We start from the raw sequence: 72,089 nt of genomic DNA on the forward strand, positions 1-72,089 counted from the left end.
AAACTACAGAGAAGCATTCTCAGAAAGTTCTTCACGATGCATTCATTCAACTCACAGAGTTGAACCTTCCTTTTGATAGAACAGTTTTGAAACACTCTTTTTGTAGAATCTGCAAGAGGATATTTGGAGCGTTTTGAGGCCTATGCTGGAAAAGGAAATATCTTCCCCTAAAAACTAGACAGAAGCATTCTCAGAAACTTCTGTGTGATGAGTGCATTCAACTCACAGACTTGAACGTTTCTTTTGATAGAACAGTTTTGAAACATTACGTTTGTAGAATCTGCAAGTGTTTATTCGGAGCACCTTGAGGCCTATGTTGGAAAAGGAAATATCTTCACATAAAAACTAGAGAGAAGGATTCTCAGAAACTTCTTTGTGATGAGTTCATTCAACTCACAGAGTTGAACCTACCAATTGATAGAGAAGTTTGGAAACACTCTTTTTGTAGAATCTGCAAGTGGATATTTGGAGCCGTTTGAGGCCTATGCTGGAAAAGGAGATATCTTCACATAAAAACTGAACAGAAGCATTCTCAGAAACTTCTTTGTGTTGAGTGCATTCAACTCACAGACTTGAACTTACCTGTAGAAAGAGCAGTTTTGAAACACTCTTTTGGTAAAATCTGCAAGTCGTTATTTGGAGCACTTCGAGGCATGTGCTGGGATATGGAATATCTTCACCTAAAAACTACAGAGAAGCATTCTCAGAAAGTTCTTCACGATGCATTCATTCAACTCACAGAGTTGAACCTTCCTTTTGATAGAACAGTTTTGAAACACTCTTTTTGTAGAATCTGCAAGAGGATACTTGGAGCGTTTTGAGGCCTATGCTGGAAAAGGAAATATCTTCACCTAAAAACTAAACAGAAGCATTCTCAGAAACTTCTGTGTGATGAGTGCATTCAACTCACAGACTTGAACGTTTCTTTTGATAGAACAGTTTTGAAACATTACGTTTGTAGAATCTGCAAGTGTTTATTCGGAGCACCTTGAGGCCTATGTTGGAAAAGGAAATATCTTCACATAAAATCTAGAGAGAAGGATTCTCAGAAACTTCTTTGTGATGAGTTCATTCAACTCACAGAGTTGAACCTACCAATTGATAGAGAAGTTCGGAAACACTCTTTTTGTAGAATCTGCAAGTGGATATTTGGAGCCGTTTGAGGCCTATGCTGGAAAAGGAAATATCTTCACATAAAAACTGAACAGAAGCATTCTCAGAAACTTCTTTGTGTTGAGTGCATTCAACTCACAGACTTGAACTTACCTATAGAAAGAGCAGTTTTGAAACACTCTTTTGGTAAAATCTGCAAGTGGTTATTTGGAGCACTTCGAGGCCAGTGCTGGGATATGGAATATCTTCACCTAAAAACTACAGAGAAGCATTCTCAGAAAGTTCTTCACGATGCATTCATTCAACTCACAGAGTTGAACCTTCCTTTTGATAGAACAGTTTTGAAACACTCTTTTTGTAGAATCTGCAAGAGGATACTTGGAGCGTTTTGAGGCCTATGCTGGAAAAGGAAATATCTTCACCTAAAAACTAGACAGAAGCATTCTCAGAAACTTCTGTGTGATGAGTGCATTCAACTCACAGACTTGAAGGTTTCTTTTGATAGAACAGTTTTGAAACATTACGTTTGTAGAATCTGCAAGTGTTTATTCGGAGCACCTTGAGGCCTATGTTGGAAAAGGAAATATCTTCACATAAAAACTAGAGAGAAGGATTCTCAGAAACTTCTTTGTGATGAGTTCATTCAACTCACAGAGTTGAACCTACCAATTGATAGAGAAGTTTGGAAACACACTTTTTGTGGAATCTGCAAGTGGATATTTGGAGCCGTTGGAGGCCTATGATGGAAAAGGAAATATCTTCACATAAAAACTGAACAGAAGCATTCTCAGAAACTTCTTTGTGTTGAGTGCATTCAACTCACAGACTTGAACTTACCTATAGAAAGAGCAGTTTTGAAACACTCTTTTGGTAAAATCTGCAAGTGGTTATTTGGAGCACTTCGAGGCCTGTGCTGGGATATGGAATATCTTCACCTAAAAATTACAGAGAAGCATTCTCAGAAAGTTCTTCACGATGCGTTCATTCAACTCACAGAGTTGAAACTTCCTTTTGATAGAACAGTTTTGAAACACTCTTTTTGTAGAATCTGCAAGAGGATATTTGGAGCGTTTTGAGGCCTATGCTGGAAAAGGAAATATCTTCACCTAAAAACTAGACAGAAGCATTCTCAGAAACTTCTGTGTGATGAGTGCATTCAACTCACAGACTTGAACGTTTCTTTTGATAGAACAGTTTTGAAACATTACGTTTGTAGAATCTGCAAGTGTTTATTCGGAGCACCTTGAGGCCTATGTTGGAAAAGGAAATATCTTCACATAAAAACTAGAGAGAAGGATTCTCAGAAACTTCTTTGTGATGAGTTCATTCAACTCACAGAGTTGAACCTACCAATTGATAGAGAAGTTTGGAAACACTCTTTTTGTAGAATCTGCAAGTGGATATTTGGAGCCGTTTGAGGCCTATGATGGAAAAGGAAATATCTTCACATAAAAACTGAACAGAAGCATTCTCAGAAACTTCTTTGTGTTCAGTGCATTCAACTCACAGACTTGAACTTACCTGTAGATAGAGCAGTTTTGAAACACTCTTTTGGTAAAATCTGCAATTGGTTATTTGGAGCACTTCGAGGCCTGAGCTGGGATATGGAATATCTTCACCTAAAAACTACAGAGAAGCATTCTCAGAAAGTTCTTCACGATGCATTCATTCAACTCACAGAGTTGAACCTTCCTTTTGATAGAACAGTTTTGAAACACTCTTTTTGTAGAATCTGCAAGAGGATATGTGGAGCGTTTTGAGGCCTATGCTGGAAAAGGAAATATCTTCCCCTAAAAACTAGACAGAAGCATTCTCAGAAACTTCTGTGTGATGAGTGCATTCAACTCACAGACTTGAACGTTTCTTTTGATAGAACAGTTTTGAAACATTACGTTTGTAGAATCTGCAAGTGTTTATTCGGAGCACCTTGAGGCCTATGTTGGAAAAGGAAATATCTTCACATAAAAACTAGAGAGAAGGATTCTCAGAAACTTCTTTGTGATGAGTTCATTCAACTCACAGAGTTGAACCTACCAATTGATAGAGAAGTTTGGAAACACTCTTTTTGTAGAATCTGCAAGTGGATATTTGGAGCCGTTTGAGGCCTATGCTGGAAAAGGAGATATCTTCACATAAAAACTGAACAGAAGCATTCTCAGAAACTTCTTTGTGTTGAGTGCATTCAACTCACAGACTTGAACTTACCTGTAGAAAGAGCAGTTTTGAAACACTCTTTTGGTAAAATCTGCAGGTGGTTATTTGGAGCACTTCGAGGCCTGTGCTGGGATATGGAATATCTTCACCTAAAAACTACAGAGAAGCATTCTCAGAAAGTTCTTCACGATGCATTCATTCAACTCACAGAGTTGAACCTTCCTTTTGATAGAACAGTTTTGAAACACTCTTTTTGTAGAATCTGCAAGAGGATACTTGGAGCGTTTTGAGGCCTATGCTGGAAAAGGAAATATCTTCACCTAAAAACTAAACAGAAGCATTCTCAGAAACTTCTGTGTGATGAGTGCATTCAACTCACAGACTTGAACGTTTCTTTTGATAGAACAGTTTTGAAACATTACGTTTGTAGAATCTGCAAGTGTTTATTCGGAGCACCTTGAGGCCTATGTTGGAAAAGGAAATATCTTCACATAAAATCTAGAGAGAAGGATTCTCAGAAACTTCTTTGTGATGAGTTCATTCAACTCACAGAGTTGAACCTACCAATTGATAGAGAAGTTCGGAAACACTCTTTTTGTAGAATCTGCAAGTGGATATTTGGAGCCGTTTGAGGCCTATGCTGGAAAAGGAAATATCTTCACATAAAAACTGAACAGAAGCATTCTCAGAAACTTCTTTGTGTTGAGTGCATTCAACTCACAGACTTGAACTTACCTATAGAAAGAGCAGTTTTGAAACACTCTTTTGGTAAAATCTGCAAGTGGTTATTTGGAGCACTTCGAGGCCAGTGCTGGGATATGGAATATCTTCACCTAAAAACTACAGAGAAGCATTCTCAGAAAGTTCTTCACGATGCATTCATTCAACTCACAGAGTTGAACCTTCCTTTTGATAGAACAGTTTTGAAACACTCTTTCTGTAGAATCTGCAAGAGGATACTTGGAGCGTTTCGAGGCCTATGCTGGAAAAGGAAATATCTTCACCTAAAAACTAGACAGAAGCATTCTCAGAAACTTCTGTGTGATGAGTGCATTCAACTCACAGACTTGAAGGTTTCTTTTGATAGAACAGTTTTGAAACATTACGTTTGTAGAATCTGCAAGTGTTTATTCGGAGCACCTTGAGGCCTATGTTGGAAAAGGAAATATCTTCACATAAAAACTAGAGAGAAGGATTCTCAGAAACTTCTTTGTGATGAGTTCATTCAACTCACAGAGTTGAACCTACCAATTGATAGAGAAGTTTGGAAACACTCTTTTTGTGGAATCTGCAAGTGGATATTTGGAGCCGTTGGAGGCCTATGATGGAAAAGGAAATATCTTCACATAAAAACTGAACAGAAGCATTCTCAGAAACTTCTTTGTGTTGAGTGCATTCAACTCACAGACTTGAACTTACCTATAGAAAGAGCAGTTTTGAAACACTCTTTTGGTAAAATCTGCAAGTGGTTATTTGGAGCACTTCGAGGCCTGTGCTGGGATATGGAATATCTTCACCTAAAAACTACAGAGAAGCATTCTCAGAAAGTTCTTCACGATGCATTCATTCAACTCACAGAGTTGAAACTTCCTTTTGATAGAACAGTTTTGAAACACTCTTTTTGTAGAATCTGCAAGAGGATATTTGGAGCGTTTTGAGGCCTATGCTGGAAAAGGAAATATCTTCACCTAAAAACTAGACAGAAGCATTCTCAGAAACTTCTGTGTGATGAGTGCATTCAACTCACAGACTTGAACGTTTCTTTTGATAGAACAGTTTTGAAACATTACGTTTGTAGAATCTGCAAGTGTTTATTCGGAGCACCTTGAGGCCTATGTTGGAAAAGGAAATATCTTCACATAAAAACTAGAGAGAAGGATTCTCAGAAACTTCTTTGTGATGAGTTCATTCAACTCACAGAGTTGAACCTACCAATTGATAGAGAAGTTTGGAAACACTCTTTTTGTAGAATCTGCAAGTGGATATTTGGAGCCGTTTGAGGCCTATGCTGGAAAAGGAAATATCTTCACATAAAAACTGAACAGAAGCATTCTCAGAAACTTCTTTGTGTTGAGTGCATTCAACTCACAGACTTGAACTTACCTGTAGAAAGAGCAGTTTTGAAACACTCTTTTGGTAAAATCTGCAATTGGTTATTTGGAGCCCTTCGAGGCCTGAGCTGGGATATGGAATATCTTCACCTAAAAACTACAGAGAAGCATTCTCAGAAAGTTCTTCACGATGCATTCATTCAACTCACAGAGTTGAACCTTCCTTTTGATAGAACAGTTTTGAAACACTCTTTTTGTAGAATCTGCAAGAGGATATGTGGAGCGTTTTGAGGCCAATGCTGGAAAGGGAAATATCTTCCCCTAAAAACTAGACAGAAGCATTCTCAGAAACTTCTGTGTGATGAGTGCATTCAACTCACAGACTTGAACGTTTCTTTTGATAGAACAGTTTTGAAACATTACGTTTGTAGAATCTGCAAGTGTTTATTCGGAGCACCTTGAGGCCTATGTTGGAAAAGGAAATATCTTCACATAAAAACTAGAGAGAAGGATTCTCAGAAACTTCTTTGTGATAAGTTCATTCAACTCACAGAGTTGAACCTACCAATTGATAGAGAAGTTTGGAAACACTCTTTTTGTAGAATCTGCAAGTGGATATTTGGAGCCGTTTGAGGCCTATGCTGGAAAAGGAGATATCTTCACATAAAAACTGAACAGAAGCATTCTCAGAAACTTCTTTGTGTTGAGTGCATTCAACTCACAGACTTGAACTTACCTGTAGAAAGAGCAGTTTTGAAACACTCTTTTGGTAAAATCTGCAAGTGGTTATTTGGAGCACTTCGAGGCCTGTGCTGGGATATGGAATATCTTCACCTAAAAACTACAGAGAAGCATTCTCAGAAAGTTCTTCACGATGCATTCATTCAACTCACAGAGTTGAACCTTCCTTTTGATAGAACAGTTTTGAAACACTCTTTTTGTAGAATCTGCAAGAGGATATTTGGAGCGTTTTGAGGCCTATGCTGGAAAAGGAAATATCTTCCCCTAAAAACTAGACAGAAGCATTCTCAGAAACTTCTGTGTGATGAGTGCATTCAACTCACAGACTTGAAGGTTTCTTTAGATAGAACAGTTTTGAAACATTACGTTTGTAGAATCTGCAAGTGTTTATTCGGAGCACCTTGAGGCCTATGTTGGAAAAGGAAATATCTTCACATAAAAACTAGAGAGAAGGATTCTCAGAAACTTCTTTGTGATGAGTTCATTCAACTCACAGAGTTGAACCTACCAATTGATAGAGAAGTTTGGAAACACTCTTTTTGTAGAATCTGCAAGTGGATATTTGGAGCCGTTTGAGGCCTATGCTGGAAAAGGAAATATCTTCACATAAAAACTGAACAGAAGCATTCTCAGAAACTTCTTTGTGTTGAGTGCATTCAACTCACAGACTTGAACTTACCTGTAGAAAGAGCAGTTTTGAAACACTCTTTTGGTAAAATCTGCAAGTGGTTATTTGGAGCACTTCGAGGCCTGTGCTGGGATATGGAATATCTTCACCTAAAAACTACAGAGAAGCATTCTCAGAAAGTTCTTCACGATGCATTCATTCAACTCACAGAGTTGAACCTTCCTTTTGATAGAACAGTTTTGAAACACTCTTTTTGTAGAATCTGCAAGAGGATATTTGGAGCATTTTGAGGCCTATGTTGGAAAAGGAAATATCTTCCCCTAAAAACTAGACAGAAGCATTCTCAGAAACTTCTGTGTGATGAGTGCATTCAACTCACAGACTTGAAGGTTTCTTTTGATAGAACAGTTTTGAAACATTACGTTTGTAGAATCTGCAAGTGTTTATTCGGAGCACCTTGAGGCCTATGTTGGAAAAGGAAATATCTTCACATAAAAACTAGAGAGAAGGATTCTCAGAAACTTCTTTGTGATGAGTTCATTCAACTCACGGAGTTGAACCTACCAATTGATAGAGAAGTTTGGAAACACTCTTTTTGTAGAATCTGCAAGTGGATATTTGGAGCCGTTTGAGGCCTATGCTGGAAAAGGAGATATCTTCACATAAAAACTGAACAGAAGCATTCTCAGAAACTTCTTTGTGTTGAGTGCATTCAACTCACAGACTTGAACTTACCTGTAGAAAGAGCAGTTTTGAAACACTCTTTTGGTAAAATCTGCAAGTGGTTATTTGGAGCACTTCGAGGCCTGTGCTGGGATATGGAATATCTTCACCTAAAAACTACAGAGAAGCATTCTCAGAAAGTTCTTCACGATGCATTCATTCAACTCACAGAGTTGAACCTTCCTTTTGATAGAACAGTTTTGAAACACTCTTTTTGTAGAATCTGCAAGAGGATACTTGGAGCGTTTTGAGGCCTATGCTGGAAAAGGAATTATCTTCACCTAAAAACTAAACAGAAGCATTCTCAGAAACTTCTGTGTGATGAGTGCATTCAACTCACAGACTTGAACGTTTCTTTTGATAGAACAGTTTTGAAACATTACGTTTGTAGAATCTGCAAGTGTTTATTCGGAGCACCTTGAGGCCTATGTTGGAAAAGGAAATATCTTCACATAAAATCTAGAGAGAAGGATTCTCAGAAACTTCTTTGTGATGAGTTCATTCAACTCACAGAGTTGAACCTACCAATTGATAGAGAAGTTCGGAAACACTCTTTTTGTAGAATCTGCAAGTGGATATTTGGAGCCGTTTGAGGCCTATGCTGGAAAAGGAAATATCTTCACATAAAAACTGAACAGAAGCATTCTCAGAAACTTCTTTGTGTTGAGTGCATTCAACTCACAGACTTGAACTTACCTATAGAAAGAGCAGTTTTGAAACACTCTTTTGGTAAAATCTGCAAGTGGTTATTTGGAGCACTTCGAGGCCAGTGCTGGGATATGGAATATCTTCACCTAAAAACTACAGAGAAGCATTCTCAGAAAGTTCTTCACGATGCATTCATTCAACTCACAGAGTTGAACCTTCCTTTTGATAGAACAGTTTTGAAACACTCTTTTTGTAGAATCTGCAAGAGGATACTTGGAGCGTTTTGAGGCCTATGCTGGAAAAGGAAATATCTTCACCTTAAAACTAGACAGAAGCATTCTCAGAAACTTCTGTGTGATGAGTGCATTCAACTCACAGACTTGAACGTTTCTTTTGATAGAACAGTTTTGAAACATTACGTTTGTAGAATCTGCAAGTGTTTATTCGGAGCACCTTGAGGCCTATGTTGGAAAAGGAAATATCTTCACATAAAAACTAGAGAGAAGGATTCTCAGAAACTTCTTTGTGATGAGTTCATTCAACTCACAGAGTTGAACCTACCAATTGATAGAGAAGTTTGGAAACACTCTTTTTGTAGAATCTGCAAGTGGATATTTGGAGCCGTTTGAGGCCTATGATGGAAAAGGAAATATCTTCACATAAAAACTGAACAGAAGCATTCTCAGAAACTTCTTTGTGTTGAGTGCATTCAACTCACAGACTTGAACTTACCTATAGAAAGAGCAGTTTTGAAACACTCTTTTGGTAAAATCTGCAAGTGGTTATTTGGAGCACTTCGAGGCCTGTGCTGGGATATGGAATATCTTCACCTAAAAACTACAGAGAAGCATTCTCAGAAAGTTCTTCACGATGCATTCATTCAACTCACAGAGTTGAACCTTCCTTTTGATAGAACAGTTTTGAAACACCCTTTTTGTAGAATCTGCAAGAGGATATTTGGAGCGTTTTGAGGCCTATGCTGGAAAAGGAAATATCTTCCCCTAAAAACTAGACAGAAGCATTCTCAGAAACTTCTGTGTGATGAGTGCATTCAACTCACAGACTTGAACGTTTCTTTTGATAGAACAGTTTTGAAACATTACGTTTGTAGAATCTGCAAGTGTTTATTCGGAGCACCTTGAGGCCTATGTTGGAAAAGGAAATATCTTCACATAAAAACTAGAGAGAAGGATTCTCAGAAACTTCTTTGTGATGAGTTCATTCAACTCACAGAGTTGAACCTACCAATTGATAGAGAAGTTTGGAAACACTCTTTTTGTAGAATCTGCAAGTGGATATTTGGAGCCGTTTGAGGCCTATGCTGGAAAAGGAAATATCTTCACATAAAAACTGAACAGAAGCATTCTCAGAAACTTCTTTGTGTTGAGTGCATTCAACTCACAGACTTGAACTTACCTGTAGAAAGAGCAGTTTTGAAACACTCTTTTGGTAAAATCTGCAAGTGGTTATTTGGAGCCCTTCGAGGCCTGAGCTGGGATACGGAATATCTTCACCTAAAAACTACAGAGAAGCATTCTCAGAAAGTTCTTCACGATGCATTCATTCAACTCACAGAGTTGAACCTTCCTTTTGATAGAACAGTTTTGAAACACTCTTTTTGTAGAATCTGCAAGAGGATACTTGGAGCGTTTTGAGGCCTATGCTGGAAAAGGAAATATCTTCACCTTAAAACTAGACAGAAGCATTCTCAGAAACTTCTGTGTGATGAGTGCATTCAACTCACAGACTTGAACGTTTCTTTTGATAGAACAGTTTTGAAACATTACGTTTGTAGAATCTGCAAGTGTTTATTCGGAGCACCTTGAGGCCTATGTTGGAAAAGGAAATATCTTCACATAAAAACTAGAGAGAAGGATTCTCAGAAACTTCTTTGTGATGAGTTCATTCAACTCACAGAGTTGAACCTACCAATTGATAGAGAAGTTTGGAAACACTCTTTTTGTAGAATCTGCAAGTGGATATTTGGAGCCGTTTGAGGCCTATGATGGAAAAGGAAATATCTTCACATAAAAACTGAACAGAAGCCTTCTCAGAAACTTCTTTGTGTTGAGTGCATTCAACTCACAGACTTGAACTTACCTATAGAAAGAGCAGTTTTGAAACACTCTTTTGGTAAAATCTGCAAGTGGTTATTTGGAGCACTTCGAGGCCTGTGCTGGGATATGGAATATCTTCACCTAAAAACTACAGAGAAGCATTCTCAGAAAGTTCTTCACGATGCATTCATTCAACTCACAGAGTTGAACCTTCCTTTTGATAGAACAGTTTTGAAACACTCTTTTTGTAGAATCTGCAAGAGGATATTTGGAGCGTTTTGAGGCCTATGCTGGAAAAGGAAATATCTTCCCCTAAAAACTAGACAGAAGCATTCTCAGAAACTTCTGTGTGATGAGTGCATTCAACTCACAGACTTGAACGTTTCTTTTGATAGAACAGTTTTGAAACATTACGTTTGTAGAATCTGCAAGTGTTTATTCGGAGCACCTTGAGGCCTATGTTGGAAAAGGAAATATCTTCACATAAAAACTAGAGAGAAGGATTCTCAGAAACTTCTTTGTGATGAGTTCATTCAACTCACAGAGTTGAACCTACCAATTGATAGAGAAGTTTGGAAACACTCTTTTTGTAGAATCTGCAAGTGGATATTTGGAGCCGTTTGAGGCCTATGCTGGAAAAGGAAATATCTTCACATAAAAACTGAACAGAAGCATTCTCAGAAACTTCTTTGTGTTGAGTGCATTCAACTCACAGACTTGAACTTACCTGTAGAAAGAGCAGTTTTGAAACACTCTTTTGGTAAAATCTGCAAGTGGTTATTTGGAGCCCTTCGAGGCCTGAGCTGGGATACGGAATATCTTCACCTAAAAACTACAGAGAAGCATTCTCAGAAAGTTCTTCACGATGCATTCATTCAACTCACAGAGTTGAACCTTCCTTTTGATAGAACAGTTTTGAAACACTCTTTTTGTAGAATCTGCAAGAGGATACTTGGAGCGTTTTGAGGCCTATGCTGGAAAAGGAAATATCTTCACCTTAAAACTAGACAGAAGCATTCTCAGAAACTTCTGTGTGATGAGTGCATTCAACTCACAGACTTGAACGTTTCTTTTGATAGAACAGTTTTGAAACATTACGTTTGTAGAATCTGCAAGTGTTTATTCGGAGCACCTTGAGGCCTATGTTGGAAAAGGAAATATCTTCACATAAAAACTAGAGAGAAGGATTCTCAGAAACTTCTTTGTGATGAGTTCATTCAACTCACAGAGTTGAACCTACCAATTGATAGAGAAGTTTGGAAACACTCTTTTTGTAGAATCTGCAAGTGGATATTTGGAGCCGTTTGAGGCCTATGATGGAAAAGGAAATATCTTCACATAAAAACTGAACAGAAGCATTCTCAGAAACTTCTTTGTGTTGAGTGCATTCAACTCACAGACTTGAACTTACCTATAGAAAGAGCAGTTTTGAAACACTCTTTTGGTAAAATCTGCAAGTGGTTATTTGGAGCACTTCGAGGCCTGTGCTGGGATATGGAATATCTTCACCTAAAAACTACAGAGAAGCATTCTCAGAAAGTTCTTCACGATGCATTCATTCAACTCACAGAGTTGAACCTTCCTTTTGATAGAACAGTTTTGAAACACTCTTTTTGTAGAATCTGCAAGAGGATATTTGGAGCGTTTTGAGGCCTATGCTGGAAAAGGAAATATCTTCCCCTAAAAACTAGACAGAAGCATTCTCAGAAACTTCTGTGTGATGAGTGCATTCAACTCACAGACTTGAACGTTTCTTTTGATAGAACAGTTTTGAAACATTACGTTTGTAGAATCTGCAAGTGTTTATTCGGAGCACCTTGAGGCCTATGTTGGAAAAGGAAATATCTTCACATAAAAACTAGAGAGAAGGATTCTCAGAAACTTCTTTGTGATGAGTTCATTCAACTCACAGAGTTGAACCTACCAATTGATAGAGAAGTTTGGAAACACTCTTTTTGTAGAATCTGCAAGTGGATATTTGGAGCCGTTTGAGGCCTATGCTGGAAAAGGAAATATCTTCACATAAAAACTGAACAGAAGCATTCTCAGAAACTTCCTTGTGTTGAGTGCATTCAACTCACAGACTTGAACTTACCTGTAGAAAGAGCAGTTTTGAAACACTCTTTTGGTAAAATCTGCAAGTGGTTATTTGGAGCCCTTCGAGGCCTGAGCTGGGATACGGAATATCTTCACCTAAAAACTACAGAGAAGCATTCTCAGAAAGTTCTTCACGATGCATTCATTCAACTCACAGAGTTAAACCTTCCTTTTGATAGAACAGTTTTGAAACACTCTTTTTGTAGAATCTGCAAGAGGATATTTGGAGCGTTTTGAGGCCTATGCTGGAAAAGGAAATATCTTCCCCTAAAAACTAGACAGAAGCATTCTCAGAAACTTCTGTGTGATGAGTGCATTCAACTCACAGACTTGAACGTTTCTTTTGATAGAACAGTTTTGAAACATTACGTTTGTAGAATCTGCAAGTGTTTATTCGGAGCACCTTGAGGCCTATGTTGGAAAAGGAAATATCTTCACATAAAAACTAGAGAGAAGGATTCTCAGAAACTTCTTTGTGATGAGTTCATTCAACTCACAGAGTTGAACCTACCAATTGATAGAGAAGTTTGGAAACACTCTTTTTGTAGAATCTGCAAGTGGATATTTGGAGCCGTTTGAGGCCTATGCTGGAAAAGGAAATATCTTCACATAAAAACTGAACAGAAGCATTCTCAGAAACTTCTTTGTGTTGAGTGCATTCAACTCACAGACTTGAACTTACCTATAGAAAGAGCAGTTTTGAAACACTCTTTTGGTAAAATCTGCAAGTGGTTATTTGGAGCACTTCGAGGCCTGTGCTGGGATATGGAATATCTTCACCTAAAAACTACAGAGAAGCATTCTCAGAAAGTTCTTCACGATGCATTCATTCAACTCACAGAGTTGAACCTTCCTTTTGATAGAACAGTTTTGAAACACTCTTTTTGTAGAATCTGCAAGAGGATACTTGGAGCGTTTTGAGGCCTATGCTGGAAAAGGAAATATCTTCACCTAAAAACTAGACAGAAGCATTCTCAGAAACTTCTGTGTGATGAGTGCATTCAACTCACAGACTTGAACGTTTCTTTTGATAGAACAGTTTTGAAACATTACGTTTGTAGAATCTGCAAGTGTTTATTCGGAGCACCTTGAGGCCTATGTTGGAAAAGGAAATATCTTCACATAATATCTAGAGAGAAGGATTCTCAGAAACTTCTTTGTGATGAGTTCATTCAACTCACAGAGTTGAACCTACCAATTGATAGAGAAGTTCGGAAACACTCTTTTTGTAGAATCTGCAAGTGGATATTTGGAGCCGTTTGAGGCCTATGCTGGAAAAGGAAATATCTTCACATAAAAACTGAACAGAAGCATTCTCAGAAACTTCTTTGTGTTGAGTGCATTCAACTCACAGACTTGAACTTACCTATAGAAAGAGCAGTTTTGAAACACTCTTTTGGTAAAATCTGCAAGTGGTTATTTGGAGCACTTCGAGGCCAGTGCTGGGATATGGAATATCTTCACCTAAAAACTACAGAGAAGCATTCTCAGAAAGTTCTTCACGATGCATTCATTCAACTCACAGAGTTGAACCTTCCTTTTGATAGAACAGTTTTGAAACACTCTTTTTGTAGAATCTGCAAGAGGATACTTGGAGCGTTTTGAGGCCTATGCTGGAAAAGGAAATATCTTCACCTAAAAACTAGACAGAAGCATTCTCAGAAACTTCTGTGTGATGAGTGCATTCAACTCACAGACTTGAAGGTTTCTTTTGATAGAACAGTTTTGAAACATTACGTTTGTAGAATCTGCAAGTGTTTATTCGGAGCACCTTGAGGCCTATGTTGGAAAAGGAAATATCTTCACATAAAAACTAGAGAGAAGGATTCTCAGAAACTTCTTTGTGATGAGTTCATTCAACTCACAGAGTTGAACCTACCAATTGATAGAGAAGTTTGGAAACACACTTTTTGTGGAATCTGCAAGTGGATATTTGGAGCCGTTGGAGGCCTATGATGGAAAAGGAAATATCTTCACATAAAAACTGAACAGAAGCATTCTCAGAAACTTCTTTGTGTTGAGTGCATTCAACTCACAGACTTGAACTTACCTATAGAAAGAGCAGTTTGGAAACACTCTTTTGGTAAAATCTGCAAGTGGTTATTTGGAGCACTTCGAGGCCTGTGCTGGGATATGGAATATCTTCACCTAAAAACTACAGAGAAGCATTCTCAGAAAGTTCTTCACGATGCATTCATTCAACTCACAGAGTTGAAACTTCCTTTTGATAGAACAGTTTTGAAACACTCTTTTTGTAGAATCTGCAAGAGGATATTTGGAGCGTTTTGAGGCCTATGCTGGAAAAGGAAATATCTTCACCTAAAAACTAGACAGAAGCATTCTCAGAAACTTCTGTGTGATGAGTGCATTCAACTCACAGACTTGAAGGTTTCTTTTGATAGAACAGTTTTGAAACATTACGTTTGTAGAATCTGCAAGTGTTTATTCGGAGCACCTTGAGGCCTATGTTGGAAAAGGAAATATCTTCACATAAAAACTAGAGAGAAGGATTCTCAGAAACTTCTTTGTGATGAGTTCATTCAACTCACAGAGTTGAACCTACCAATTGATAGAGAAGTTTGGAAACACTCTTTTTGTAGAATCTGCAAGTGGATATTTGGAGCCGTTTGAGGCCTATGCTGGAAAAGGAAATATCTTCACATAAAAACTGAACAGAAGCATTCTCAGAAACTTCTTTGTGTTGAGTGCATTCAACTCACAGACTTGAACTTACCTGTAGAAAGAGCAGTTTTGAAACACTCTTTTGGTAAAATCTGCAATTGGTTATTTGGAGCCCTTCGAGGCCTGAGCTGGGATATGGAATATCTTCACCTAAAAACTACAGAGAAGCATTCTCAGAAAGTTCTTCACGATGCATTCATTCAACTCACAGAGTTGAACCTTCCTTTTGATAGAACAGTTTTGAAACACTCTTTTTGTAGAATCTGCAAGAGGATATGTGGAGCGTTTTGAGGCCTATGCTGGAAAAGGAAATATCTTCCCCTAAAAACTAGACAGAAGCATTCTCAGAAACTTCTGTGTGATGAGTGCATTCAACTCACAGACTTGAACGTTTCTTTTGATAGAACAGTTTTGAAACATTACGTTTGTAGAATCTGCAAGTGTTTATTCGGAGCACCTTGAGGCCTATGTTGGAAAAGGAAATATCTTCACATAAAATCTAGAGAGAAGGATTCTCAGAAACTTCTTTGTGATGAGTTCATTCAACTCACAGAGTTGAACCTACCAATTGATAGAGAAGTTCGGAAACACTCTTTTTGTAGAATCTGCAAGTGGATATTTGGAGCCGTTTGAGGCCTATGCTGGAAAAGGAAATATCTTCACATAAAAACTGAACAGAAGCATTCTCAGAAACTTCTTTGTGTTGAGTGCATTCAACTCACAGACTTGAACTTACCTATAGAAAGAGCAGTTTTGAAACACTCTTTTGGTAAAATCTGCAAGTGGTTATTTGGAGCACTTCGAGGCCAGTGCTGGGATATGGAATATCTTCACCTAAAAACTACAGAGAAGCATTCTCAGAAAGTTCTTCACGATGCATTCATTCAACTCACAGAGTTGAACCTTCCTTTTGATAGAACAGTTTTGAAACACTCTTTTTGTAGAATCTGCAAGAGGATACTTGGAGCGTTTTGAGGCCTATGCTGGAAAAGGAAATATCTTCACCTAAAAACTAGACAGAAGCATTCTCAGAAACTTCTGTGTGATGAGTGCATTCAACTCACAGACTTGAAGGTTTCTTTTGATAGAACAGTTTTGAAACATTACGTTTGTAGAATCTGCAAGTGTTTATTCGGAGCACCTTGAGGCCTATGTTGGAAAAGGAAATATCTTCACATAAAAACTAGAGAGAAGGATTCTCAGAAACTTCTTTGTGATGAGTTCATTCAACTCACAGAGTTGAACCTACCAATTGATAGAGAAGTTTGGAAACACACTTTTTGAGGAATCTGCAAGTGGATATTTGGAGCCGTTGGAGGCCTATGATGGAAAAGGAAATATCTTCACATAAAAACTGAACAGAAGCATTCTCAGAAACTTCTTTGTGTTGAGTGCATTCAACTCACAGACTTGAACTTACCTATAGAAAGAGCAGTTTTGAAACACTCTTTTGGTAAAATCTGCAAGTGGTTATTTGGAGCACTTCGAGGCCAGTGCTGGGATATGGAATATCTTCACCTAAAAACTACAGAGAAGCATTCTCAGAAAGTTCTTCACGATGCATTCATTCAACTCACAGAGTTGAACCTTCCTTTTGATAGAACAGTTTTGAAACACTCTTTTTGTAGAATCTGCAAGAGGATACTTGGAGCGTTTTGAGGCCTATGCTGGAAAAGGAAATATCTTCACCTAAAAACTAGACAGAAGCATTCTCAGAAACTTCTGTGTGATGAGTGCATTCAACTCACAGACTTGAAGGTTTCTTTTGATAGAACAGTTTTGAAACATTACGTTTGTAGAATCTGCAAGTGTTTATTCGGAGCACCTTGAGGCCTATGTTGGAAAAGGAAATATCTTCACATAAAAACTAGAGAGAAGGATTCTCAGAAACTTCTTTGTGATGAGTTCATTCAACTCACAGAGTTGAACCTACCAATTGATAGAGAAGTTTGGAAACACACTTTTTGAGGAATCTGCAAGTGGATATTTGGAGCCGTTGGAGGCCTATGATGGAAAAGGAAATATCTTCACATAAAAACTGAACAGAAGCATTCTCAGAAACTTCTTTGTGTTGAGTGCATTCAACTCACAGACTTGAACTTACCTATAGAAAGAGCAGTTTGGAAACACTCTTTTGGTAAAATCTGCAAGTGGTTATTTGGAGCACTTCGAGGCCTGTGCTGGGATATGGAATATCTTCACCTAAAAACTACAGAGAAGCATTCTCAGAAAGTTCTTCACGATGCATTCATTCAACTCACAGAGTTGAAACTTCCTTTTGATAGAACAGTTTTGAAACACTCTTTTTGTAGAATCTGCAAGAGGATATTTGGAGCGTTTTGAGGCCTATGCTGGAAAAGGAAATATCTTCACCTAAAAACTAGACAGAAGCATTCTCAGAAACTTCTGTGTGATGAGTGCATTCAACTCACAGACTTGAAGGTTTCTTTTGATAGAACAGTTTTGAAACATTACGTTTGTAGAATCTGCAAGTGTTTATTCGGAGCACCTTGAGGCCTATGTTGGAAAAGGAAATATCTTCACATAAAAACTAGAGAGAAGGATTCTCAGAAACTTCTTTGTGATGAGTTCATTCAACTCACAGAGTTGAACCTACCAATTGATAGAGAAGTTTGGAAACACTCTTTTTGTAGAATCTGCAAGTGGATATTTGGAGCCGTTTGAGGCCTATGCTGGAAAAGGAAATATCTTCACATAAAAACTGAACAGAAGCATTCTCAGAAACTTCTTTGTGTTGAGTGCATTCAACTCACAGACTTGAACTTACCTGTAGAAAGAGCAGTTTTGAAACACTCTTTTGGTAAAATCTGCAATTGGTTATTTGGAGCCCTTCGAGGCCTGAGCTGGGATATGGAATATCTTCACCTAAAAACTACAGAGAAGCATTCTCAGAAAGTTCTTCACGATGCATTCATTCAACTCACAGAGTTGAACCTTCCTTTTGATAGAACAGTTTTGAAACACTCTTTTTGTAGAATCTGCAAGAGGATATGTGGAGCGTTTTGAGGCCTATGCTGGAAAAGGAAATATCTTCCCCTAAAAACTAGACAGAAGCATTCTCAGAAACTTCTGTGTGATGAGTGCATTCAACTCACAGACTTGAACGTTTCTTTTGATAGAACAGTTTTGAAACATTACGTTTGTAGAATCTGCAAGTGTTTATTCGGAGCACCTTGAGGCCTATGTTGGAAAAGGAAATATCTTCACATAAAAACTAGAGAGAAGGATTCTCAGAAACTTCTTTGTGATGAGTTCATTCAACTCACAGAGTTGAACCTACCAATTGATAGAGAAGTTTGGAAACACTCTTTTTGTAGAATCTGCAAGTGGATATTTGGAGCCGTTTGAGGCCTATGCTGGAAAAGGAAATATCTTCACATAAAAACTGAACAGAAGCATTCTCAGAAACTTCTTTGTGTTGAGTGCATTCAACTCACAGACTTGAACTTACCTATAGAAAGAGCAGTTTTGAAACACTCTTTTGGTAAAATCTGCAAGTGGTTATTTGGAGCACTTCGAGGCCTGTGCTGGGATATGGAATATCTTCACCTAAAAACTACAGAGAAGCATTCTCAGAAAGTTCTTCACGATGCATTCATTCAACTCACAGAGTTGAACCTTCCTTTTGATAGAACAGTTTTGAAACACTCTTTTTGTAGAATCTGCAAGAGGATACTTGGAGCGTTTTGAGGCCTATGCTGGAAAAGGAAATATCTTCACCTAAAAACTAAACAGAAGCATTCTCAGAAACTTCTGTGTGATGAGTGCATTCAACTCACAGACTTGAACGTTTCTTTTGATAGAACAGTTTTGAAACATTACGTTTGTAGAATCTGCAAGTGTTTATTCGGAGCACCTTGAGGCCTATGTTGGAAAAGGAAATATCTTCACATAAAATCTAGAGAGAAGGATTCTCAGAAACTTCTTTGTGATGAGTTCATTCAACTCACAGAGTTGAACCTACCAATTGATAGAGAAGTTCGGAAACACTCTTTTTGTAGAATCTGCAAGTGGATATTTGGAGCCGTTTGAGGCCTATGCTGGAAAAGGAAATATCTTCACATAAAAACTGAACAGAAGCATTCTCAGAAACTTCTTTGTGTTGAGTGCATTCAACTCACAGACTTGAACTTACCTATAGAAAGAGCAGTTTTGAAACACTCTTTTGGTAAAATCTGCAAGTGGTTATTTGGAGCACTTCGAGGCCAGTGCTGGGATATGGAATATCTTCACCTAAAAACTACAGAGAAGCATTCTCAGAAAGTTCTTCACGATGCATTCATTCAACTCACAGAGTTGAACCTTCCTTTTGATAGAACAGTTTTGAAACACTCTTTTTGTAGAATCTGCAAGAGGATACTTGGAGCGTTTTGAGGCCTATGCTGGAAAAGGAAATATCTTCACCTAAAAACTAGACAGAAGCATTCTCAGAAACTTCTGTGTGATGAGTGCATTCAACTCACAGACTTGAAGGTTTCTTTTGATAGAACAGTTTTGAAACATTACGTTTGTAGAATCTGCAAGTGTTTATTCGGAGCACCTTGAGGCCTATGTTGGAAAAGGAAATATCTTCACATAAAAACTAGAGAGAAGGATTCTCAGAAACTTCTTTGTGATGAGTTCATTCAACTCACAGAGTTGAACCTACCAATTGATAGAGAAGTTTGGAAACACTCTTTTTGTAGAATCTGCAAGTGGATATTTGGAGCCGTTTGAGGCCTATGCTGGAAAAGGAAATATCTTCACATAAAAACTGAACAGAAGCATTCTCAGAAACTTCTTTGTGTTGAGTGCATTCAACTCACAGACTTGAACTTACCTGTAGAAAGAGCAGTTTTGAAACACTCTTTTGGTAAAATCTGCAATTGGTTATTTGGAGCCCTTCGAGGCCTGAGCTGGGATATGGAATATCTTCACCTAAAAACTACAGAGAAGCATTCTCAGAAAGTTCTTCACGATGCATTCATTCAACTCACAGAGTTGAACCTTCCTTTTGATAGAACAGTTTTGAAACACTCTTTTTGTAGAATCTGCAAGAGGATATGTGGAGCGTTTTGAGGCCTATGCTGGAAAAGGAAATATCTTCCCCTAAAAACTAGACAGAAGCATTCTCAGAAACTTCTGTGTGATGAGTGCATTCAACTCACAGACTTGAACGTTTCTTTTGATAGAACAGTTTTGAAACATTACGTTTGTAGAATCTGCAAGTGTTTATTCGGAGCACCTTGAGGCCTATGTTGGAAAAGGAAATATCTTCACATAAAAACTAGAGAGAAGGATTCTCAGAAACTTCTTTGTGATGAGTTCATTCAACTCACAGAGTTGAACCTACCAATTGATAGAGAAGTTTGGAAACACTCTTTTTGTAGAATCTGCAAGTGGATATTTGGAGCCGTTTGAGGCCTATGCTGGAAAAGGAAATATCTTCACATAAAAACTGAACAGAAGCATTCTCAGAAACTTCTTTGTGTTGAGTGCATTCAACTCACAGACTTGAACTTACCTATAGAAAGAGCAGTTTTGAAACACTCTTTTGGTAAAATCTGCAAGTGGTTATTTGGAGCACTTCGAGGCCTGTGCTGGGATATGGAATATCTTCACCTAAAAACTACAGAGAAGCATTCTCAGAAAGTTCTTCACGATGCATTCATTCAACTCACAGAGTTGAACCTTCCTTTTGATAGAACAGTTTTGAAACACACTTTTTGTAGAATCTGCAAGAGGATACTTGGAGCGTTTTGAGGCCTATGCTGGAAAAGGAAATATCTTCACCTAAAAACTAAACAGAAGCATTCTCAGAAACTTCTGTGTGATGAGTGCATTCAACTCACAGACTTGAACGTTTCTTTTGATAGAACAGTTTTGAAACATTACGTTTGTAGAATCTGCAAGTGTTTATTCGGAGCACCTTGAGGCCTATGTTGGAAAAGGAAATATCTTCACATAAAATCTAGAGAGAAGGATTCTCAGAAACTTCTTTGTGATGAGTTCATTCAACTCACAGAGTTGAACCTACCAATTGATAGAGAAGTTCGGAAACACTCTTTTTGTAGAATCTGCAAGTGGATATTTGGAGCCGTTTGAGGCCTATGCTGGAAAAGGAAATATCTTCACATAAAAACTGAACAGAAGCATTCTCAGAAACTTCTTTGTGTTGAGTGCATTCAACTCACAGACTTGAACTTACCTATAGAAAGAGCAGTTTTGAAACACTCTTTTGGTAAAATCTGCAAGTGGTTATTTGGAGCACTTCGAGGCCAGTGCTGGGATATGGAATATCTTCACCTAAAAACTACAGAGAAGCATTCTCAGAAAGTTCTTCACGATGCATTCATTCAACTCACAGAGTTGAACCTTCCTTTTGATAGAACAGTTTTGAAACACTCTTTTTGTAGAATCTGCAAGAGGATACTTGGAGCGTTTTGAGGCCTATGCTGGAAAAGGAAATATCTTCACCTAAAAACTAGACAGAAGCATTCTCAGAAACTTCTGTGTGATGAGTGCATTCAACTCACAGACTTGAAGGTTTCTTTTGATAGAACAGTTTTGAAACATTACGTTTGTAGAATCTGCAAGTGTTTATTCGGAGCACCTTGAGGCCTATGTTGGAAAAGGAAATATCTTCACATAAAAACTAGAGAGAAGGATTCTCAGAAACTTCTTTGTGATGAGTTCATTCAACTCACAGAGTTGAACCTACCAATTGATAGAGAAGTTTGGAAACACACTTTTTGTGGAATCTGCAAGTGGATATTTGGAGCCGTTGGAGGCCTATGATGGAAAAGGAAATATCTTCACATAAAAACTGAACAGAAGCATTCTCAGAAACTTCTTTGTGTTGAGTGCATTCAACTCACAGACTTGAACTTACCTATAGAAAGAGCAGTTTGGAAACACTCTTTTGGTAAAATCTGCAAGTGGTTATTTGGAGCACTTCGAGGCCTGTGCTGGGATATGGAATATCTTCACCTAAAAACTACAGAGAAGCATTCTCAGAAAGTTCTTCACGATGCATTCATTCAACTCACAGAGTTGAAACTTCCTTTTGATAGAACAGTTTTGAAACACTCTTTTTGTAGAATCTGCAAGAGGATATTTGGAGCGTTTTGAGGCCTATGCTGGAAAAGGAAATATCTTCACCTAAAAACTAGACAGAAGCATTCTCAGAAACTTCTGTGTGATGAGTGCATTCAACTCACAGACTTGAACGTTTCTTTTGATAGAACAGTTTTGAAACATTACGTTTGTAGAATCTGCAAGTGTTTATTCGGAGCACCTTGAGGCCTATGTTGGAAAAGGAAATATCTTCACATAAAAACTAGAGAGAAGGATTCTCAGAAACTTCTTTGTGATGAGTTCATTCAACTCACAGAGTTGAACCTACAAATTGATAGAGAAGTTTGGAAACACTCTTTTTGTAGAATCTGCAAGTGGATATTTGGAGCCGTTTGAGGCCTATGCTGGAAAAGGAAATATCTTCACATAAAAACTGAACAGAAGCATTCTCAGAAACTTCTTTGTGTTGAGTGCATTCAACTCACAGACTTGAACTTACCTGTAGAAAGAGCAGTTTTGAAACACTCTTTTGGTAAAATCTGCAATTGGTTATTTGGAGCCCTTCGAGGCCTGAGCTGGGATATGGAATATCTTCACCTAAAAACTACAGAGAAGCATTCTCAGAAAGTTCTTCACGATGCATTCATTCAACTCACAGAGTTGAACCTTCCTTTTGATAGAACAGTTTTGAAACACTCTTTTTGTAGAATCTGCAAGAGGATATGTGGAGCGTTTTGAGGCCTATGCTGGAAAAGGAAATATCTTCCCCTAAAAACTAGACAGAAGCATTCTCAGAAACTTCTGTGTGATGAGTGCATTCAACTCACAGACTTGAACGTTTCTTTTGATAGAACAGTTTTGAAACATTACGTTTGTAGAATCTGCAAGTGTTTATTCGGAGCACCTTGAGGCCTATGTTGGAAAAGGAAATATCTTCACATAAAAACTAGAGAGAAGGATTCTCAGAAACTTCTTTGTGATGAGTTCATTCAACTCACAGAGTTGAACCTACCAATTGATAGAGAAGTTTGGAAACACTCTTTTTGTAGAATCTGCAAGTGGATATTTGGAGCCGTTTGAGGCCTATGCTGGAAAAGGAGATATCTTCACATAAAAACTGAACAGAAGCATTCTCAGAAACTTCTTTGTGTTGAGTGCATTCAACTCACAGACTTGAACTTACCTGTAGAAAGAGCAGTTTTGAAACACTCTTTTGGTAAAATCTGCAAGTGGTTATTTGGAGCACTTCGAGGCCTGTGCTGGGATATGGAATATCTTCACCTAAAAACTACAGAGAAGCATTCTCAGAAAGTTCTTCACGATGCATTCATTCAACTCACAGAGTTGAACCTTCCTTTTGATAGAACAGTTTTGAAACACTCTTTTTGTAGAATCTGCAAGAGGATACTTGGAGCGTTTTGAGGCCTATGCTGGAAAAGGAAATATCTTCACCTAAAAACTAAACAGAAGCATTCTCAGAAACTTCTGTGTGATGAGTGCATTCAACTCACAGACTTGAACGTTTCTTTTGATAGAACAGTTTTGAAACATTACGTTTGTAGAATCTGCAAGTGTTTATTCGGAGCACCTTGAGGCCTATGTTGGAAAAGGAAATATCTTCACATAAAATCTAGAGAGAAGGATTCTCAGAAACTTCTTTGTGATGAGTTCATTCAACTCACAGAGTTGAACCTACCAATTGATAGAGAAGTTCGGAAACACTCTTTTTGTAGAATCTGCAAGTGGATATTTGGAGCCGTTTGAGGCCTATGCTGGAAAAGGAAATATCTTCACATAAAAACTGAACAGAAGCATTCTCAGAAACTTCTTTGTGTTGAGTGCATTCAACTCACAGACTTGAACTTACCTATAGAAAGAGCAGTTTTGAAACACTCTTTTGGTAAAATCTGCAAGTGGTTATTTGGAGCACTTCGAGGCCAGTGCTGGGATATGGAATATCTTCACCTAAAAACTACAGAGAAGCATTCTCAGAAAGTTCTTCACGATGCATTCATTCAACTCACAGAGTTGAACCTTCCTTTTGATAGAACAGTTTTGAAACACTCTTTTTGTAGAATCTGCAAGAGGATACTTGGAGCGTTTTGAGGCCTATGCTGGAAAAGGAAATATCTTCCCCTAAAAACTAGACAGAAGCATTCTCAGAAACTTCTGTGTGATGATCCATTCAACTCACAGACTTGAAGGTTTCTTTTGATAGAACAGTTTTGAAACATTACGTTTGTAGAATCTGCAAGTGTTTATTCGGAGCACCTTGAGGCCTATGTTGGAAAAGGAAATATCTTCACATAAAAACTAGAGAGAAGGATTCTCAGAAACTTCTTTGTGATGAGTTCATTCAACTCACAGAGTTGAACCTACCAATTGATAGAGAAGTTTGGAAACACTCTTTTTGTGGAATCTGCAAGTGGATATTTGGAGCCGTTGGAGGCCTATGATGGAAAAGGAAATATCTTCACATAAAAACTGAACAGAAGCATTCTCAGAAACTTCTTTGTGTTGAGTGCATTCAACTCACAGACTTGAACTTACCTATAGAAAGAGCAGTTTTGAAACACTCTTTTGGTAAAATCTGCAAGTGGTTATTTGGAGCACTTCGAGGCCTGTGCTGGGATATGGAATATCTTCACCTAAAAACTACAGAGAAGCATTCTCAGAAAGTTCTTCACGATGCATTCATTCAACTCACAGAGTTGAAACTTCCTTTTGATAGAACAGTTTTGAAACACTCTTTTTGTAGAATCTGCAAGAGGATATTTGGAGCGTTTTGAGGCCTATGCTGGAAAAGGAAATATCTTCACCTAAAAACTAGACAGAAGCATTCTCAGAAACTTCTGTGTGATGAGTGCATTCAACTCACAGACTTGAACGTTTCTTTTGATAGAACAGTTTTGAAACATTACGTTTGTAGAATCTGCAAGTGTTTATTCGGAGCACCTTGAGGCCTATGTTGGAAAAGGAAATATCTTCACATAAAAACTAGAGAGAAGGATTCTCAGAAACTTCTTTGTGATGAGTTCATTCAACTCACAGAGTTGAACCTACCAATTGATAGAGAAGTTTGGAAACACTCTTTTTGTAGAATCTGCAAGTGGATATTTGGAGCCGTTTGAGGCCTATGCTGGAAAAGGAAATATCTTCACATAAAAACTGAACAGAAGCATTCTCAGAAACTTCTTTGTGTTGAGTGCATTCAACTCACAGACTTGAACTTACCTGTAGAAAGAGCAGTTTTGAAACACTCTTTTGGTAAAATCTGCAATTGGTTATTTGGAGCCCTTCGAGGCCTGAGCTGGGATATGGAATATCTTCACCTAAAAACTACAGAGAAGCATTCTCAGAAAGTTCTTCACGATGCATTCATTCAACTCACAGAGTTGAACCTTCCTTTTGATAGAACAGTTTTGAAACACTCTTTTTGTAGAATCTGCAAGAGGATATGTGGAGCGTTTTGAGGCCTATGCTGGAAAAGGAAATATCTTCCCCTAAAAACTAGACAGAAGCATTCTCAGAAACTTCTGTGCGATGAGTGCATTCAACTCACAGACTTGAACGTTTCTTTTGATAGAACAGTTTTGAAACATTACGTTTGTAGAATCTGCAAGTGTTTATTCGGAGCACCTTGAGGCCTATGTTGGAAAAGGAAATATCTTCACATAAAAACTAGAGAGAAGGATTCTCAGAAACTTCTTTGTGATAAGTTCATTCAACTCACAGAGTTGAACCTACCAATTGATAGAGAAGTTTGGAAACACTCTTTTTGTAGAATCTGCAAGTGGATATTTGGAGCCGTTTGAGGCCTATGCTGGAAAAGGAGATATCTTCACATAAAAACTGAACAGAAGCATTCTCAGAAACTTCTTTGTGTTGAGTGCATTCAACTCACAGACTTCAACTTACCTGTAGAAAGAGCAGTTTTGAAACACTCTTTTGGTAAAATCTGCAAGTGGTTATTTGGAGCACTTCGAGGCCTGTGCTGGGATATGGAATATCTTCACCTAAAAACTACAGAGAAGCATTCTCAGAAAGTTCTTCACGATGCATTCATTCAACTCACAGAGTTGAACCTTCCTTTTGATAGAACAGTTTTGAAACACTCTTTTTGTAGAATCTGCAAGAGGATATTTGGAGCGTTTTGAGGCCTATGCTGGAAAAGGAAATATCTTCCCCTAAAAACTAGACAGAAGCATTCTCAGAAACTTCTGTGTGATGAGTGCATTCAACTCACAGACTTGAAGGTTTCTTTTGATAGAACAGTTTTGAAACATTACGTTTGTAGAATCTGCAAGTGTTTATTCGGAGCACCTTGAGGCCTATGTTGGAAAAGGAAATATCTTCACATAAAAACTAGAGAGAAGGATTCTCAGAAACTTCTTTGTGATGAGTTCATTCAACTCACAGAGTTGAACCTACCAATTGATAGAGAAGTTTGGAAACACTCTTTTTGTAGAATCTGCAAGTGGGTATTTGGAGCCGTTTGAGGCCTATGCTGGAAAAGGAAATATCTTCACATAAAAACTGAACAGAAGCATTCTCAGAAACTTCTTTGTGTTGAGTGCATTCAACTCACAGACTTGAACTTACCTGTAGAAAGAGCAGTTTTGAAACACTCTTTTGGTAAAATCTGCAAGTGGTTATTTGGAGCACTTCGAGGCCTGTGCTGGGATATGGAATATCTTCACCTAAAAACTACAGAGAAGCATTCTCAGAAAGTTCTTCACGATGCATTCATTCAACTCACAGAGTTGAACCTTCCTTTTGATAGAACAGTTTTGAAACACTCTTTTTGTAGAATCTGCAAGAGGATATTTGGAGCATTTTGAGGCCTATGCTGGAAAAGGAAATATCTTCCCCTAAAAACTAGACAGAAGCATTCTCAGAAACTTCTGTGTGATGAGTGCATTCAACTCACAGACTTGAAGGTTTCTTTTGATAGAACAGTTTTGAAACATTACGTTTGTAGAATCTGCAAGTGTTTATTCGGAGCACCTTGAGGCCTATGTTGGAAAAGGAAATATCTTCACATAAAAACTAGAGAGAAGGATTCTCAGAAACTTCTTTGTGATGAGTTCATTCAACTCACGGAGTTGAACCTACCAATTGATAGAGAAGTTTGGAAACACTCTTTTTGTAGAATCTGCAAGTGGATATTTGGAGCCGTTTGAGGCCTATGCTGGAAAAGGAGATATCTTCACATAAAAACTGAACAGAAGCATTCTCAGAAACTTCTTTGTGTTGAGTGCATTCAACTCACAGACTTGAACTTACCTGTAGAAAGAGCAGTTTTGAAACACTCTTTTGGTAAAATCTGCAAGTGGTTATTTGGAGCACTTCGAGGCCTGTGCTGGGATATGGAATATCTTCACCTAAAAACTACAGAGAAGCATTCTCAGAAAGTTCTTCACGATGCATTCATTCAACTCACAGAGTTGAACCTTCCTTTTGATAGAACAGTTTTGAAACACTCTTTTTGTAGAATCTGCAAGAGGATACTTGGAGCGTTTTGAGGCCTATGCTGGAAAAGGAAATATCTTCACCTTAAAACTAGACAGAAGCATTCTCAGAAACTTCTGTGTGATGAGTGCATTCAACTCACAGACTTGAACGTTTCTTTTGATAGAACAGTTTTGAAACATTACGTTTGTAGAATCTGCAAGTGTTTATTCGGAGCACCTTGAGGCCTATGTTGGAAAAGGAAATATCTTCACATAAAAACTAGAGAGAAGGATTCTCAGAAACTTCTTTGTGATGAGTTCATTCAACTCACAGAGTTGAACCTACCAATTGATAGAGAAGTTTGGAAACACTCTTTTTGTAGAATCTGCAAGTGGATATTTGGAGCCGTTTGAGGCCTATGATGGAAAAGGAAATATCTTCACATAAAAACTGAACAGAAGCATTCTCAGAAACTTCTTTGTGTTGAGTGCATTCAACTCACAGACTTGAACTTACCTATAGAAAGAGCAGTTTTGAAACACTCTTTTGGTAAAATCTGCAAGTGGTTATTTGGAGCACTTCGAGGCCTGTGCTGGGATATGGAATATCTTCACCTAAAAACTACAGAGAAGCATTCTCAGAAAGTTCTTCACGATGCATTCATTCAACTCACAGAGTTGAACCTTCCTTTTGATAGAACAGTTTTGAAACACTCTTTTTGTAGAATCTGCAAGAGGATATTTGGAGCGTTTTGAGGCCTATGCTGGAAAAGGAAATATCTTCCCCTAAAAACTAGACAGAAGCATTCTCAGAAACTTCTGTGTGATGAGTGCATTCAACTCACAGACTTGAACGTTTCTTTTGATAGAACAGTTTTGAAACATTACGTTTGTAGAATCTGCAAGTGTTTATTCGGAGCACCTTGAGGCCTATGTTGGAAAAGGAAATATCTTCACATACAAACTAGAGAGAAGGATTCTCAGAAACTTCTTTGTGATGAGTTCATTCAACTCACAGAGTTGAACCTACCAATTGATAGAGAAGTTTGGAAACACTCTTTTTGTAGAATCTGCAAGTGGATATTTGGAGCCGTTTGAGGCCTATGCTGGAAAAGGAAATATCTTCACATAAAAACTGAACAGAAGCATTCTCAGAAACTTCTTTGTGTTGAGTGCATTCAACTCACAGACTTGAACTTACCTGTAGAAAGAGCAGTTTTGAAACACTCTTTTGGTAAAATCTGCAAGTGGTTATTTGGAGCCCTTCGAGGCCTGAGCTGGGATACGGAATATCTTCACCTAAAAACTACAGAGAAGCATTCTCAGAAAGTTCTTCACGATGCATTCATTCAACTCACAGAGTCGAACCTTCCTTTTGATAGAACAGTTTTGAAACACTCTTTTTGTAGAATCTGCAAGAGGATACTTGGAGCGTTTTGAGGCCTATGCTGGAAAAGGAAATATCTTCACCTTAAAACTAGACAGAAGCATTCTCAGAAACTTCTGTGTGATGAGTGCATTCAACTCACAGACTTGAACGTTTCTTTTGATAGAACAGTTTTGAAACATTACGTTTGTAGAATCTGCAAGTGTTTATTCGGAGCACCTTGAGGCCTATGTTGGAAAAGGAAATATCTTCACATAAAAACTAGAGAGAAGGATTCTCAGAAACTTCTTTGTGATGAGTTCATTCAACTCACAGAGTTGAACCTACCAATTGATAGAGAAGTTTGGAAACACTCTTTTTGTAGAATCTGCAAGTGGATATTTGGAGCCGTTTGAGGCCTATGCTGGAAAAGGAGATATCTTCACATAAAAACTGAACAGAAGCATTCTCAGAAACTTCTTTGTGTTGAGTGCATTCAACTCACAGACTTGAACTTACCTGTAGAAAGAGCAGTTTTGAAACACTCTTTTGGTAAAATCTGCAGGTGGTTATTTGGAGCACTTCGAGGCCTGTGCTGGGATATGGAATATCTTCACCTAAAAACTACAGAGAAGCATTCTCAGAAAGTTCTTCACGATGCATTCATTCAACTCACAGAGTTGAACCTTCCTTTTGATAGAACAGTTTTGAAACACTCTTTTTGTAGAATCTGCAAGAGGATACTTGGAGCGTTTTGAGGCCTATGCTGGAAAAGGAAATATCTTCACCTAAAAACTAAACAGAAGCATTCTCAGAAACTTCTGTGTGATGAGTGCATTCAACTCACAGACTTGAACGTTTCTTTTGATAGAACAGTTTTGAAACATTACGTTTGTAGAATCTGCAAGTGTTTATTCGGAGCACCTTGAGGCCTATGTTGGAAAAGGAAATATCTTCACATAAAATCTAGAGAGAAGGATTCTCAGAAACTTCTTTGTGATGAGTTCATTCAACTCACAGAGTTGAACCTACCAATTGATAGAGAAGTTCGGAAACACTCTTTTTGTAGAATCTGCAAGTGGATATTTGGAGCCGTTTGAGGCCTATGCTGGAAAAGGAAATATCTTCACATAAAAACTGAACAGAAGCATTCTCAGAAACTTCTTTGTGTTGAGTGCATTCAACTCACAGACTTGAACTTACCTATAGAAAGAGCAGTTTTGAAACACTCTTTTGGTAAAATCTGCAAGTGGTTATTTGGAGCACTTCGAGGCCAGTGCTGGGATATGGAATATCTTCACCTAAAAACTACAGAGAAGCATTCTCAGAAAGTTCTTCACGATGCATTCATTCAACTCACAGAGTTGAACCTTCCTTTTGATAGAACAGTTTTGAAACACTCTTTCTGTAGAATCTGCAAGAGGATACTTGGAGCGTTTCGAGGCCTATGCTGGAAAAGGAAATATCTTCACCTAAAAACTAGACAGAAGCATTCTCAGAAACTTCTGTGTGATGAGTGCATTCAACTCACAGACTTGAAGGTTTCTTTTGATAGAACAGTTTTGAAACATTACGTTTGTAGAATCTGCAAGTGTTTATTCGGAGCACCTTGAGGCCTATGTTGGAAAAGGAAATATCTTCACATAAAAACTAGAGAGAAGGATTCTCAGAAACTTCTTTGTGATGAGTTCATTCAACTCACAGAGTTGAACCTACCAATTGATAGAGAAGTTTGGAAACACTCTTTTTGTGGAATCTGCAAGTGGATATTTGGAGCCGTTGGAGGCCTATGATGGAAAAGGAAATATCTTCACATAAAAACTGAACAGAAGCATTCTCAGAAACTTCTTTGTGTTGAGTGCATTCAACTCACAGACTTGAACTTACCTATAGAAAGAGCAGTTTTGAAACACTCTTTTGGTAAAATCTGCAAGTGGTTATTTGGAGCACTTCGAGGCCTGTGCTGGGATATGGAATATCTTCACCTAAAAACTACAGAGAAGCATTCTCAGAAAGTTCTTCACGATGCATTCATTCAACTCACAGAGTTGAAACTTCCTTTTGATAGAACAGTTTTGAAACACTCTTTTTGTAGAATCTGCAAGAGGATATTTGGAGCGTTTTGAGGCCTATGCTGGAAAAGGAAATATCTTCACCTAAAAACTAGACAGAAGCATTCTCAGAAACTTCTGTGTGATGAGTGCATTCAACTCACAGACTTGAACGTTTCTTTTGATAGAACAGTTTTGAAACATTACGTTTGTAGAATCTGCAAGTGTTTATTCGGAGCACCTTGAGGCCTATGTTGGAAAAGGAAATATCTTCACATAAAAACTAGAGAGAAGGATTCTCAGAAACTTCTTTGTGATGAGTTCATTCAACTCACAGAGTTGAACCTACCAATTGATAGAGAAGTTTGGAAACACTCTTTTTGTAGAATCTGCAAGTGGATATTTGGAGCCGTTTGAGGCCTATGCTGGAAAAGGAAATATCTTCACATAAAAACTGAACAGAAGCATTCTCAGAAACTTCTTTGTGTTGAGTGCATTCAACTCACAGACTTGAACTTACCTGTAGAAAGAGCAGTTTTGAAACACTCTTTTGGTAAAATCTGCAATTGGTTATTTGGAGCCCTTCGAGGCCTGAGCTGGGATATGGAATATCTTCACCTAAAAACTACAGAGAAGCATTCTCAGAAAGTTCTTCACGATGCATTCATTCAACTCACAGAGTTGAACCTTCCTTTTGATAGAACAGTTTTGAAACACTCTTTTTGTAGAATCTGCAAGAGGATACTTGGAGCGTTTTGAGGCCTATGCTGGAAAAGGAAATATCTTCACCTTAAAACTAGACAGAAGCATTCTCAGAAACTTCTGTGTGATGAGTGCATTCAACTCACAGACTTGAAGGTTTCTTTTGATAGAACAGTTTTGAAACATTACGTTTGTAGAATCTGCAAGTGTTTATTCGGAGCACCTTGAGGCCTATGTTGGAAAAGGAAATATCTTCACATAAAAACTAGAGAGAAGGATTCTCAGAAACTTCTTTGTGATGAGTTCATTCAACTCACAGAGTTGAACCTACCAATTGATAGAGAAGTTTGGAAACACTCTTTTTGTAGAATCTGCAAGTGGATATTTGGAGCCGTTTGAGGCCTATGATGGAAAAGGAAATATCTTCACATAAAAACTGAACAGAAGCATTCTCAGAAACTTCTTTGTGTTGAGTGCATTCAACTCACAGACTTGAACTTACCTATAGAAAGAGCAGTTTTGAAACACTCTTTTGGTAAAATCTGCAAGTGGTTATTTGGAGCACTTCGAGGCCTGTGCTGGGATATGGAATATCTTCACCTAAAAACTACAGAGAAGCATTCTCAGAAAGTTCTTCACGATGCATTCATTCAACTCACAGAGTTGAACCTTCCTTTTGATAGAACAGTTTTGAAACACTCTTTTTGTAGAATCTGCAAGAGGATATTTGGAGCGTTTTGAGGCCTATGCTGGAAAAGGAAATATCTTCCCCTAAAAACTAGACAGAAGCATTCTCAGAAACTTCTGTGTGATGAGTGCATTCAACTCACAGACTTGAACGTTTCTTTTGATAGAACAGTTTTGAAACATTACGTTTGTAGAATCTGCAAGTGTTTATTCGGAGCACCTTGAGGCCTATGTTGGAAAAGGAAATATCTTCACATAAAAACTAGAGAGAAGGATTCTCAGAAACTTCTTTGTGATGAGTTCATTCAACTCACAGAGTAGAACCTACCAATTGATAGAGAAGTTTGGAAACACTCTTTTTGTAGAATCTGCAAGTGGATATTTGGAGCCGTTTGAGGCCTATGCTGGAAAAGGAAATATCTTCACATAAAAACTGAACAGAAGCATTCTCAGAAACTTCTTTGTGTTGAGTGCATTCTACTCACAGACTTGAACTTACCTGTAGAAAGAGCAGTTTTGAAACACTCTTTTGGTAAAATCTGCAAGTGGTTATTTGGAGCACTTCGAGGCCTGTGCTGGGATATGGAATATCTTCACCTAAAAACTACAGAGAAGCATTCTCAGAAAGTTCTTCACGATGCATTCATTCAACTCACAGAGTTGAACCTTCCTTTTGATAGAACAGTTTTGAAACACTCTTTTTGTAGAATCTGCAAGAGGATATTTGGAGCGTTTTGAGGCCTATGCTGGAAAAGGAAATATCTTCCCCTAAAAACTAGACAGAAGCATTCTCAGAAACTTCTGTGTGATGAGTGCATTCAACTCACAGACTTGAAGGTTTCTTTTGATAGAACAGTTTTGAAACATTACGTTTGTAGAATCTGCAAGTGTTTATTCGGAGCACCTTGAGGCCTATGTTGGAAAAGGAAATATCTTCACATAAAAACTAGAGAGAAGGATTCTCAGAAACTTCTTTGTGATGAGTTCATTCAACTCACAGAGTTGAACCTACCAATTGATAGAGAAGTCTGGAAACACTCTTTTTGTAGAATCTGCAAGTGGATATTTGGAGCCGTTTGAGGCCTATGCTGGAAAAGGAAATATCTTCACATAAAAACTGAACAGAAGCATTCTCAGAAACTTCTTTGTGTTGAGTGCATTCAACTCACAGACTTGAACTTACCTGTAGAAAGAGCAGTTTTGAAACACTCTTTTGGTAAAATCTGCAAGTGGTTATTTGGAGCACTTCGAGGCCTGTGCTGGGATATGGAATATCTTCACCTAAAAACTACAGAGAAGCATTCTCAGAAAGTTCTTCACGATGCATTCATTCAACTCACAGAGTTGAACCTTCCTTTTGATAGAACAGTTTTGAAACACTCTTTTTGTAGAATCTGCAAGAGGATACTTGGAGCGTTTTGAGGCCTATGCTGGAAAAGGAAATATCTTCCCCTAAAAACTAGACAGAAGCATTCTCAGAAACTTCTGTGTGATGAGTGCATTCAACTCACAGACTTGAACGTTTCTTTTGATAGAACAGTTTTGAAACATTACGTTTGTAGAATCTGCAAGTGTTTATTCGGAGCACCTTGAGGCCTATGTTGGAAAAGGAAATATCTTCACATAAAAACTAGAGAGAAGGATTCTCAGAAACTTCTTTGTGATGAGTTCATTCAACTCACAGAGTTGAACCTACCAATTGATAGAGAAGTTCGGAAACACTCTTTTTGTAGAATCTGCAAGTGGATATTTGGAGCCGTTTGAGGCCTATGCTGGAAAAGGAAATATCTTCACATAAAAACTGAACAGAAGCATTCTCAGAAACTTCTTTGTGTTGAGTGCATTCTACTCACAGACTTGAACTTACCTGTAGAAAGAGCAGTTTTGAAACACTCTTTTGTTAAAATCTGCAAGTGGTTATTTGGAGCACTTCGAGGCCTGTGCTGGGATATGGAATATCTTCACCTAAAAACTACAGAGAAGCATTCTCAGAAAGTTCTTCACGATGCATTCATTCAACTCACAGAGTTGAACCTTCCTTTTGATAGAACAGTTTTGAAACACTCTTTTTGTAGAATCTGCAAGAGGATATTTGGAGCGTTTTGAGGCCTATGCTGGAAAAGGAAATATCTTCCCCTAAAAACTACACAGAAGCATTCTCAGAAACTTCTGTGTGATGAGTGCATTCAACTCACAGACTTGAAGGTTTCTTTTGATAGAACAGTTTTGAAACATTACGTTTGTAGAATCTGCAAGTGTTTATTCGGAGCACCTTGAGGCCTATGTTGGAAAAGGAAATATCTTCACATAAGAACTAGAGAGAAGGATTCTCAGAAACTTCTTTGTGATGAGTTCACTCAACTCACAGAGTTGAACCTACCAATTGATAGAGAAGTTTGGAAACATTCTTTTTGTAGAATCTGCAAGTGGATATTTGGAGCCGTTTGAGGCCTATGCTGGAAAAGGAAATATCTTCACATAAAAACTGAACAGAAGCATTCTCAGAAACTTCTTTGTGTTGAGTGCATTCAACTCACAGACTTGAACTTACCTGTAGAAAGAGCAGTTTTGAAACACTCTTTTGGTAAAATCTGCAAGTGGTTATTTGGAGCACTTCAAGGCCTGAGCTGGGATATGGAATATCTTCACCTAAAAACTACAGAGAAGCATTCTCAGAAAGTTCTTCACGATGCATTCATTCAACTCACAGAGTTGAACCTTCCTTTTGATAGAACAGTTTTGAAACACTCTTTTTGTAGAATCTGCAAGAGGATATTTGGAGCGTTTTGAGGCCTATGCTGGAAAAGGAAATATCTTCCCCTAAAAACTAGACAGAAGCATTCTCAGAAACTTCTGTGTGATGAGTGCATTCAACTCACAGACTTGAACGTTTCTTTTGATAGAACAGTTTTGAAACATTACGTTTGTAGAATCTGCAAGTGTTTATTCGGAGCACCTTGAGGCCTATGTTGGAAAAGGAAATATCTTCACATAAAAACTAGAGAGAAGGATTCTCAGAAACTTCTTTGTGATGAGTTCATTCAACTCACAGAGTTGAACCTACCAATTGATAGAGAAGTTTGGAAACACTCTTTTTGTAGAATCTGCAAGTGGATATTTGGAGCCGTTTGAGGCCTATGCTGGAAAAGGAAATATCTTCACATAAAAACTGAACAGAAGCATTCTCAGAAACTTCTTTGTGTTGAGTGCATTCAACTCACAGACTTGAACTTACCTGTAGAAAGAGCAGTTTTGAAACACTCTTTTGGTAAAATCTGCAAGTGGTTATTTGGAGCCCTTCGAGGCCTGAGCTGGGATACGGAATATCTTCACCTAAAAACTACAGAGAAGCATTCTCAGAAAGTTCTTCACGATGCATTCATTCAACTCACAGAGTTGAACCTTCCTTTTGATAGAACAGTTTTGAAACACTCTTTTTGTAGAATCTGCAAGAGGATACTTGGAGCGTTTTGAGGCCTATGCTGGAAAAGGAAATATCTTCACCTTAAAACTAGACAGAAGCATTCTCAGAAACTTCTGTGTGATGAGTGCATTCAACTCACAGACTTGAACGTTTCTTTTGATAGAACAGTTTTGAAACATTACGTTTGTAGAATCTGCAAGTGTTTATTCGGAGCACCTTGAGGCCTATGTTGGAAAAGGAAATATCTTCACATAAAAACTAGAGAGAAGGATTCTCAGAAACTTCTTTGTGATGAGTTCATTCAACTCACAGAGTTGAACCTACCAATTGATAGAGAAGTTTGGAAACACTCTTTTTGTAGAATCTGCAAGTGGATATTTGGAGCCGTTTGAGGCCTATGATGGAAAAGGAAATATCTTCACATAAAAACTGAACAGAAGCCTTCTCAGAAACTTCTTTGTGTTGAGTGCATTCAACTCACAGACTTGAACTTACCTATAGAAAGAGCAGTTTTGAAACACTCTTTTGGTAAAATCTGCAAGTGGTTATTTGGAGCACTTCGAGGCCTGTGCTGGGATATGGAATATCTTCACCTAAAAACTACAGAGAAGCATTCTCAGAAAGTTCTTCACGATGCATTCATTCAACTCACAGAGTTGAACCTTCCTTTTGATAGAACAGTTTTGAAACACTCTTTTTGTAGAATCTGCAAGAGGATATTTGGAGCGTTTTGAGGCCTATGCTGGAAAAGGAAATATCTTCCCCTAAAAACTAGACAGAAGCATTCTCAGAAACTTCTGTGTGATGAGTGCATTCAACTCACAGACTTGAACGTTTCTTTTGATAGAACAGTTTTGAAACATTACGTTTGTAGAATCTGCAAGTGTTTATTCGGAGCACCTTGAGGCCTATGTTGGAAAAGGAAATATCTTCACATAAAAACTAGAGAGAAGGATTCTCAGAAACTTCTTTGTGATGAGTTCATTCAACTCACAGAGTTGAACCTACCAATTGATAGAGAAGTTTGGAAACACTCTTTTTGTAGAATCTGCAAGTGGATATTTGGAGCCGTTTGAGGCCTATGCTGGAAAAGGAAATATCTTCACATAAAAACTGAACAGAAGCATTCTCAGAAACTTCTTTGTGTTGAGTGCATTCAACTCACAGACTTGAACTTACCTGTAGAAAGAGCAGTTTTGAAACACTCTTTTGGTAAAATCTGCAAGTGGTTATTTGGAGCCCTTCGAGGCCTGAGCTGGGATACGGAATATCTTCACCTAAAAACTACAGAGAAGCATTCTCAGAAAGTTCTTCACGATGCATTCATTCAACTCACAGAGTTGAACCTTCCTTTTGATAGAACAGTTTTGAAACACTCTTTTTGTAGAATCTGCAAGAGGATACTTGGAGCGTTTTGAGGCCTATGCTGGAAAAGGAAATATCTTCACCTTAAAACTAGACAGAAGCATTCTCAGAAACTTCTGTGTGATGAGTGCATTCAACTCACAGACTTGAACGTTTCTTTTGATAGAACAGTTTTGAAACATTACGTTTGTAGAATCTGCAAGTGTTTATTCGGAGCACCTTGAGGCCTATGTTGGAAAAGGAAATATCTTCACATAAAAACTAGAGAGAAGGATTCTCAGAAACTTCTTTGTGATGAGTTCATTCAACTCACAGAGTTGAACCTACCAATTGATAGAGAAGTTTGGAAACACTCTTTTTGTAGAATCTGCAAGTGGATATTTGGAGCCGTTTGAGGCCTATGATGGAAAAGGAAATATCTTCACATAAAAACTGAACAGAAGCATTCTCAGAAACTTCTTTGTGTTGAGTGCATTCAACTCACAGACTTGAACTTACCTATAGAAAGAGCAGTTTTGAAACACTCTTTTGGTAAAATCTGCAAGTGGTTATTTGGAGCACTTCGAGGCCTGTGCTGGGATATGGAATATCTTCACCTAAAAACTACAGAGAAGCATTCTCAGAAAGTTCTTCACGATGCATTCATTCAACTCACAGAGTTGAACCTTCCTTTTGATAGAACAGTTTTGAAACACTCTTTTTGTAGAATCTGCAAGAGGATATTTGGAGCGTTTTGAGGCCTATGCTGGAAAAGGAAATATCTTCCCCTAAAAACTAGACAGAAGCATTCTCAGAAACTTCTGTGTGATGAGTGCATTCAACTCACAGACTTGAACGTTTCTTTTGATAGAACAGTTTTGAAACATTACGTTTGTAGAATCTGCAAGTGTTTATTCGGAGCACCTTGAGGCCTATGTTGGAAAAGGAAATATCTTCACATAAAAACTAGAGAGAAGGATTCTCAGAAACTTCTTTGTGATGAGTTCATTCAACTCACAGAGTTGAACCTACCAATTGATAGAGAAGTTTGGAAACACTCTTTTTGTAGAATCTGCAAGTGGATATTTGGAGCCGTTTGAGGCCTATGCTGGAAAAGGAAATATCTTCACATAAAAACTGAACAGAAGCATTCTCAGAAACTTCCTTGTGTTGAGTGCATTCAACTCACAGACTTGAACTTACCTGTAGAAAGAGCAGTTTTGAAACACTCTTTTGGTAAAATCTGCAAGTGGTTATTTGGAGCCCTTCGAGGCCTGAGCTGGGATACGGAATATCTTCACCTAAAAACTACAGAGAAGCATTCTCAGAAAGTTCTTCACGATGCATTCATTCAACTCACAGAGTTAAACCTTCCTTTTGATAGAACAGTTTTGAAACACTCTTTTTGTAGAATCTGCAAGAGGATATTTGGAGCGTTTTGAGGCCTATGCTGGAAAAGGAAATATCTTCCCCTAAAAACTAGACAGAAGCATTCTCAGAAACTTCTGTGTGATGAGTGCATTCAACTCACAGACTTGAACGTTTCTTTTGATAGAACAGTTTTGAAACATTACGTTTGTAGAATCTGCAAGTGTTTATTCGGAGCACCTTGAGGCCTATGTTGGAAAAGGAAATATCTTCACATAAAAACTAGAGAGAAGGATTCTCAGAAACTTCTTTGTGATGAGTTCATTCAACTCACAGAGTTGAACCTACCAATTGATAGAGAAGTTTGGAAACACTCTTTTTGTAGAATCTGCAAGTGGATATTTGGAGCCGTTTGAGGCCTATGCTGGAAAAGGAAATATCTTCACATAAAAACTGAACAGAAGCATTCTCAGAAACTTCTTTGTGTTGAGTGCATTCAACTCACAGACTTGAACTTACCTATAGAAAGAGCAGTTTTGAAACACTCTTTTGGTAAAATCTGCAAGTGGTTATTTGGAGCACTTCGAGGCCTGTGCTGGGATATGGAATATCTTCACCTAAAAACTACAGAGAAGCATTCTCAGAAAGTTCTTCACGATGCATTCATTCAACTCACAGAGTTGAACCTTCCTTTTGATAGAACAGTTTTGAAACACTCTTTTTGTAGAATCTGCAAGAGGATACTTGGAGCGTTTTGAGGCCTATGCTGGAAAAGGAAATATCTTCACCTAAAAACTAGACAGAAGCATTCTCAGAAACTTCTGTGTGATGAGTGCATTCAACTCACAGACTTGAACGTTTCTTTTGATAGAACAGTTTTGAAACATTACGTTTGTAGAATCTGCAAGTGTTTATTCGGAGCACCTTGAGGCCTATGTTGGAAAAGGAAATATCTTCACATAATATCTAGAGAGAAGGATTCTCAGAAACTTCTTTGTGATGAGTTCATTCAACTCACAGAGTTGAACCTACCAATTGATAGAGAAGTTCGGAAACACTCTTTTTGTAGAATCTGCAAGTGGATATTTGGAGCCGTTTGAGGCCTATGCTGGAAAAGGAAATATCTTCACATAAAAACTGAACAGAAGCATTCTCAGAAACTTCTTTGTGTTGAGTGCATTCAACTCACAGACTTGAACTTACCTATAGAAAGAGCAGTTTTGAAACACTCTTTTGGTAAAATCTGCAAGTGGTTATTTGGAGCACTTCGAGGCCAGTGCTGGGATATGGAATATCTTCACCTAAAAACTACAGAGAAGCATTCTCAGAAAGTTCTTCACGATGCATTCATTCAACTCACAGAGTTGAACCTTCCTTTTGATAGAACAGTTTTGAAACACTCTTTTTGTAGAATCTGCAAGAGGATACTTGGAGCGTTTTGAGGCCTATGCTGGAAAAGGAAATATCTTCACCTAAAAACTAGACAGAAGCATTCTCAGAAACTTCTGTGTGATGAGTGCATTCAACTCACAGACTTGAAGGTTTCTTTTGATAGAACAGTTTTGAAACATTACGTTTGTAGAATCTGCAAGTGTTTATTCGGAGCACCTTGAGGCCTATGTTGGAAAAGGAAATATCTTCACATAAAAACTAGAGAGAAGGATTCTCAGAAACTTCTTTGTGATGAGTTCATTCAACTCACAGAGTTGAACCTACCAATTGATAGAGAAGTTTGGAAACACACTTTTTGTGGAATCTGCAAGTGGATATTTGGAGCCGTTGGAGGCCTATGATGGAAAAGGAAATATCTTCACATAAAAACTGAACAGAAGCATTCTCAGAAACTTCTTTGTGTTGAGTGCATTCAACTCACAGACTTGAACTTACCTATAGAAAGAGCAGTTTGGAAACACTCTTTTGGTAAAATCTGCAAGTGGTTATTTGGAGCACTTCGAGGCCTGTGCTGGGATATGGAATATCTTCACCTAAAAACTACAGAGAAGCATTCTCAGAAAGTTCTTCACGATGCATTCATTCAACTCACAGAGTTGAAACTTCCTTTTGATAGAACAGTTTTGAAACACTCTTTTTGTAGAATCTGCAAGAGGATATTTGGAGCGTTTTGAGGCCTATGCTGGAAAAGGAAATATCTTCACCTAAAAACTAGACAGAAGCATTCTCAGAAACTTCTGTGTGATGAGTGCATTCAACTCACAGACTTGAAGGTTTCTTTTGATAGAACAGTTTTGAAACATTACGTTTGTAGAATCTGCAAGTGTTTATTCGGAGCACCTTGAGGCCTATGTTGGAAAAGGAAATATCTTCACATAAAAACTAGAGAGAAGGATTCTCAGAAACTTCTTTGTGATGAGTTCATTCAACTCACAGAGTTGAACCTACCAATTGATAGAGAAGTTTGGAAACACTCTTTTTGTAGAATCTGCAAGTGGATATTTGGAGCCGTTTGAGGCCTATGCTGGAAAAGGAAATATCTTCACATAAAAACTGAACAGAAGCATTCTCAGAAACTTCTTTGTGTTGAGTGCATTCAACTCACAGACTTGAACTTACCTGTAGAAAGAGCAGTTTTGAAACACTCTTTTGGTAAAATCTGCAATTGGTTATTTGGAGCCCTTCGAGGCCTGAGCTGGGATATGGAATATCTTCACCTAAAAACTACAGAGAAGCATTCTCAGAAAGTTCTTCACGATGCATTCATTCAACTCACAGAGTTGAACCTTCCTTTTGATAGAACAGTTTTGAAACACTCTTTTTGTAGAATCTGCAAGAGGATATGTGGAGCGTTTTGAGGCCTATGCTGGAAAAGGAAATATCTTCCCCTAAAAACTAGACAGAAGCATTCTCAGAAACTTCTGTGTGATGAGTGCATTCAACTCACAGACTTGAACGTTTCTTTTGATAGAACAGTTTTGAAACATTACGTTTGTAGAATCTGCAAGTGTTTATTCGGAGCACCTTGAGGCCTATGTTGGAAAAGGAAATATCTTCACATAAAATCTAGAGAGAAGGATTCTCAGAAACTTCTTTGTGATGAGTTCATTCAACTCACAGAGTTGAACCTACCAATTGATAGAGAAGTTCGGAAACACTCTTTTTGTAGAATCTGCAAGTGGATATTTGGAGCCGTTTGAGGCCTATGCTGGAAAAGGAAATATCTTCACATAAAAACTGAACAGAAGCATTCTCAGAAACTTCTTTGTGTTGAGTGCATTCAACTCACAGACTTGAACTTACCTATAGAAAGAGCAGTTTTGAAACACTCTTTTGGTAAAATCTGCAAGTGGTTATTTGGAGCACTTCGAGGCCAGTGCTGGGATATGGAATATCTTCACCTAAAAACTACAGAGAAGCATTCTCAGAAAGTTCTTCACGATGCATTCATTCAACTCACAGAGTTGAACCTTCCTTTTGATAGAACAGTTTTGAAACACTCTTTTTGTAGAATCTGCAAGAGGATACTTGGAGCGTTTTGAGGCCTATGCTGGAAAAGGAAATATCTTCACCTAAAAACTAGACAGAAGCATTCTCAGAAACTTCTGTGTGATGAGTGCATTCAACTCACAGACTTGAAGGTTTCTTTTGATAGAACAGTTTTGAAACATTACGTTTGTAGAATCTGCAAGTGTTTATTCGGAGCACCTTGAGGCCTATGTTGGAAAAGGAAATATCTTCACATAAAAACTAGAGAGAAGGATTCTCAGAAACTTCTTTGTGATGAGTTCATTCAACTCACAGAGTTGAACCTACCAATTGATAGAGAAGTTTGGAAACACACTTTTTGAGGAATCTGCAAGTGGATATTTGGAGCCGTTGGAGGCCTATGATGGAAAAGGAAATATCTTCACATAAAAACTGAACAGAAGCATTCTCAGAAACTTCTTTGTGTTGAGTGCATTCAACTCACAGACTTGAACTTACCTATAGAAAGAGCAGTTTTGAAACACTCTTTTGGTAAAATCTGCAAGTGGTTATTTGGAGCACTTCGAGGCCAGTGCTGGGATATGGAATATCTTCACCTAAAAACTACAGAGAAGCATTCTCAGAAAGTTCTTCACGATGCATTCATTCAACTCACAGAGTTGAACCTTCCTTTTGATAGAACAGTTTTGAAACACTCTTTTTGTAGAATCTGCAAGAGGATACTTGGAGCGTTTTGAGGCCTATGCTGGAAAAGGAAATATCTTCACCTAAAAACTAGACAGAAGCATTCTCAGAAACTTCTGTGTGATGAGTGCATTCAACTCACAGACTTGAAGGTTTCTTTTGATAGAACAGTTTTGAAACATTACGTTTGTAGAATCTGCAAGTGTTTATTCGGAGCACCTTGAGGCCTATGTTGGAAAAGGAAATATCTTCACATAAAAACTAGAGAGAAGGATTCTCAGAAACTTCTTTGTGATGAGTTCATTCAACTCACAGAGTTGAACCTACCAATTGATAGAGAAGTTTGGAAACACACTTTTTGAGGAATCTGCAAGTGGATATTTGGAGCCGTTGGAGGCCTATGATGGAAAAGGAAATATCTTCACATAAAAACTGAACAGAAGCATTCTCAGAAACTTCTTTGTGTTGAGTGCATTCAACTCACAGACTTGAACTTACCTATAGAAAGAGCAGTTTGGAAACACTCTTTTGGTAAAATCTGCAAGTGGTTATTTGGAGCACTTCGAGGCCTGTGCTGGGATATGGAATATCTTCACCTAAAAACTACAGAGAAGCATTCTCAGAAAGTTCTTCACGATGCATTCATTCAACTCACAGAGTTGAAACTTCCTTTTGATAGAACAGTTTTGAAACACTCTTTTTGTAGAATCTGCAAGAGGATATTTGGAGCGTTTTGAGGCCTATGCTGGAAAAGGAAATATCTTCACCTAAAAACTAGACAGAAGCATTCTCAGAAACTTCTGTGTGATGAGTGCATTCAACTCACAGACTTGAAGGTTTCTTTTGATAGAACAGTTTTGAAACATTACGTTTGTAGAATCTGCAAGTGTTTATTCGGAGCACCTTGAGGCCTATGTTGGAAAAGGAAATATCTTCACATAAAAACTAGAGAGAAGGATTCTCAGAAACTTCTTTGTGATGAGTTCATTCAACTCACAGAGTTGAACCTACCAATTGATAGAGAAGTTTGGAAACACTCTTTTTGTAGAATCTGCAAGTGGATATTTGGAGCCGTTTGAGGCCTATGCTGGAAAAGGAAATATCTTCACATAAAAACTGAACAGAAGCATTCTCAGAAACTTCTTTGTGTTGAGTGCATTCAACTCACAGACTTGAACTTACCTGTAGAAAGAGCAGTTTTGAAACACTCTTTTGGTAAAATCTGCAATTGGTTATTTGGAGCCCTTCGAGGCCTGAGCTGGGATATGGAATATCTTCACCTAAAAACTACAGAGAAGCATTCTCAGAAAGTTCTTCACGATGCATTCATTCAACTCACAGAGTTGAACCTTCCTTTTGATAGAACAGTTTTGAAACACTCTTTTTGTAGAATCTGCAAGAGGATATGTGGAGCGTTTTGAGGCCTATGCTGGAAAAGGAAATATCTTCCCCTAAAAACTAGACAGAAGCATTCTCAGAAACTTCTGTGTGATGAGTGCATTCAACTCACAGACTTGAACGTTTCTTTTGATAGAACAGTTTTGAAACATTACGTTTGTAGAATCTGCAAGTGTTTATTCGGAGCACCTTGAGGCCTATGTTGGAAAAGGAAATATCTTCACATAAAAACTAGAGAGAAGGATTCTCAGAAACTTCTTTGTGATGAGTTCATTCAACTCACAGAGTTGAACCTACCAATTGATAGAGAAGTTTGGAAACACTCTTTTTGTAGAATCTGCAAGTGGATATTTGGAGCCGTTTGAGGCCTATGCTGGAAAAGGAAATATCTTCACATAAAAACTGAACAGAAGCATTCTCAGAAACTTCTTTGTGTTGAGTGCATTCAACTCACAGACTTGAACTTACCTATAGAAAGAGCAGTTTTGAAACACTCTTTTGGTAAAATCTGCAAGTGGTTATTTGGAGCACTTCGAGGCCTGTGCTGGGATATGGAATATCTTCACCTAAAAACTACAGAGAAGCATTCTCAGAAAGTTCTTCACGATGCATTCATTCAACTCACAGAGTTGAACCTTCCTTTTGATAGAACAGTTTTGAAACACTCTTTTTGTAGAATCTGCAAGAGGATACTTGGAGCGTTTTGAGGCCTATGCTGGAAAAGGAAATATCTTCACCTAAAAACTAAACAGAAGCATTCTCAGAAACTTCTGTGTGATGAGTGCATTCAACTCACAGACTTGAACGTTTCTTTTGATAGAACAGTTTTGAAACATTACGTTTGTAGAATCTGCAAGTGTTTATTCGGAGCACCTTGAGGCCTATGTTGGAAAAGGAAATATCTTCACATAAAATCTAGAGAGAAGGATTCTCAGAAACTTCTTTGTGATGAGTTCATTCAACTCACAGAGTTGAACCTACCAATTGATAGAGAAGTTCGGAAACACTCTTTTTGTAGAATCTGCAAGTGGATATTTGGAGCCGTTTGAGGCCTATGCTGGAAAAGGAAATATCTTCACATAAAAACTGAACAGAAGCATTCTCAGAAACTTCTTTGTGTTGAGTGCATTCAACTCACAGACTTGAACTTACCTATAGAAAGAGCAGTTTTGAAACACTCTTTTGGTAAAATCTGCAAGTGGTTATTTGGAGCACTTCGAGGCCAGTGCTGGGATATGGAATATCTTCACCTAAAAACTACAGAGAAGCATTCTCAGAAAGTTCTTCACGATGCATTCATTCAACTCACAGAGTTGAACCTTCCTTTTGATAGAACAGTTTTGAAACACTCTTTTTGTAGAATCTGCAAGAGGATACTTGGAGCGTTTTGAGGCCTATGCTGGAAAAGGAAATATCTTCACCTAAAAACTAGACAGAAGCATTCTCAGAAACTTCTGTGTGATGAGTGCATTCAACTCACAGACTTGAAGGTTTCTTTTGATAGAACAGTTTTGAAACATTACGTTTGTAGAATCTGCAAGTGTTTATTCGGAGCACCTTGAGGCCTATGTTGGAAAAGGAAATATCTTCACATAAAAACTAGAGAGAAGGATTCTCAGAAACTTCTTTGTGATGAGTTCATTCAACTCACAGAGTTGAACCTACCAATTGATAGAGAAGTTTGGAAACACTCTTTTTGTAGAATCTGCAAGTGGATATTTGGAGCCGTTTGAGGCCTATGCTGGAAAAGGAAATATCTTCACATAAAAACTGAACAGAAGCATTCTCAGAAACTTCTTTGTGTTGAGTGCATTCAACTCACAGACTTGAACTTACCTGTAGAAAGAGCAGTTTTGAAACACTCTTTTGGTAAAATCTGCAATTGGTTATTTGGAGCCCTTCGAGGCCTGAGCTGGGATATGGAATATCTTCACCTAAAAACTACAGAGAAGCATTCTCAGAAAGTTCTTCACGATGCATTCATTCAACTCACAGAGTTGAACCTTCCTTTTGATAGAACAGTTTTGAAACACTCTTTTTGTAGAATCTGCAAGAGGATATGTGGAGCGTTTTGAGGCCTATGCTGGAAAAGGAAATATCTTCCCCTAAAAACTAGACAGAAGCATTCTCAGAAACTTCTGTGTGATGAGTGCATTCAACTCACAGACTTGAACGTTTCTTTTGATAGAACAGTTTTGAAACATTACGTTTGTAGAATCTGCAAGTGTTTATTCGGAGCACCTTGAGGCCTATGTTGGAAAAGGAAATATCTTCACATAAAAACTAGAGAGAAGGATTCTCAGAAACTTCTTTGTGATGAGTTCATTCAACTCACAGAGTTGAACCTACCAATTGATAGAGAAGTTTGGAAACACTCTTTTTGTAGAATCTGCAAGTGGATATTTGGAGCCGTTTGAGGCCTATGCTGGAAAAGGAAATATCTTCACATAAAAACTGAACAGAAGCATTCTCAGAAACTTCTTTGTGTTGAGTGCATTCAACTCACAGACTTGAACTTACCTATAGAAAGAGCAGTTTTGAAACACTCTTTTGGTAAAATCTGCAAGTGGTTATTTGGAGCACTTCGAGGCCTGTGCTGGGATATGGAATATCTTCACCTAAAAACTACAGAGAAGCATTCTCAGAAAGTTCTTCACGATGCATTCATTCAACTCACAGAGTTGAACCTTCCTTTTGATAGAACAGTTTTGAAACACACTTTTTGTAGAATCTGCAAGAGGATACTTGGAGCGTTTTGAGGCCTATGCTGGAAAAGGAAATATCTTCACCTAAAAACTAAACAGAAGCATTCTCAGAAACTTCTGTGTGATGAGTGCATTCAACTCACAGACTTGAACGTTTCTTTTGATAGAACAGTTTTGAAACATTACGTTTGTAGAATCTGCAAGTGTTTATTCGGAGCACCTTGAGGCCTATGTTGGAAAAGGAAATATCTTCACATAAAATCTAGAGAGAAGGATTCTCAGAAACTTCTTTGTGATGAGTTCATTCAACTCACAGAGTTGAACCTACCAATTGATAGAGAAGTTCGGAAACACTCTTTTTGTAGAATCTGCAAGTGGATATTTGGAGCCGTTTGAGGCCTATGCTGGAAAAGGAAATATCTTCACATAAAAACTGAACAGAAGCATTCTCAGAAACTTCTTTGTGTTGAGTGCATTCAACTCACAGACTTGAACTTACCTATAGAAAGAGCAGTTTTGAAACACTCTTTTGGTAAAATCTGCAAGTGGTTATTTGGAGCACTTCGAGGCCAGTGCTGGGATATGGAATATCTTCACCTAAAAACTACAGAGAAGCATTCTCAGAAAGTTCTTCACGATGCATTCATTCAACTCACAGAGTTGAACCTTCCTTTTGATAGAACAGTTTTGAAACACTCTTTTTGTAGAATCTGCAAGAGGATACTTGGAGCGTTTTGAGGCCTATGCTGGAAAAGGAAATATCTTCACCTAAAAACTAGACAGAAGCATTCTCAGAAACTTCTGTGTGATGAGTGCATTCAACTCACAGACTTGAAGGTTTCTTTTGATAGAACAGTTTTGAAACATTACGTTTGTAGAATCTGCAAGTGTTTATTCGGAGCACCTTGAGGCCTATGTTGGAAAAGGAAATATCTTCACATAAAAACTAGAGAGAAGGATTCTCAGAAACTTCTTTGTGATGAGTTCATTCAACTCACAGAGTTGAACCTACCAATTGATAGAGAAGTTTGGAAACACACTTTTTGTGGAATCTGCAAGTGGATATTTGGAGCCGTTGGAGGCCTATGATGGAAAAGGAAATATCTTCACATAAAAACTGAACAGAAGCATTCTCAGAAACTTCTTTGTGTTGAGTGCATTCAACTCACAGACTTGAACTTACCTATAGAAAGAGCAGTTTGGAAACACTCTTTTGGTAAAATCTGCAAGTGGTTATTTGGAGCACTTCGAGGCCTGTGCTGGGATATGGAATATCTTCACCTAAAAACTACAGAGAAGCATTCTCAGAAAGTTCTTCACGATGCATTCATTCAACTCACAGAGTTGAAACTTCCTTTTGATAGAACAGTTTTGAAACACTCTTTTTGTAGAATCTGCAAGAGGATATTTGGAGCGTTTTGAGGCCTATGCTGGAAAAGGAAATATCTTCACCTAAAAACTAGACAGAAGCATTCTCAGAAACTTCTGTGTGATGAGTGCATTCAACTCACAGACTTGAACGTTTCTTTTGATAGAACAGTTTTGAAACATTACGTTTGTAGAATCTGCAAGTGTTTATTCGGAGCACCTTGAGGCCTATGTTGGAAAAGGAAATATCTTCACATAAAAACTAGAGAGAAGGATTCTCAGAAACTTCTTTGTGATGAGTTCATTCAACTCACAGAGTTGAACCTACAAATTGATAGAGAAGTTTGGAAACACTCTTTTTGTAGAATCTGCAAGTGGATATTTGGAGCCGTTTGAGGCCTATGCTGGAAAAGGAAATATCTTCACATAAAAACTGAACAGAAGCATTCTCAGAAACTTCTTTGTGTTGAGTGCATTCAACTCACAGACTTGAACTTACCTGTAGAAAGAGCAGTTTTGAAACACTCTTTTGGTAAAATCTGCAATTGGTTATTTGGAGCCCTTCGAGGCCTGAGCTGGGATATGGAATATCTTCACCTAAAAACTACAGAGAAGCATTCTCAGAAAGTTCTTCACGATGCATTCATTCAACTCACAGAGTTGAACCTTCCTTTTGATAGAACAGTTTTGAAACACTCTTTTTGTAGAATCTGCAAGAGGATATGTGGAGCGTTTTGAGGCCTATGCTGGAAAAGGAAATATCTTCCCCTAAAAACTAGACAGAAGCATTCTCAGAAACTTCTGTGTGATGAGTGCATTCAACTCACAGACTTGAACGTTTCTTTTGATAGAACAGTTTTGAAACATTACGTTTGTAGAATCTGCAAGTGTTTATTCGGAGCACCTTGAGGCCTATGTTGGAAAAGGAAATATCTTCACATAAAAACTAGAGAGAAGGATTCTCAGAAACTTCTTTGTGATGAGTTCATTCAACTCACAGAGTTGAACCTACCAATTGATAGAGAAGTTTGGAAACACTCTTTTTGTAGAATCTGCAAGTGGATATTTGGAGCCGTTTGAGGCCTATGCTGGAAAAGGAGATATCTTCACATAAAAACTGAACAGAAGCATTCTCAGAAACTTCTTTGTGTTGAGTGCATTCAACTCACAGACTTGAACTTACCTGTAGAAAGAGCAGTTTTGAAACACTCTTTTGGTAAAATCTGCAAGTGGTTATTTGGAGCACTTCGAGGCCTGTGCTGGGATATGGAATATCTTCACCTAAAAACTACAGAGAAGCATTCTCAGAAAGTTCTTCACGATGCATTCATTCAACTCACAGAGTTGAACCTTCCTTTTGATAGAACAGTTTTGAAACACTCTTTTTGTAGAATCTGCAAGAGGATACTTGGAGCGTTTTGAGGCCTATGCTGGAAAAGGAAATATCTTCACCTAAAAACTAAACAGAAGCATTCTCAGAAACTTCTGTGTGATGAGTGCATTCAACTCACAGACTTGAACGTTTCTTTTGATAGAACAGTTTTGAAACATTACGTTTGTAGAATCTGCAAGTGTTTATTCGGAGCACCTTGAGGCCTATGTTGGAAAAGGAAATATCTTCACATAAAATCTAGAGAGAAGGATTCTCAGAAACTTCTTTGTGATGAGTTCATTCAACTCACAGAGTTGAACCTACCAATTGATAGAGAAGTTCGGAAACACTCTTTTTGTAGAATCTGCAAGTGGATATTTGGAGCCGTTTGAGGCCTATGCTGGAAAAGGAAATATCTTCACATAAAAACTGAACAGAAGCATTCTCAGAAACTTCTTTGTGTTGAGTGCATTCAACTCACAGACTTGAACTTACCTATAGAAAGAGCAGTTTTGAAACACTCTTTTGGTAAAATCTGCAAGTGGTTATTTGGAGCACTTCGAGGCCAGTGCTGGGATATGGAATATCTTCACCTAAAAACTACAGAGAAGCATTCTCAGAAAGTTCTTCACGATGCATTCATTCAACTCACAGAGTTGAACCTTCCTTTTGATAGAACAGTTTTGAAACACTCTTTTTGTAGAATCTGCAAGAGGATACTTGGAGCGTTTTGAGGCCTATGCTGGAAAAGGAAATATCTTCCCCTAAAAACTAGACAGAAGCATTCTCAGAAACTTCTGTGTGATGATCCATTCAACTCACAGACTTGAAGGTTTCTTTTGATAGAACAGTTTTGAAACATTACGTTTGTAGAATCTGCAAGTGTTTATTCGGAGCACCTTGAGGCCTATGTTGGAAAAGGAAATATCTTCACATAAAAACTAGAGAGAAGGATTCTCAGAAACTTCTTTGTGATGAGTTCATTCAACTCACAGAGTTGAACCTACCAATTGATAGAGAAGTTTGGAAACACTCTTTTTGTGGAATCTGCAAGTGGATATTTGGAGCCGTTGGAGGCCTATGATGGAAAAGGAAATATCTTCACATAAAAACTGAACAGAAGCATTCTCAGAAACTTCTTTGTGTTGAGTGCATTCAACTCACAGACTTGAACTTACCTATAGAAAGAGCAGTTTTGAAACACTCTTTTGGTAAAATCTGCAAGTGGTTATTTGGAGCACTTCGAGGCCTGTGCTGGGATATGGAATATCTTCACCTAAAAACTACAGAGAAGCATTCTCAGAAAGTTCTTCACGATGCATTCATTCAACTCACAGAGTTGAAACTTCCTTTTGATAGAACAGTTTTGAAACACTCTTTTTGTAGAATCTGCAAGAGGATATTTGGAGCGTTTTGAGGCCTATGCTGGAAAAGGAAATATCTTCACCTAAAAACTAGACAGAAGCATTCTCAGAAACTTCTGTGTGATGAGTGCATTCAACTCACAGACTTGAACGTTTCTTTTGATAGAACAGTTTTGAAACATTACGTTTGTAGAATCTGCAAGTGTTTATTCGGAGCACCTTGAGGCCTATGTTGGAAAAGGAAATATCTTCACATAAAAACTAGAGAGAAGGATTCTCAGAAACTTCTTTGTGATGAGTTCATTCAACTCACAGAGTTGAACCTACCAATTGATAGAGAAGTTTGGAAACACTCTTTTTGTAGAATCTGCAAGTGGATATTTGGAGCCGTTTGAGGCCTATGCTGGAAAAGGAAATATCTTCACATAAAAACTGAACAGAAGCATTCTCAGAAACTTCTTTGTGTTGAGTGCATTCAACTCACAGACTTGAACTTACCTGTAGAAAGAGCAGTTTTGAAACACTCTTTTGGTAAAATCTGCAATTGGTTATTTGGAGCCCTTCGAGGCCTGAGCTGGGATATGGAATATCTTCACCTAAAAACTACAGAGAAGCATTCTCAGAAAGTTCTTCACGATGCATTCATTCAACTCACAGAGTTGAACCTTCCTTTTGATAGAACAGTTTTGAAACACTCTTTTTGTAGAATCTGCAAGAGGATATGTGGAGCGTTTTGAGGCCTATGCTGGAAAAGGAAATATCTTCCCCTAAAAACTAGACAGAAGCATTCTCAGAAACTTCTGTGCGATGAGTGCATTCAACTCACAGACTTGAACGTTTCTTTTGATAGAACAGTTTTGAAACATTACGTTTGTAGAATCTGCAAGTGTTTATTCGGAGCACCTTGAGGCCTATGTTGGAAAAGGAAATATCTTCACATAAAAACTAGAGAGAAGGATTCTCAGAAACTTCTTTGTGATAAGTTCATTCAACTCACAGAGTTGAACCTACCAATTGATAGAGAAGTTTGGAAACACTCTTTTTGTAGAATCTGCAAGTGGATATTTGGAGCCGTTTGAGGCCTATGCTGGAAAAGGAGATATCTTCACATAAAAACTGAACAGAAGCATTCTCAGAAACTTCTTTGTGTTGAGTGCATTCAACTCACAGACTTCAACTTACCTGTAGAAAGAGCAGTTTTGAAACACTCTTTTGGTAAAATCTGCAAGTGGTTATTTGGAGCACTTCGAGGCCTGTGCTGGGATATGGAATATCTTCACCTAAAAACTACAGAGAAGCATTCTCAGAAAGTTCTTCACGATGCATTCATTCAACTCACAGAGTTGAACCTTCCTTTTGATAGAACAGTTTTGAAACACTCTTTTTGTAGAATCTGCAAGAGGATATTTGGAGCGTTTTGAGGCCTATGCTGGAAAAGGAAATATCTTCCCCTAAAAACTAGACAGAAGCATTCTCAGAAACTTCTGTGTGATGAGTGCATTCAACTCACAGACTTGAAGGTTTCTTTTGATAGAACAGTTTTGAAACATTACGTTTGTAGAATCTGCAAGTGTTTATTCGGAGCACCTTGAGGCCTATGTTGGAAAAGGAAATATCTTCACATAAAAACTAGAGAGAAGGATTCTCAGAAACTTCTTTGTGATGAGTTCATTCAACTCACAGAGTTGAACCTACCAATTGATAGAGAAGTTTGGAAACACTCTTTTTGTAGAATCTGCAAGTGGGTATTTGGAGCCGTTTGAGGCCTATGCTGGAAAAGGAAATATCTTCACATAAAAACTGAACAGAAGCATTCTCAGAAACTTCTTTGTGTTGAGTGCATTCAACTCACAGACTTGAACTTACCTGTAGAAAGAGCAGTTTTGAAACACTCTTTTGGTAAAATCTGCAAGTGGTTATTTGGAGCACTTCGAGGCCTGTGCTGGGATATGGAATATCTTCACCTAAAAACTACAGAGAAGCATTCTCAGAAAGTTCTTCACGATGCATTCATTCAACTCACAGAGTTGAACCTTCCTTTTGATAGAACAGTTTTGAAACACTCTTTTTGTAGAATCTGCAAGAGGATATTTGGAGCATTTTGAGGCCTATGCTGGAAAAGGAAATATCTTCCCCTAAAAACTAGACAGAAGCATTCTCAGAAACTTCTGTGTGATGAGTGCATTCAACTCACAGACTTGAAGGTTTCTTTTGATAGAACAGTTTTGAAACATTACGTTTGTAGAATCTGCAAGTGTTTATTCGGAGCACCTTGAGGCCTATGTTGGAAAAGGAAATATCTTCACATAAAAACTAGAGAGAAGGATTCTCAGAAACTTCTTTGTGATGAGTTCATTCAACTCACGGAGTTGAACCTACCAATTGATAGAGAAGTTTGGAAACACTCTTTTTGTAGAATCTGCAAGTGGATATTTGGAGCCGTTTGAGGCCTATGCTGGAAAAGGAGATATCTTCACATAAAAACTGAACAGAAGCATTCTCAGAAACTTCTTTGTGTTGAGTGCATTCAACTCACAGACTTGAACTTACCTGTAGAAAGAGCAGTTTTGAAACACTCTTTTGGTAAAATCTGCAAGTGGTTATTTGGAGCACTTCGAGGCCTGTGCTGGGATATGGAATATCTTCACCTAAAAACTACAGAGAAGCATTCTCAGAAAGTTCTTCACGATGCATTCATTCAACTCACAGAGTTGAACCTTCCTTTTGATAGAACAGTTTTGAAACACTCTTTTTGTAGAATCTGCAAGAGGATACTTGGAGCGTTTTGAGGCCTATGCTGGAAAAGGAAATATCTTCACCTTAAAACTAGACAGAAGCATTCTCAGAAACTTCTGTGTGATGAGTGCATTCAACTCACAGACTTGAACGTTTCTTTTGATAGAACAGTTTTGAAACATTACGTTTGTAGAATCTGCAAGTGTTTATTCGGAGCACCTTGAGGCCTATGTTGGAAAAGGAAATATCTTCACATAAAAACTAGAGAGAAGGATTCTCAGAAACTTCTTTGTGATGAGTTCATTCAACTCACAGAGTTGAACCTACCAATTGATAGAGAAGTTTGGAAACACTCTTTTTGTAGAATCTGCAAGTGGATATTTGGAGCCGTTTGAGGCCTATGATGGAAAAGGAAATATCTTCACATAAAAACTGAACAGAAGCATTCTCAGAAACTTCTTTGTGTTGAGTGCATTCAACTCACAGACTTGAACTTACCTATAGAAAGAGCAGTTTTGAAACACTCTTTTGGTAAAATCTGCAAGTGGTTATTTGGAGCACTTCGAGGCCTGTGCTGGGATATGGAATATCTTCACCTAAAAACTACAGAGAAGCATTCTCAGAAAGTTCTTCACGATGCATTCATTCAACTCACAGAGTTGAACCTTCCTTTTGATAGAACAGTTTTGAAACACTCTTTTTGTAGAATCTGCAAGAGGATATTTGGAGCGTTTTGAGGCCTATGCTGGAAAAGGAAATATCTTCCCCTAAAAACTAGACAGAAGCATTCTCAGAAACTTCTGTGTGATGAGTGCATTCAACTCACAGACTTGAACGTTTCTTTTGATAGAACAGTTTTGAAACATTACGTTTGTAGAATCTGCAAGTGTTTATTCGGAGCACCTTGAGGCCTATGTTGGAAAAGGAAATATCTTCACATACAAACTAGAGAGAAGGATTCTCAGAAACTTCTTTGTGATGAGTTCATTCAACTCACAGAGTTGAACCTACCAATTGATAGAGAAGTTTGGAAACACTCTTTTTGTAGAATCTGCAAGTGGATATTTGGAGCCGTTTGAGGCCTATGCTGGAAAAGGAAATATCTTCACATAAAAACTGAACAGAAGCATTCTCAGAAACTTCTTTGTGTTGAGTGCATTCAACTCACAGACTTGAACTTACCTGTAGAAAGAGCAGTTTTGAAACACTCTTTTGGTAAAATCTGCAAGTGGTTATTTGGAGCCCTTCGAGGCCTGAGCTGGGATACGGAATATCTTCACCTAAAAACTACAGAGAAGCATTCTCAGAAAGTTCTTCACGATGCATTCATTCAACTCACAGAGTCGAACCTTCCTTTTGATAGAACAGTTTTGAAACACTCTTTTTGTAGAATCTGCAAGAGGATACTTGGAGCGTTTTGAGGCCTATGCTGGAAAAGGAAATATCTTCACCTTAAAACTAGACAGAAGCATTCTCAGAAACTTCTGTGTGATGAGTGCATTCAACTCACAGACTTGAACGTTTCTTTTGATAGAACAGTTTTGAAACATTACGTTTGTAGAATCTGCAAGTGTTTATTCGGAGCACCTTGAGGCCTATGTTGGAAAAGGAAATATCTTCACATAAAAACTAGAGAGAAGGATTCTCAGAAACTTCTTTGTGATGAGTTCATTCAACTCACAGAGTTGAACCTACCAATTGATAGAGAAGTTTGGAAACACTCTTTTTGTAGAATCTGCAAGTGGATATTTGGAGCCGTTTGAGGCCTATGCTGGAAAAGGAAATATCTTCACATAAAAACTGAACAGAAGCATTCTCAGAAACTTCTTTGTGTTGAGTGCATTCAACTCACAGACTTGAACTTACCTATAGAAAGAGCAGTTTTGAAACACTCTTTTGGTAAAATCTGCAAGTGGTTATTTGGAGCACTTCGAGGCCTGTGCTGGGATATGGAATATCTTCACCTAAAAACTACAGAGAAGCATTCTCAGAAAGTTCTTCACGATGCATTCATTCAACTCACAGAGTTGAACCTTCCTTTTGATAGAACAGTTTTGAAACACTCTTTTTGTAGAATCTGCAAGAGGATATTTGGAGCGTTTTGAGGCCTATGCTGGAAAAGGAAATATCTTCCCCTAAAAACTAGACAGAAGCATTCTCAGAAACTTCTGTGTGATGAGTGCATTCAACTCACAGACTTGAACGTTTCTTTTGATAGAACAGTTTTGAAACATTACGTTTGTAGAATCTGCAAGTGTTTATTCGGAGCACCTTGAGGCCTATGTTGGAAAAGGAAATATCTTCACATAAAAACTAGAGAGAAGGATTCTCAGAAACTTCTTTGTGATGAGTTCATTCAACTCACAGAGTTGAACCTACCAATTGATAGAGAAGTCTGGAAACACTCTTTTTGTAGAATCTGCAAGTGGATATTTGGAGCCGTTTGAGGCCTATGCTGGAAAAGGAAATATCTTCACATAAAAACTGAACAGAAGCATTCTCAGAAACTTCTTTGTGTTGAGTGCATTCAACTCACAGACTTGAACTTACCTGTAGAAAGAGCAGTTTTGAAACACTCTTTTGGTAAAATCTGCAAGTGGTTATTTGGAGCCCTTCGAGGCCTGAGCTGGGATACGGAATATCTTCACCTAAAAACTACAGAGAAGCATTCTCAGAAAGTTCTTCACGATGCATTCATTCAACTCACAGAGTCGAACCTTCCTTTTGATAGAACAGTTTTGAAACACTCTTTTTGTAGAATCTGCAAGAGGATACTTGGAGCGTTTTGAGGCCTATGCTGGAAAAGGAAATATCTTCACCTTAAAACTAGACAGAAGCATTCTCAGAAACTTCTGTGTGATGAGTGCATTCAACTCACAGACTTGAAGGTTTCTTTTGATAGAACAGTTTTGAAACATTACGTTTGTAGAATCTGCAAGTGTTTATTCGGAGCACCTTGAGGCCTATGTTGGAAAAGGAAATATCTTCACATAAAAACTAGAGAGAAGGATTCTCAGAAACTTCTTTGTGATGAGTTCATTCAACTCACAGAGTTGAACCTACCAATTGATAGAGAAGTTTGGAAACACTCTTTTTGTAGAATCTGCAAGTGGATATTTGGAGCCGTTTGAGGCCTATGATGGAAAAGGAAATATCTTCACATAAAAACTGAACAGAAGCATTCTCAGAAACTTCTTTGTGTTGAGTGCATTCAACTCACAGACTTGAACTTACCTATAGAAAGAGCAGTTTTGAAACACTCTTTTGGTAAAATCTGCAAGTGGTTATTTGGAGCACTTCGAGGCCTGTGCTGGGATATGGAATATCTTCACCTAAAAACTACAGAGAAGCATTCTCAGAAAGTTCTTCACGATGCATTCATTCAACTCACAGAGTTGAACCTTCCTTTTGATAGAACAGTTTTGAAACACTCTTTTTGTAGAATCTGCAAGAGGATATTTGGAGCGTTTTGAGGCCTATGCTGGAAAAGGAAATATCTTCCCCTAAAAACTAGACAGAAGCATTCTCAGAAACTTCTGTGTGATGAGTGCATTCAACTCACAGACTTGAACGTTTCTTTTGATAGAACAGTTTTGAAACATTACGTTTGTAGAATCTGCAAGTGTTTATTCGGAGCACCTTGAGGCCTATGTTGGAAAAGGAAATATCTTCACATAAAAACTAGAGAGAAGGATTCTCAGAAACTTCTTTGTGATGAGTTCATTCAACTCACAGAGTTGAACCTAACAATTGATAGAGAAGTTTGGAAACACTCTTTTTGTAGAATCTGCAAGTGGATATTTGGAGCCGTTTGAGGCCTATGCTGGAAAAGGAAATATCTTCAAATAAAAACTGAACAGAAGCATTCTCAGAAACTTCTTTGTGTTGAGTGCATTCAACTCACAGACTTGAACTTACCTGTAGAAAGAGCAGTTTTGAAACACTCTTTTGGTAAAATCTGCAAGTGGTTATTTGGAGCCCTTCGAGGCCTGAGCTGGGATACGGAGTATCTTCACCTAAAAACTACAGAGAAGCATTCTCAGAAAGTTCTTCACGATGCATTCATTCAACTCACAGAGTTGAACCTTCCTTTTGATAGAACAGTTTTGAAACACTCTTTTTGTAGAATCTGCAAGAGGATACTTGGAGCGTTTTGAGGCCTATGCTGGAAAAGGAAATATCTTCACCTTAAAACTAGACAGAAGCATTCTCAGAAACTTCTGTGTGATGAGTGCATTCAACTCACAGACTTGAAGGTTTCTTTTGATAGAACAGTTTTGAAACATTACGTTTGTAGAATCTGCAAGTGTTTATTCGGAGCACCTTGAGGCCTATGTTGGAAAAGGAAATATCTTCACATAAAAACTAGAGAGAAGGATTCTCAGAAACTTCTTTGTGATGAGTTCATTCAACTCACAGAGTTGAACCTACCAATTGATAGAGAAGTTTGGAAACACTCTTTTTGTAGAATCTGCAAGTGGATATTTGGAGCCGTTTGAGGCCTATGATGGAAAAGGAAATATCTTCACATAAAAACTGAACAGAAGCATTCTCAGAAACTTCTTTGTGTTGAGTGCATTCAACTCACAGACTTGAACTTACCTATAGAAAGAGCAGTTTTGAAACACTCTTTTGGTAAAATCTGCAAGTGGTTATTTGGAGCACTTCGAGGCCTGTGCTGGGATATGGAATATCTTCACCTAAAAACTACAGAGAAGCATTCTCAGAAAGTTCTTCACGATGCATTCATTCAACTCACAGAGTTGAACCTTCCTTTTGATAGAACAGTTTTGAAACACTCTTTTTGTAGAATCTGCAAGAGGATATTTGGAGCGTTTTGAGGCCTATGCTGGAAAAGGAAATATCTTCCCCTAAAAACTAGACAGAAGCATTCTCAGAAACTTCTGTGTGATGAGTGCATTCAACTCACAGACTTGAACGTTTCTTTTGATAGAACAGTTTTGAAACATTACGTTTGTAGAATCTGCAAGTGTTTATTCGGAGCACCTTGAGGCCTATGTTGGAAAAGGAAATATCTTCACATAAAAACTAGAGAGAAGGATTCTCAGAAACTTCTTTGTGATGAGTTCATTCAACTCACAGAGTAGAACCTACCAATTGATAGAGAAGTTTGGAAACACTCTTTTTGTAGAATCTGCAAGTGGATATTTGGAGCCGTTTGAGGCCTATGCTGGAAAAGGAAATATCTTCACATAAAAACTGAACAGAAGCATTCTCAGAAACTTCTTTGTGTTGAGTGCATTCTACTCACAGACTTGAACTTACCTGTAGAAAGAGCAGTTTTGAAACACTCTTTTGGTAAAATCTGCAAGTGGTTATTTGGAGCACTTCGAGGCCTGTGCTGGGATATGGAATATCTTCACCTAAAAACTACAGAGAAGCATTCTCAGAAAGTTCTTCACGATGCATTCATTCAACTCACAGAGTTGAACCTTCCTTTTGATAGAACAGTTTTGAAACACTCTTTTTGTAGAATCTGCAAGAGGATATTTGGAGCGTTTTGAGGCCTATGCTGGAAAAGGAAATATCTTCCCCTAAAAACTAGACAGAAGCATTCTCAGAAACTTCTGTGTGATGAGTGCATTCAACTCACAGACTTGAACGTTTCTTTTGATAGAACAGTTTTGAAACATTACGTTTGTAGAATCTGCAAGTGTTTATTCGGAGCACCTTGAGGCCTATGTTGGAAAAGGAAATATCTTCACATAAAAACTAGAGAGAAGGATTCTCAGAAACTTCTTTGTGATGAGTTCATTCAACTCACAGAGTTGAACCTACCAATTGATAGAGAAGTCTGGAAACACTCTTTTTGTAGAATCTGCAAGTGGATATTTGGAGCCGTTTGAGGCCTATGCTGGAAAAGGAAATATCTTCACATAAAAACTGAACAGAAGCATTCTCAGAAACTTCTTTGTGTTGAGTGCATTCAACTCACAGACTTGAACTTACCTGTAGAAAGAGCAGTTTTGAAACACTCTTTTGGTAAAATCTGCAAGTGGTTATTTGGAGCACTTCGAGGCCTGTGCTGGGATATGGAATATCTTCACCTAAAAACTACAGAGAAGCATTCTCAGAAAGTTCTTCACGATGCATTCATTCAACTCACAGAGTTGAACCTTCCTTTTGATAGAACAGTTTTGAAACACTCTTTTTGTAGAATCTGCAAGAGGATATTTGGAGCGTTTTGAGGCCTATGCTGGAAAAGGAAATATCTTCCCCTAAAAACTAGACAGAAGCATTCTCAGAAACTTCTGTGTGATGAGTGCATTCAACTCACAGACTTGAACGTTTCTTTTGATAGAACAGTTTTGAAACATTACGTTTGTAGAATCTGCAAGTGTTTATTCGGAGCACCTTGAGGCCTATGTTGGAAAAGGAAATATCTTCACATAAAAACTAGAGAGAAGGATTCTCAGAAACTTCTTTGTGATGAGTTCATTCAACTCACAGAGTTGAACCTACCAATTGATAGAGAAGTTTGGAAACACTCTTTTTGTAGAATCTGCAAGTGGATATTTTGAGCCGTTTGAGGCCTATGCTGGAAAAGGAAATATCTTCACATAAAAACTGAACAGAAGCATTCTCAGAAACTTCTTTGTGTTGAGTGCATTCTACTCACAGACTTGAACTTACCTGTAGAAAGAGCAGTTTTGAAACACTCTTTTGTTAAAATCTGCAAGTGGTTATTTGGAGCACTTCGAGGCCTGTGCTGGGATATGGAATATCTTCACCTAAAAACTACAGAGAAGCATTCTCAGAAAGTTCTTCACGATGCATTCATTCAACTCACAGAGTTGAACCTTCCTTTTGATAGAACAGTTTTGAAACACTCTTTTTGTAGAATCTGCAAGAGGATATTTGGAGCGTTTTGAGGCCTATGCTGGAAAAGGAAATATCTTCCCCTAAAAACTACACAGAAGCATTCTCAGAAACTTCTGTGTGATGAGTGCATTCAACTCACAGACTTGAAGGTTTCTTTTGATAGAACAGTTTTGAAACATTACGTTTGTAGAATCTGCAAGTGTTTATTCGGAGCACCTTGAGGCCTATGTTGGAAAAGGAAATATCTTCACATAAGAACTAGAGAGAAGGATTCTCAGAAACTTCTTTGTGATGAGTTCACTCAACTCACAGAGTTGAACCTACCAATTGATAGAGAAGTTTGGAAACATTCTTTTTGTAGAATCTGCAAGTGGATATTTGGAGCCGTTTGAGGCCTATGCTGGAAAAGGAAATATCTTCACATAAAAACTGAACAGAAGCATTCTCAGAAACTTCTTTGTGTTGAGTGCATTCAACTCACAGACTTGAACTTACCTGTAGAAAGAGCAGTTTTGAAACACTCTTTTGGTAAAATCTGCAAGTGGTTATTTGGAGCACTTCAAGGCCTGAGCTGGGATATGGAATATCTTCACCTAAAAACTACAGAGAAGCATTCTCAGAAAGTTCTTCACGATGCATTCATTCAACTCACAGAGTTGAACCTTCCTTTTGATAGAACAGTTTTGAAACACTCTTTTTGTAGAATCTGCAAGAGGATATTTGGAGCGTTTTGAGGCCTATGCTGGAAAAGGAAATATCTTCCCCTAAAAACTACACAGAAGCATTCTCAGAAACTTCTGTGTGATGAGTGCATTCAACTCACAGACTTGAACGTTTCTTTTGATAGAACAGTTTTGAAACATTACGTTTGTAGAATCTGCAAGTGTTTATTCGGAGCACCTTGAGGCCTATGTTGGAAAAGGAAATATCTTCACATAAAAACTAGAGAGAAGGATTCTCAGAAACTTCTTTGTGATGAGTTCATTCAACTCACAGAGTTGAACCTACCAATTGATAGAGAAGTTTGGAAACACTCTTTTTGTAGAATCTGCAAGTGGATATTTTGAGCCGTTTGAGGCCTATGCTGGAAAAGGAAATATCTTCACATAAAAACTGAACAGAAGCATTCTCAGAAACTTCTTTGTGTTGAGTGCATTCAACTCACAGACTTGAACTTACCTGTAGAAAGAGCAGTTTTGAAACACTCTGTTGGTAAAATCTGCAAGTGGTTATTTGGAGCACTTCGAGGCCTGTGCTGGGATATGGAATATCTTCACCTAAAAACTACAGAGAAGCATTCTCAGAAAGTTCTTCACGATGCATTCATTCAACTCACAGAGTTGAACCTTCCTTTTGATAGAACAGTTTTGAAACACTCTTTTTGTAGAATCTGCAAGAGGATATTTGGAGCGTTTTGAGGCCTATGCTGGAAAAGGAAATATCTTCCCCTAAAAACTAGACAGAAGCATTCTCAGAAACTTCTGTGTGATGAGTGCATTCAACTCACAGACTTGAACGTTTCTTTTGATAGAACAGTTTTGAAACATTACGTTTGTAGAATCTGCAAGTGTTTATTCGGAGCACCTTGAGGCCTATGTTGGAAAAGGAAATATCTTCACATAAAAACTAGAGAGAAGGATTCTCAGAAACTTCTTTGTGATGAGTTCATTCAACTCACAGAGTAGAACCTACCAATTGATAGAGAAGTTTGGAAACACTCTTTTTGTAGAATCTGCAAGTGGATATTTGGAGCCGTTTGAGGCCTATGCTGGAAAAGGAAATATCTTCACATAAAAACTGAACAGAAGCATTCTCAGAAACTTCTTTGTGTTGAGTGCATTCTACTCACAGACTTGAACTTACCTGTAGAAAGAGCAGTTTTGAAACACTCTTTTGTTAAAATCTGCAAGTGGTTATTTGGAGCACTTCGAGGCCTGTGCTGGGATATGGAATATCTTCACCTAAAAACTACAGAGAAGCATTCTCAGAAAGTTCTTCACGATGCATTCATTCAACTCACAGAGTTGAACCTTCCTTTTGATAGAACAGTTTTGAAACACTCTTTTTGTAGAATCTGCAAGAGGATATTTGGAGCGTTTTGAGGCCTATGCTGGAAAAGGAAATATCTTCCCCTAAAAACTAGACAGAAGCATTCTCAGAAACTTCTGTGTGATGAGTGCATTCAACTCACAGACTTGAAGGTTTCTTTTGATAGAACAGTTTTGAAACATTACGTTTGTAGAATCTGCAAGTGTTTATTCGGAGCAACTTGAGGCCTATGTTGGAAAAGGAAATATCTTCACATAAGAACTAGAGAGAAGGATTCTCAGAAACTTCTTTGTGATGAGTTCACTCAACTCACAGAGTTGAACCTACCAATTGATAGAGAAGTTTGGAAACATTCTTTTTGTAGAATCTGCAAGTGGATATTTGGAGCCGTTTGAGGCCTATGCTGGAAAAGGAAATATCTTCACATAAAAACTGAACAGAAGCATTCTCAGAAACTTCTTTGTGTTGAGTGCATTCAACTCACAGACTTGAACTTACCTGTAGAAAGAGCAGTTTTGAAACACTCTTTTGGTAAAATCTGCAAGTGGTTATTTGGAGCACTTCAAGGCCTGAGCTGGGATATGGAATATCTTCACCTAAAAACTACAGAGAAGCATTCTCAGAAAGTTCTTCACGATGCATTCATTCAACTCACAGAGTTGAACCTTCCTTTTGATAGAACAGTTTTGAAACACTCTTTTTGTAGAATCTGCAAGAGGATATTTGGAGCGTTTTGAGGCCTATGCTGGAAAAGGAAATATCTTCCCCTAAAAACTACACAGAAGCATTCTCAGAAACTTCTGTGTGATGAGTGCATTCAACTCACAGACTTGAACGTTTCTTTTGATAGAACAGTTTTGAAACATTACGTTTGTAGAATCTGCAAGTGTTTATTCGGAGCACCTTGAGGCCTATGTTGGAAAAGGAAATATCTTCACATAAAAACTAGAGAGAAGGATTCTCAGAAACTTCTTTGTGATGAGTTCATTCAACTCACAGAGTTGAACCTACCAATTGATAGAGAAGTTTGGAAACACTCTTTTTGTAGAATCTGCAAGTGGATATTTTGAGCCGTTTGAGGCCTATGCTGGAAAAGGAAATATCTTCACATAAAAACTGAACAGAAGCATTCTCAGAAACTTCTTTGTGTTGAGTGCATTCAACTCACAGACTTGAACTTACCTGTAGAAAGAGCAGTTTTGAAACACTCTGTTGGTAAAATCTGCAAGTGGTTATTTGGAGCACTTCGAGGCCTGTGCTGGGATATGGAATATCTTCACCTAAAAACTACAGAGAAGCATTCTCAGAAAGTTCTTCACGATGCATTCATTCAACTCACAGAGTTGAACCTTCCTTTTGATAGAACAGTTTTGAAACACTCTTTTTGTAGAATCTGCAAGAGGATATTTGGAGCGTTTTGAGGCCTATGCTGGAAAAGGAAATATCTTCCCCTAAAAACTACACAGAAGCATTCTCAGAAACTTCTGTGTGATGAGTGCATTCAACTCACAGACTTGAATGTTTCTTTTGATAGAACAGTTTTGAAACATTACGTTTGTAGAATCTGCAAGTGTTTATTCGGAGCACCTTGAGGCCTATGTTGGAAAAGGAAATATCTTCACATAAAAACTAGAGAGAAGGATTCTCAGAAACTTCTTTGTGATGAGTTCATTCAACTCACAGAGTTGAACCTACCAATTGATAGAGAAGTTTGTAAACACTCTTTTTGTAGAATCTGCAAGTGGATATTTGGAGCCGTTTGAGGCCTATGCTGGAAAAGGAAATATCTTCACATAAAAACTGAACAGAAGCATTCTCAGAAACTTCTTTGTGTTGAGTGCATTCAACTCACAGACTTGAACTTACCTGTAGAAAGAGCAGTTTTGAAACACTCTTTTGGTAAAATCTGCAAGTGGTTATTTGGAGCACTTCGAGGCCTGTGCTGGGATATGGAATATCTTCACCTAAAAACTACAGAGAAGCATTCTCAGAAAGTTCTTCACGATGCATTCATTCAACTCACAGAGTTGAACCTTCCTTTTGATAGAACAGTTTTGAAACACTCTTTTTGTAGAATCTGCAAGAGGATATTTGGAGCATTTTGAGGCCTATGCTGGAAAAGGAAATATCTTCCCCTAAAAACTAGACAGAAGCATTCTCAGAAACTTCTGTGTGATGAGTGCATTCAACTCACAGACTTGAAGGTTTCTTTTGATAGAACAGTTTTGAAACATTACGTTTGTAGAATCTGCAAGTGTTTATTCGGAGCACCTTGAGGCCTATGTTGGAAAAGGAAATATCTTCACATAAAAACTAGAGAGAAGGATTCTCAGAAACTTCTTTGTGATGAGTTCATTCAACTCACGGAGTTGAACCTACCAATTGATAGAGAAGTTCGGAAACACTCTTTTTGTAGAATCTGCAAGTGGATATTTGGAGCCGTTTGAGGCCTATGCTGGAAAAGGAAATATCTTCACATAAAAACTGAACAGAAGCATTCTCAGAAACTTCTTTGTGTTGAGTGCATTCAACTCACAGACTTGAACTTACCTATAGAAAGAGCAGTTTTGAAACACTCTTTTGGTAAAATCTGCAAGTGGTTATTTGGAGCACTTCGAGGCCAGTGCTGGGATATGGAATATCTTCACCTAAAAACTACAGAGAAGCATTCTCAGAAAGTTCTTCACGATGCATTCATTCAACTCACAGAGTTGAACCTTCCTTTTGATAGAACAGTTTTGAAACACTCTTTTTGTAGAATCTGCAAGAGGATACTTGGAGCGTTTTGAGGCCTATGCTGGAAAAGGAAATATCTTCACCTTAAAACTAGACAGAAGCATTCTCAGAAACTTCTGTGTGATGAGTGCATTCAACTCACCGACTTGAACGTTTCTTTTGATAGAACAGTTTTGAAACATTACGTTTGTAGAATCTGCAAGTGTTTATTCGGAGCACCTTGAGGCCTATGTTGGAAAAGGAAATATCTTCACATAAAAACTAGAGAGAAGGATTCTCAGAAACTTCTTTGTGATGAGTTCATTCAACTCACAGAGTTGAACCTACCAATTGATAGAGAAGTTTGGAAACACTCTTTTTGTAGAATCTGCAAGTGGATATTTGGAGCCGTTTGAGGCCTATGATGGAAAAGGAAATATCTTCACATAAAAACTGAACAGAAGCCTTCTCAGAAACTTCTTTGTGTTGAGTGCATTCAACTCACAGACTTGAACTTACCTATAGAAAGAGCAGTTTTGAAACACTCTTTTGGTAAAATCTGCAAGTGGTTATTTGGAGCACTTCGAGGCCTGTGCTGGGATATGGAATATCTTCACCTTAAAACTACAGAGAAGCATTCTCAGAAAGTTCTTCACGATGCATTCATTCAACTCACAGAGTTGAACCTTCCTTTTGATAGAACAGTTTTGAAACACTCTTTTTGTAGAATCTGCAAGAGGATATTTGGAGCGTTTTGAGGCCTATGCTGGAAAAGGAAATATCTTCCCCTAAAAACTAGACAGAAGCATTCTCAGAAACTTCTGTGTGATGAATGCATTCAACTCACAGACTTGAACGTTTCTTTTGATAGAACAGTTTTGAAACATTACGTTTGTAGAATCTGCAAGTGTTTATTCGGAGCACCTTGAGGCCTATGTTGGAAAAGGAAATATCTTCACATAAAAACTAGAGAGAAGGATTCTCAGAAACTTCTTTGTGATGAGTTCATTCAACTCACAGAGTTGAACCTACCAATTGATAGAGAAGTTTGGAAACACTCTTTTTGTAGAATCTGCAAGTGGATATTTGGAGCCGTTTGAGGCCTATGCTGGAAAAGGAGATATCTTCACATAAAAACTGAACAGAAGCATTCTCAGAAACTTCTTTGTGTTGAGTGCATTCAACTCACAGACTTGAACTTACCTGTAGAAAGAGCAGTTTTGAAACACTCTTTTGGTAAAATCTGCAAGTGGTTATTTGGAGCCCTTCGAGGCCTGAGCTGGGATACGGAATATCTTCACCTAAAAACTACAGAGAAGCATTCTCAGAAAGTTCTTCACGATGCATTCATTCAACTCACAGAGTTGAACCTTCCTTTTGATAGAACAGTTTTGAAACACTCTTTTTGTAGAATCTGCAAGAGGATATTTGGAGCGTTTTGAGGCCTATGCTGGAAAAGGAAATATCTTCCCCTAAAAACTAGACAGAAGCATTCTCAGAAACTTCTGTGTGATGAGTGCATTCAACTCACAGACTTGAACGTTTCTTTTGATAGAACAGTTTTGAAACATTACGTTTGTAGAATCTGCAAGTGTTTATTCGGAGCACCTTGAGGCCTATGTTGGAAAAGGAAATATCTTCACATAAAAACTAGAGAGAAGGATTCTCAGAAACTTCTTTGTGATGAGTTCATTCAACTCACAGAGTTGAACCTACCAATTGATAGAGAAGTTTGGAAACACTCTTTTTGTAGAATCTGCAAGTGGATATTTGGAGCCGTTTGAGGCCTATGCTGGAAAAGGAAATATCTTCACATAAAAACTGAACAGAAGCATTCTCAGAAACTTCTTTGTGTTGAGTGCATTCAACTCACAGACTTGAACTTACCTGTAGAAAGAGCAGTTTTGAAACACTCTTTTGGTAAAATCTGCAAGTGGTTATTTGGAGCACTTCAAGGCCTGAGCTGGGATATGGAATATCTTCACCTAAAAACTACAGAGAAGCATTCTCAGAAAGTTCTTCACGATGCATTCATTCAACTCACAGAGTTGAACCTTCCTTTTGATAGAACAGTTTTGAAACACTCTTTTTGTAGAATCTGCAAGAGGATATTTGGAGCGTTTTGAGGCCTATGCTGGAAAAGGAAATATCTTCCCCTAAAAACTACACAGAAGCATTCTCAGAAACTTCTGTGTGATGAGTGCATTCAACTCACAGACTTGAACGTTTCTTTTGATAGAACAGTTTTGAAACATTACGTTTGTAGAATCTGCAAGTGTTTATTCGGAGCACCTTGAGGCCTATGTTGGAAAAGGAAATATCTTCACATAAAAACTAGAGAGAAGGATTCTCAGAAACTTCTTTGTGATGAGTTCATTCAACTCACAGAGTTGAACCTACCAATTGATAGAGAAGTTTGGAAACACTCTTTTTGTAGAATCTGCAAGTGGATATTTTGAGCCGTTTGAGGCCTATGCTGGAAAAGGAAATATCTTCACATAAAAACTGAACAGAAGCATTCTCAGAAACTTCTTTGTGTTGAGTGCATTCAACTCACAGACTTGAACTTACCTGTAGAAAGAGCAGTTTTGAAACACTCTTTTGGTAAAATCTGCAAGTGGTTATTTGGAGCACTTCGATGCCTGTGCTGGGATATGGAATATCTTCACCTAAAAACTACAGAGAAGCATTCTCAGAAAGTTCTTCACGATGCATTCATTCAACTCAGAGAGTTGAACCTTCCTTTTGATAGAACAGTTTTGAAACACTCTTTTTGTAGAATCTGCAAGAGGATATTTGGAGCGTTTTGAGGCCTATGCTGGAAAAGGAAATATCTTCCCCTAAAAACTACACAGAAGCATTCTCAGAAAGTTCTGTGTGATGAGTGCATTCAACTCACAGACTTGAACGTTTCTTTTGATAGAACAGTTTTGAAACATTACGTTTGTAGAATCTGCAAGTGTTTATTCGGAGCACCTTGAGGCCTATGTTGGAAAAGGAAATATCTTCACATAAAAACTAGAGAGAAGGATTCTCAGAAACTTCTTTGTGATGAGTTCACTCAACTCACAGAGTTGAACCTACCAATTGATAGAGAAGTTTGGAAACATTCTTTTTGTAGAATCTGCAAGTGGATATTTGGAGCCGTTTGAGGCCTATGCTGGAAAAGGAAATATCTTCACATAAAAACTGAACAGAAGCATTCTCAGAAACTTCTTTGTGTTGAGTGCATTCAACTCACAGACTTGAACTTACCTGTAGAAAGAGCAGTTTTGAAACACTCTTTTGGTAAAATCTGCAAGTGGTTATTTGGAGCACTTCAAGGCCTGAGCTGGGATATGGAATATCTTCACCTAAAAACTACAGAGAAGCATTCTCAGAAAGTTCTTCACGATGCATTCATTCAACTCACAGAGTTGAACCTTCCTTTTGATAGAACAGTTTTGAAACACTCTTTTTGTAGAATCTGCAAGAGGATATTTGGAGCGTTTTGAGCCCTATGCTGGAAAAGGAAATATCTTCCCCTAAAAACTACACAGAAGCATTCTCAGAAACTTCTGTGTGATGAGTGCATTCAACTCACAGACTTGAACGTTTCTTTTGATAGAACAGTTTTGAAACATTACGTTTGTAGAATCTGCAAGTGTTTATTCGGAGCACCTTGAGGCCTATGTTGGAAAAGGAAATATCTTCACATAAAAACTAGAGAGAAGGATTCTCAGAAACTTCTTTGTGATGAGTTCACTCAACTCACAGAGTTGAACCTACCAATTGATAGAGAAGTTTGGAAACATTCTTTTTGTAGAATCTGCAAGTGGATATTTGGAGCCGTTTGAGGCCTATGCTGGAAAAGGAAATATCTTCACATAAAAACTGAACAGAAGCATTCTCAGAAACTTCTTTGTGTTGAGTGCATTCAACTCACAGACTTGAACTTACCTGTAGAAAGAGCAGTTTTGAAACACTCTTTTGGTAAAATCTGCAAGTGGTTATTTGGAGCACTTCAAGGCCTGAGCTGGGATATGGAATATCTTCACCTAAAAACTACAGAGAAGCATTCTCAGAAAGTTCTTCACGATGCATTCATTCAACTCACAGAGTTGAACCTTCCTTTTGATAGAACAGTTTTGAAACACTCTTTTTGTAGAATCTGCAAGAGGATATTTGGAGCGTTTTGAGGCCTATGCTGGAAAAGGAAATATCTTCCCCTAAAAACTACACAGAAGCATTCTCAGAAACTTCTGTGTGATGAGTGCATTCAACTCACAGACTTGAACGTTTCTTTTGATAGAACAGTTTTGAAACATTACGTTTGTAGAATCTGCAAGTGTTTATTCGGAGCACCTTGAGGCCTATGTTGGAAAAGGAAATATCTTCACATAAAAACTAGAGAGAAGGATTCTCAGAAACTTCTTTGTGATGAGTTCATTCAACTCACAGAGTTGAACCTACCAATTGATAGAGAAGTTTGGAAACACTCTTTTTGTGGAATCTGCAAGTGGATATTTGGAGCCGTTTGAGGCCTATGATGGAAAAGGAAATATCTTCACATAAAAACTGAACAGAAGCATTCTCAGAAACTTCTTTGTGTTGAGTGCATTCAACTCACAGACTTGAACTTACCTATAGAAAGAGCAGTTTTGAAACACTCTTTTGGTAAAATCTGCAAGTGGTTATTTGGAGCACTTCGAGGCCTGTGCTGGGATATGGAATATCTTCACCTAAAAACTACAGAGAAGCATTCTCAGAAAGTTCTTCACGATGCATTCATTCAACTCACAGAGTTGAACCTTCCTTTTGATAGAACAGTTTTGAAACACTCTTTTTGTAGAATCTGCAAGAGGATATTTGGAGCGTTTTGAGGCCTATGCTGGAAAAGGAAATATCTTCCCCTAAAAACTAGACAGAAGCATTCTCAGAAACTTCTGTGTGATGAGTGCATTCAACTCACCGACTTGAACGTTTCTTTTGATAGAACAGTTTTGAAACATTACGTTTGTAGAATCTGCAAGTGTTTATTCGGAGCACCTTGAGGCCTATGTTGGAAAAGGAAATATCTTCACATAAAAACTAGAGAGAAGGATTCTCAGAAACTTCTTTGTGATGAGTTCATTCAACTCACAGAGTTGAACCTACCAATTGATAGAGAAGTTTGGAAACACTCTTTTTGTAGAATCTGCAAGTGGATATTTGAAGCCGTTTGAGGCCTATGCTGGAAAAGGAGATATCTTCACATAAAAACTGAACAGAAGCATTCTCAGAAACTTCTTTGTGTTGAGTGCATTCAACTCACAGACTTGAACTTACCTGTAGAAAGAGCAGTTTTGAAACACTCTTTTGGTAAAATCTGCAAGTGGTTATTTGGAGCACTTCGAGGCCTGTGCTGGGATATGGAATATCTTCACCTAAAAACTACAGAGAAGCATTCTCAGAAAGTTCTTCACGATGCATTCATTCAACTCACAGAGTTGAACCTTCCTTTTGATAGAACAGTTTTGAAACACACTTTTTGTAGAATCTGCAAGAGGATATTTGGAGCGTTTTGAGGCCTATGCTGGAAAAGGAAATATCTTCCCCTAAAAACTACACAGAAGCATTCTCAGAAACTTCTGTGTGATGAGTGCATTCAACTCACAGACTTGAACGTTTCTTTTGATAGAACAGTTTTGAAACATTACGTTTGTAGAATCTGCAAGTGTTTATTCGGAGCACCTTGAGGCCTATGTTGGAAAAGGAAATATCTTCACATAAAAACTAGAGAGAAGGATTCTCAGAAACTTCTTTGTGATGAGTTCATTCAACTCACAGAGTTGAACCTACCAATTGATAGAGAAGTTTGGAAACACTCTTTTTGTAGAATCTGCAAGTGGATATTTGGAGCCGTTTGAGGCCTATGCTGGAAAAGGAAATATCTTCACATAAAAACTGAACAGAAGCATTCTCAGAAACTTCTTTGTGTTGAGTGCATTCAACTCACAGACTTGAACTTACCTGTAGAAAGAGCAGTTTTGAAACACTCTTTTGGTAAAATCTGCAAGTGGTTATTTGGAGCCCTTCGAGGCCTGAGCTGGGATATGGAATATCTTCACCTAAAAACTACAGAGAAGCATTCTCAGAAAGTTCTTCACGATGCATTCATTCAACTCACAGAGTTGAACCTTCCTTTTGATAGAACAGTTTTGAAACACTCTTTTTGTAGAATCTGCAAGAGGATATTTGGAGCGTTTTGAGGCCTATGCTGGAAAAGGAAATATCTTCCCCTAAAAACTAGACAGAAGCATTCTCAGAAACTTCTGTGTGATGAGTGCATTCAACTCACAGACTTGAACGTTTCTTTTGATAGAACAGTTTTGAAACATTACGTTTGTAGAATCTGCAAGTGTTTATTCGGAGCACCTTGAGGCCTATGTTGGAAAAGGAAATATCTTCACATAAAAACTAGAGAGAAGGATTCTCAGAAACTTCTTTGTGATGAGTTCATTCAACTCACAGAGTTGAACCTACCAATTGATAGAGAAGTTTGGAAACACTCTTTTTGTAGAATCTGCAAGTGGATATTTGGAGCCGTTTGAGGCCTATGCTGGAAAAGGAGATATCTTCACATAAAAACTGAACAGAAGCATTCTCAGAAACTTCTTTGTGTTGAGTGCATTCAACTCACAGACTTGAACTTACCTGTAGAAAGAGCAGTTTTGAAACACTCTTTTGGTAAAATCTGCAAGTGGTTATTTGGAGCACTTCGAGGCCTGTGCTGGGATATGGAATATCTTCACCTAAAAACTACAGAGAAGCATTCTCAGAAAGTTCTTCACGATGCATTCATTCAACTCACAGAGTTGAACCTTCCTTTTGATAGAACAGTTTTGAAACACTCTTTTTGTAGAATCTGCAAGAGGATATTTGGAGCGTTTTGAGGCCTATGCTGGAAAAGGAAATATCTTCCCCTAAAAACTAGACAGAAGCATTCTCAGAAACTTCTGTGTGATGAGTGCATTCAACTCACAGACTTGAACGTTTCTTTTGATAGAACAGTTTTGAAACATTACGT

This window comes from Pongo abelii, chromosome 16, assembly GCF_028885655.2.
Source record: "Pongo abelii isolate AG06213 chromosome 16, NHGRI_mPonAbe1-v2.0_pri, whole genome shotgun sequence".
Classification (NCBI taxonomy): Eukaryota; Metazoa; Chordata; class Mammalia; order Primates; family Hominidae; genus Pongo; species Pongo abelii.